The following is a 70,432-nucleotide window of genomic DNA, read 5'->3' as shown; positions in this document are numbered from 1 at the left end:
GCTGCCTGGGGCAGTGGGTTTCTCAATGCTCTCCTGCACACGGCCAATACATTTTCCCTACCCCTCTGCCAGGGCAATGTCCTGGAACAGTTCTTCTGTGAAGTTCCCCAGATCCTCAAGCTCTCCTGCTCACACTCCTACCTCAGGGAAGTTGGGCTTCTTGTGGTCAGTGCCTGTTTAGCATTTGGTTGTTTCATTTCCATCGTGGTGTCCTATGTGCAGATCTTCAGGGCTGTGCTGAGGATCCCCTCTGAGCAGGGACGGCACAAAGCCTTTTCCACATGCCTCCCTCACCTGGCCGTGGTCTCCCTCTTTGTCAGCACTGGCTTCTTTACCTACCTGAAGCCCCCCTCCATTTCTTCCCCATCCCTGGATCTGATGGTGACTGTTGTGTACTCACTGGTGCCTCCAGCTGTGAACCCCCTCATCTACAGCATGAGGAACCAGGAGCTCAAAGAAGCATTGAAGAAACTCATTCAATGGGTTCACCTCCAGCAGCAGTAGAGCTGCCCATCTCTCCTCACAGACTCTTCTTAGCTTTTCTCAGGGTGGTTTGTGCTTCATTTCTTTTTCATCTGTGGTCATCGTGTTCATACAGGAATGTCTGTATTCGCTCCACATCTCCAGAAGCATGATCCTACTGTGCTGAACAATACAGAGGCCTTTGGTAAATGTGCCATCACGGTGTCAGAGCTGGCTTCCTGAGGAGCATCTCTGTAATCAAAGGGCAGCTCTCCCAAGGGCAGCTCCTGAAGCCTGGGCTCTTCTTCCTGCTGAAGGCAGGAGCAGGCTCCAGGAACTGCACTCGCCATGGCTGCTGCTGAGCTTGGTTCTCGGAGGGTTTATGGGGAGAGGGCACTGGGAGACATTCTGGGGAGAGAGGGCTGGACCCAGGTCTCACTAATTTTAAGTATCTGTCCTGGGTTGGGTGTCAGAGGGCTAACTTCTCTTACAGTGCTGGGGAAAATTCAATCGGGATTGATATCAATCGGGATTGATACTGGTTCTTTAGTATTATTGTCAATTATTTAGTCTTATCCTATTAAATCTATTCCTTTTTAAAATATTAAATTTATTTAATCAATTAAATTGATTCCCCTTATTAAATCAATTCCCCTTTCCCGGTGGGGAGGGGTCATTGGGTGAGAGAATAATTGTCTAAATGACCATAAATTGTTATGGGTTTTCTCAAACCGTAACAGTATCCACAAGCAAACAAGGGCTCTGCCATCCCAGGGGAGGCCGGTGGGACCCTCCAAAAGGAGACTGGAGAGTGATTCGTGTGTCCTTCAGTAAAAGCCCATGGATGGGTCAATGTGCACGTGGGAAAACATCCTGTGTCATGAAAAAAGCTCTGAGCCCATTCCACAGCTGTAGACCCCTGGGAAGGAGCTCAGTGGCAGTGCGGCCCCTCCAGCTGATTCTGCTTCCCTCCCTGACCAGCACAGCCAGTGTGGAGTCACTCCAAGGGCCCACAGCCCACTTGCTCTGTGGAGCATCACTGCCAGCGTGGGGCCCTGTGAGGAGCACAGCGCCACCAGGCTGGACCAGAGGAGGGGTGGGGAGAGATCAGAGGAGCCGACCACGGCTAGAAATAGCCTTGGAGAGAAAAATGTCTGTGTTCAGCTACTCCAAGACAATACCCAGAGTTTGGGTACACTAAAGGACGCTCACGGTGCAGAGTCCTTGCTGTGCTGGTGCTCCACCAGGCCTGGGAGGTGGCTGGAGAAGGATTGGTGTCCACCACTTGCCATCTCTTGGTGCCATCATCCCTCCTGAAGGGTGTCATGGAAAGGAAGGCTGGGGCCCTGTATCAGGGCTTGCACTGAAGGAAGCCACATCACTTTGCTGCCATCCTTCTGTCCTTGTGCCCAGAACATGTTCTTCAGGCAACCTTCCCCACCCTGGGTGTCAGCACTTACCTCAAAAGTCACCCCTAGACAAGGCTCTTCAGCGGGGCTGAGTTGGAGGACTGGGGTCCAGCTGTGACCACAGGAAGACCTCTCCTGGGTCCTCTGCAAGGCTGGCAGCCTCTGTGGTCCCCCACCAGAAAAGGCAGCATACAGAGACTTGGGAAACTGTAGACCATCCCCATGCCCATGGGAGCCCTCAGGAAGAGTCCCTCACTCCAAAGATCCAGCCTGGCTTGTTGCTGCTTGGACAGACAGGGGAAACTGTGCCAGCAACCTCCTTCCAGACCCCATCACCTTGTACCAGCCCCAGTGCCCAGACAGACAGGGCTCTCCCCCTGGTCCTGCGATGGTTCCAGGCACCCAAGGCAGTGTGGAGTCACCCCGTGTGTTACCCACCTGGTAACACATCCACGTGGTAGTTTCTGCTGAGCGGAGCTTGCACAGCATCAAGGCCGTTTGGGCTTCTGATGCTGCCCCAGCAAAAAAGTAGGCAGGGGGTACACGAGAAGTGCGGAGGGGACATCGCTGGTACAGCTGACCTAAATGGGCATATTCCATACCATATGACGTCATAAGTGAGTGAGTGGCTGTGTGGGACTGAGCTGTCTACCAAGGTTATACCACAACATCCGTACATCAAGGCAAGCTCGGACAGGACTGGTTGAGGAGCAACCTCAAGGAGAAGGGTTTGGGCATCCCAAGGTTGGCCAGAGCAGCCAGTGGGGCTCAACAGGAATATGCCCATGAGCACGTGGGGAGGAGAATGGCCACCAGGCAATGGGGAGTGCTTGTCCATCCCGACTCAGCAGGAGGGCGGCCACGTCAGGAGCGGTGTGCCCCAGGGAGGTTGACTCCCTGTTCTGGAGGAACTGGAAGGAATGGTCACATCTGCCAGGATGGGGCTATGGGCCATGTGTGGAGGGGCTGAGAGACCTGGGCTACTTAGCCCAGTGAAGTGGAGGCTGAGGGAAGAATAGCAGTAGCTCAAGACAGTTTGAACATTTCTTTTTAAGATGATGGCACCATTTTTGACAGTGGGAAATAGGATGGCAAAGGAAAATCATCAGACACTGCAGCTTTGGACGTCCAAAGTGCACCTGAGGATGAAGAAATGTCATTCTGAGATGAAGAAATGTCAAAATGTGCTGTGATGCAAAAAGTCCCTGAGAGGGAGTCTGGACCAGCCCATGGCTTTGTGTTTCAAAGAACATCTGGTGAGGAAGGAGAGACACCGGTACAGATAGGGAGATGCTGGCGTGAGAACAAGACGGGGAAGTACATTGGGTGTCTGCAGCCTGCAGGGAAACAGGCACAGGCATGGGACAGTGTAGGACAGCCTGTGGTGCAGATGGCCAGGGGCGCTGTCAGGGCTGAAAGGCCCTGGCAGAACCCAGGTCTTTGCCCCCTTGGCTATGGCTGATGGCCCGGCCACAAAGGCCTAAGAAGACACACATCATCCACATGGCAATGGGGCATCGTTGCCTCCTTGCAACCCTCCCAGGGAGGCCGGGAGGTGTCGTACCATTGTCCTGTCTTTGGCGTTGCACTCCCCACATCCCCAGGAAGAACCCTAACCCACACAAAAGGGTCAGGATCTGCCTTCCCAGGGTCTGGGGGTCAGGGCTTGGCCTTTCTGCTTCATCAAACAAAGCCAGGGGTTTCTCAGCACCTGAGCTGCCTGCACAGCACCTTTGCCTTCCTGCCATCATGGCCTCCTGTGATCTGCTCTAACGAGTCCCTGGGGAGGCTTTGTCAGGAATGGCCCTCACAGGGGCCTGTTTATACTTCAAGGTACTTTGGGGTTTGCTTCTGACTTTGATTTCTTGAGAGGTTTCTTCAATCTCCTCTTGGCATCTGAGGTTCATGGACCCAGCACCAAATATGCCATGGGGCTCATTAAGACACAGAAAGCCCTAATGAGTTATATCTCTGTTCGTAATTTTCTTTAAGGCCTTAGGACTTGTACAACTAATTGGAGAGGTTTCAGTTGGGTACCTAATATGAAGCTTTACGTGAAGATCTCATAAAGGAGGATTCTTTCTCTCAAGGGTATTTTCTATCTTGTTTTAGTTTATAGAAGAAGTGAGAACAGCATTCTCCAATGGGTATTGATCCAGCGGGTCTCCTGGAGACACCTGTACAGGCAGGAGAAGCAGTCCCTTTAGGTCCAACACTGTATGGACAACCTCACTCCTCACCTCCTCAAGCCCACCAGTTCCCTCCTCGGCCACTTCGCACTTGCATCCCTTTTCCTCGCATCAGACTTCTCCACCGCACTCTGCAGCTGGATGGTACAGCTCCTTTCCACCAGCTCCCACCTGCTTTCCTTAGAGACCGGGCTGCACAACGGCACAGAAAGGTTTCTCTTCATTGCCGACAAAGAAAAGTTAAACGTGATGTAATTTAATAAACTATAGAACTCTCTCCTCACATATAGGCAAAGTCTAAGCAGCATCTCCTGTTGTCCAGCTTTCACAAGGGGTTTCCAGACAAGAACATTTTTAGACAGAGAGGTAAGAAAGGATAGATATAAACACAAGGAAGGTGTTGACTAAAGAGTTAAAGAGACTTCTGAACGATGGGGCAGGTTTCTAACTCCCTGAACCTCGAAGCAGAAAGCAGAGAGTGGAGAGGCATCTGACTGGCCAAAGAGCAAGCGGAGGAGAAACCCGAGAGCAATGGGAAGGGCAGGCGTCCAGGTAGTCTGCTGAAAAGATGTCCTTAGACATGGCCATTGAACCAGGAGAGGTGGAAACACCTGAGTAACGAGGTCGATGAAGTAATTAACAGAGTAGTGGTAATACAAATACAGGGGAAGATCAGTATTTCTTCTGCCATTAGTACACTCCCAGGAAATTCTGTCATGGTGGGAAACTCAGCCATTTCTTAAACGTGCTCCGATGATTCAGATGATGAAAATGTGCTGGTACATTTTTTTCAAATGTAAAAAATAAATAAAAAATAACACCGTGCACCTTTCTGGTCAGAAATCAGTCGTGTGAGCATAAACAACCAGGACTGTTTGGACGTTAAGCACAATAAAAAGAGTTTTTACAAATAAATTAGCAAGAATCATAGAATCATAGAATCATAGAATGGCTAGAGTTGGAAAGGACCTTAAAGATCATCTAGTTCCAACCCCCCTGCCATGGGCAGGGACACCTCTCACTAGAGCAGGTTGCTCAAAGCCCCATCCAGCCTGGCCTTGAACACTTCCAGGGATGGGGCATCCACAACTTCCCTGGGCAACCTGTTCCAGTGCCTCACCACCCTCACTGTAAAGAATTTCTTCCTTATATCTAATCTAAATCTCTTCTCTTCCAATTTAAAACCATTGCCCCTTGTCCTGTCACCACTCTTCCTGACAAAGAGTTCCTCTTCAGCTCTTCTGTAGGCTCCCTTCAGGTATTGATAGGCTGTTATAAGGTCTCCCCGGAGCCTTCTCTTCTCCAGGCTGAACAACCCCAGCTCTCTCAGTCTGTCTTCATAGGAGAGGTGCTCCATCCCTCTGATCATCCTCGTGGCCCTCCGCTGGACCCGTTCCAACAGGTCCATGTCCTTTCTGTGTTGAGGACTCCAAAGCTGGACACAGTACTCCAGGAGGGGTCTCACGAGCGCAGAGTAGAGGGGCAGAATCACCTCGCGAGACCTGCTGGCCACACTTCTCCTGATGCAGCCCAGGACACGGTTGGCTCTCTGGGCTGCCAGTGCACACTGCCTGCTCATGTTGAGCTTCTCATCCGTAAGCACTCCCAAGTCCTTCTCCTCGGGGCTGCTCTCCAGCCATTCTCCACCCAACTTGTACTTGTGCCTGGGGTTGCCACGTCCCAGGTGCAGGACCCTGCACTTGGCTTGGTTGAACTTCATGCAATTTGCACAAGCCCACCTCTCCAGCCTGTCTAGGTCCCTCTGGATGGCATCCCTTCCCTCCAGCGTGTCAACTGCGCCACCGAGCTTGGTGTCATCAGCAAACTTGCTGAGGGTGCACTCTATCCCACTGTCCATGTCACCGACAAAGATGTTAAATAGTACTGGTCCCAGTACCGACCCCAGCGGAACACCACTCGTTACTTAGCGTGGGAGTGGAGAAAAGAGGCTCACATGCAGGTGCCTATTTTGTGCACAGCTCAACACCTGAGGAAAGAGGAATCCCATCTCCTGTGGGCTTCTAGCAGGCATGGGAGGGAGCTGAGTCTCCATCAAATGCTAGGAATAGAAACACAGGATGAGATGCCTCGATTCCCTCAGCTGAATCCCTTCCCTCAGCAGGGGTAAAGGAGATGCCTGTCTGTCCCTGTCTGGCTGTCCTGTCTAATGATGGGCCAAGGAAAGTTGATATTTAGAGGTAACTCTCCCTCTCAGCAGGGAAATGACACTTCTGGAAAGGAGTGTCTCTATCCAGCTGAGAGAGAGAACATCAGGGGTTGCATCAGCAGGTTCCCCTGGAGCCCCAGGGACCCCTCAAGGGATTCCAGAGGGGGCAGGAAAAGTGCTGCCTTGGGCTGTTGCTGTGCTGCTGAGCTGGGCCGGGCTCCTGGGATGGAGGGAGCTCCTGGCCATGGGGCAGCGCGGCAGAGAGACAGCTCTGCCCAGGAGCAGCTCCTCTGCCAAGCGCAGCAGGGCTGAGGGCACTGCCTGCAGGCACCGAGGGGAGAGGAGGGAAGCAAGACAGAGGCTAAAGGCAGCCTGGGGTGGGAGGACAGATGAGAGCTCGCCTGGAGAGAAATCTTCACAGCCCTTGACAGGGTAAGTCTCTGGCTGCAGGGCAACGCAGCTGCGGTTCCTGGAAAGACCTCCTAAAGCTGGCACATCCCACAGCCCATGGGATCTGTCAGGAGGACTCTCAGTTTCCCCCGCGTAGAACAAGGACGTGCTTTGGAGCACGGCTTCCCTGCTGCACCCTCAGCCGGCCAGGGCATGTCGGCTGCCTTCCCCTGGGGGAGGCTGCAGAGTGTGAAGCCGGGTGTGCAGCCAGGAGTACTCAGGGCTGTCCTTCAGAGCAGGGTCTCTGCACCGCAGGGGGCTGTGTGCCAGCGCAGGGACTTTGTCTCTTGCCAGGGTCAACACTCAGTCTGCCCAGGTTGTTCCCACAGCGGTGTGGGGAGAAGCTCTGGGGAGAAGCAGGAGAGGGTCCTTCTGCTGTCAAGATGGTGTTGAGTTGGTCAGGGCTGCTCACAGCTCCAGATCACCCCTACACGCTTCCAAGGGAACTATTTCCTCAGGTTGTGTTTCCAGTTTCTTATCTGGGGGGTGCGGGGAGAGAGGTGGAAAAAGGGATGAATGTGTAAGGATCTCGCGAGTTTGCAGAAGTCACTGTGATTCCTGAGCTGCAACTTTGAGGCATCAGTTGGTCTAAAAGAAGCCTCCTAAGGGGCCTTCAGCCGCTCCTCTGCCCATGGAGAGCACCAGCATCACCTCTGCTGGACCATCAGGGTTGCTCTGACCTGCCCTTTTGCACCTGCGAACAGGAACATGAACCCAGCCCCTGCCCTGCAAACAGGCAGGTGTCTGTAGGGCCAAGGTGAGTGCACAGAGGTTGGGATGGGCTCTGTGAGTGCTGACAGGATAAGACACGGCACAGGGAAACACTTCCCAGGAGGAAAATCTCCTGGCAGCAGGGATATGACCAGGGAACGAGAAGAAACTTAAACCAGAAATGTTGTGGGAGGGAGAATTCCGCAAACTCCGTACGATCCCCTCCAATGCAGACCCCTTCCCCTGAGCAAGCCCCCCCGTGCCTCCTCTCCCACCAAAGCCTCTGCCCTCGGGGCTGTGGGGTCCAAGGCATGAACCACCTCCTCTGCAGCCGGAGCTCCAGCAGAGCCGTGGTGCAGCTCTCCAGCCACGTGCCCCGTTCTCCCTGCAGAGCAGCAGGGCTGAGAGCGACTGCCCGGCAGTGTCGGTGTCTGGGAGGTGACAGGCACGGCTGGGTACGGGTGATGCTGTCCCGAGCGCCCGGCTGCCTCTGCCCTGGCCTCCTTCAGCCAGACCCTCGCTGCAGTTTCCCTTGTTTCTCCACTTGTCTGTGTTATTGCTGCTCTTTTCTTGTTCTCACTCTCAGGCTCTCTGGGGATGGGAGTTTCAGCTGCAGAGTCACACTTTGATCTTGTGCGTCCTCCCATGCAGGTGTGTCCATGGGAACAAGGGTCCCAGCTTTCCTCTCGCCTGTGCGGCTGTGGACAATGCAGCCTGTGGGGCTGGGGAATCAGCTGGTTTTCCCTTTGTGAGATAACATCATGAAAAAACTGATGTATCTCCTTGAGGTGTCCTTCCAAGCTGTGAGCTGCCCTCCAGGATGCAAATCTGTCCCATAGCATCTTTGTGTTACCTGAAAGCCCCATGGAGAAGCGCAGAGACGCTATGACCAAGGAAATGCTGTTGGGTTGGTGAAATGAGCCCTGTGTGTCCTGGGCTGGAAGTGGTTGCTGAGATATTGAGAAAGGGTGAGACATTTAGTTGTCTGCAGTGGATCCCTCTGCTCTCAGCAGGTTCTACTGACATTTCAGGGAAACATTGAGGGCGTGTGATCGCCCTCCATCTCAGAAAGGCACAAGCCCAGTGTGTCAGGGGCTGAGGGACAGCCCAGCTCCCCTCTCTCTGTACTAAGCCACAGGCAATCCTCTTGCCTTGCAGGATTCACTCTGCTCTCCCTGAGTGCAGCAGGAATACTGAGGGTTTCTGACATCCCAAAATGGGACGGAGGGAATTTTTTTTTCAAAAAAGCTCTCAGTTGGCCTCTGCCTCCCTCACTCCTTTGAAGAGGGAGTGCAGGTACTGGCACACCCTTGTGCATTGGGCATGGTTTTATCTGACAAAGTCAAACACCAGGACTGGCGCCTGCTTCCAGCGTTCCCGTGAACTCTCTGCTGCAGAGCAGGGCTGACTCCTCGGCACCAGTGGGCAGAGGCCCAGCTCCTCATGGCACGTTCAACCAGCACGGTAGCAGAGCTTCAGCCATGGAGCTGAGGGAAGGTCTCCTAGAAAAGGAATACAGGGGGTAAGGCGTGTAGCAGGGAAGGGTCTGTAGGAAAAGGCTTTGGTTTTGCTGCTAAAAGTCTCCCATAACTTGTCAATGACTTTTCCTCCTTGCAGGGGTCTCCATGCCCAGAGGCAGCAAATGTCCAACAGCAGCTCCATCACACAGCTCCATGGGGTTCCATGAGAACTGGAGTAGGTTTTGCTCTGAGACGTCCACCGTAACTTGTCACTGCCTTTTCTTCCTTGGACAGGTTCCAGTGCGCAGAGGAAGCAAATGTCCAACAGCAGCTCCATCACCCAGTTCCTCCTCCCGGCATTCGCAGACACACGGGAGCTGCAGCTCTTGCACTTTGGGCTCTTCCTGGGCATCTACCTGGCTGCCCTCCTGGGAAACGCACTCATCATCACCACCATCGCCTGTGACCACCGCCTCCACACCCCCATGTACTTCTTCCTCCTCAACCTCTCCGTTCTTGACCTGGGCTCCATCTCCACCACTGTCCCCAAATCTCTTGCAGTTTCCCTCTGGGAATCCAGGGCCATCTCCTACTGGGGATGTGCTGCACAGCTCTTGTTCTTTCTCTTCTTTATCACCGCAGAGTTTTATCTTCTCACTGTCATGGCCTACGACCGCTACGTTGCCATCTGCCAACCCCTGCACTACGGGACCCTCCTGGGCAGCAGAGCTTGTGTCCACATGGCAGCAGCTGCCTGGGGCAGTGGGTTTCTCAATGCTCTCCTGCACACGGCCAATACATTTTCCCTACCCCTCTGCCAGGGCAATGTCCTGGACCAGTTCTTCTGTGAAATCCCCCAGATCCTCAAGCTCTCCTGCTCACACTCCTACCTCAGGGAAGTTGGGCTTCTTGTAGTCAGTGTCTGTTTACGCTTTGGCTGTTTTGTGTTCATTGTGGTGTCCTATGTGCAGATCTTCAGGGCCGTGCTGAGGATCCCCTCTGAGCAGGGGCGGCACAAAGCCTTTTCCACGTGCCTCCCTCACCTGGCCGTGGTCTCCCTGTTTCTCAGCACTGCAGTGTTTGCCCACCTGAAGCCCCCCTCTATCTCCTCCCAAGTTCTAGACCTTATGGTGGCTGTTGTGTACTCACTGGTGCCTCCAGCTGTGAACCCCCTCATCTACAGCATGAGGAACAAGGAGCTCAAAGGTGCAGTGTGGAAACTGATGACCAGATGATTTTCTGAAACAATAAGCTGTCTTCTTCTACAAATCACTGTTAACGTAACTCATTATATGTCAAGCTCATGTACTGTAGTTTATGTTAGTTTTAATTCTGTGTTTAGGCCTTTGTTTGGTTTTTGTTGTTTTTTTCTTTTTTGGTTTACTTTGTATAATGTTTTCTATCAAAAAAACCAACTTGTTTTGCTGTTTCGAATTATGCATTTTTCCAAATCTGTGAAATCTACATACTGTATAAATGAGGACCTGCTCTCTCTTTGTATTAAAATAAAATATAGAACCATCCAGCGACCTGTTGCCCAAAATCCTTCCTCTCTGGCTTTCTCTGGAGCTGCAGGGCAATGCCTGTGAGCAGAGGTGGAGGGGAAAGAGTCCGAGCACAGCAGCTCTGTCAGCGAGCACCAACCTTGGTCTTTTCCAATTCGTTCTCTTTCCACACCCACACTTGCCTTCTGAGCCCTTGACTTGCTATGGAGCCCGAGTGCTCTGGCAGCTCATCCTCCTGCTGTGGGGCAGCCCTGGACCACAGGTCGGGACAGGCACTGGGCAATTCCCTTCCAGAGCTGAACTCCCTAACAGCACCACACAGAATCACAGAATCTTCTTGGTTGGAAGGGACCTTTGAGATCATCGAGTCCAACCACAAAAAAAAAAAAAAACCCACACCAAAAAACCACCACCAAAACAAACCAAAGAACAAAAAACACCAAAACCAAAACCACACAAAACAAACACCCACAATCACACACCACACCCATCCACAAACAGACACAACCCAACAATCTCGGGCACTAGAGCATGCCCTGAAGTGCCATGTCTACACGTTCCTTAAATCCCTCCAGGGATGGTGACTCCACCACCTCCCTGGGCAGGCTGTTCCAGTGCCTGACCACTCTCTCAGTAAAGTAATTCTTCCCAATATCTAACATAAACCTCCCCTGCCCCAACTTCAGACCATTTCCTCTGGTCCTGTCATTATTCCCTTGGGAGAAGAGGCCAACAGCCACCTCTCTACACCCTCCTTTCAGGTAGCTGTAGAGGGCAATGAGGTCCCCCCTCAGCCTCCTCTTCTCCAAACTAAACATGCCCAGTTCCCTCAGCCTCTCCTCGTATGACTTGTTCTCCAGACCCCTCACCAGCTTGGTGGCTCTCCTCTGGACATGCTCCAGCAGCTCAATGTCCTTCCTGTAGTGAGGGGCCCAGAACTGAACACAGCCCTTGAGGTGAGGCCTCACCAGGGCCCAGTACAGAGGCAACATCACTGCCCTGTTCCTGATACAGGCCAGGATGCCATTGGCCTTCTTGGCCACCTGGGCACACTGCTGGCTCATGTTAAGCCGGCTGTCCACCAACACCCCCAGGCCCTTTTCTGCTGGGCAGCTTTCCAGCCACTCTTCCCTGAGCTTGTAGCGTTGCCTGGGGTTGTTGTGACCAAAATGCAGGACCCGGCACTTGGCCTTATTCAACCTCATCCCTTTGGCCTTGGCCAAATGATCCAACCTGTCCAGGTCCCTCTGTAGAGCCTGCCGACCCTCCAGCAGATCAACACTCCTGCCTGGTTTGCTGTCATCTGCAAACTTACTGAGGGTGCACTCAATCCCCTTATCCAGATCATCAATAAAGATATTAAACAAGACTGGCCCCAAAACTGAGCCCTGAGGGACAACACTGGTGACCGGCCACCAACTGGATTTCACCCCATTAATCACAACTCTCTGGGCACGGCCATCCAGCCAGGTTTTTACCCAGTGAAGAGGACATTTGTCTGTGCCATGATTTGCCAGCTTCTCCAGGAGAACGCTCTGGGGGACGGTGTCAAAGGCCTCACCAAATCCAGGTAGACAACGTCCACAGCCTTCCCCGCATGGAGAAGGCGGGTCCCATGGTCATAGAAAGAGACCAAGTTGGTTAAGCAGGATCTCTCTTTCATAAACCCATGCTGGCTGGCCCTGGTCCCTCGGCTGCCCTGCACTTGTTGTGAGAGCTCACTCAAGATGATCCTCTCCATGATCTTTCCCGGTACCAAGGTCAGGCTGACAGGCCTATAGTTTCCCGGATCCTCCTTCCGGCCCTTCTTGTAGATGGGCGTCACATTGGCCACCCTCCAGTCATCTGGTACCTCTCCTGTTGACCAGGATTGTTGATAGATAATGGAGAGAGGCTTGGTGAGCTCTCCCACCAGCTCCCTGAGTACCCTTGGGTGAATCCCATCCGGCCCCATGGACTTATGCGTGTCCAGGTGCATAAGCAAATCATTAACTACTTCCTCCTGGATTACGGGGGGGTTGTTCTGCTCTCCATCCTTATCTTCCAGCCCAGGAGGCTGAACACGCTGGGGGTAGCTGGTCCGACTATTGAAGACAGAGGCAAAGAAGGCATTAAGTATCTCAGCCTTCTCCTCGTCCTTGGTCGCAATGTTTTCCCCGCATCCAGTAAGGGATGGAGATTCTCCCTGACTCTCTTTTTGTCGACATATTTATAAAAACTTTTTTTGTTGTCCCTTATATTAATGGCCAGGTTGAGTTCCAGCTGGGCTTTTGCCTTCCTAATTTTTTCTCTGTATAACCTAACAAGATCTCTGTACTCCTCCTGAGTTGCTTGTCCCTTTTTCCAAAGGTGGTAAACCTTCCTTTTTTCCCTAAGTCCCATCAAAAGCTCTTTGCTCATCCAGGCCAGCCATTTTCCCTGCCCTTTAATTTTGTGCCTCATGGGGACAGCCTGCTCCTGGGCCTTTAGGATTTCCTTCTTGAAGAGCGTCCAGCCCTCCTGGACCCCTTTGCCCTGCAGGATTATCTCCCAAGGGACCCTCCCAACCAGGGTTCTGAACAGGCTAAAGTCCACCCTCCAGAAGTCCAAGGTGGAGGTTTTGCTCACCCCCTTCTTTTGGGGGGGTTTGGGGGCTCTCCATAAAGGAAAGGCTGTTCCAGACCTCGCAGGAGGTTGTGGGGCCACCCTGGGGATGGCTTTGGAGGAGTCTGGGCGATCCGTACCTGAGGGAAACACCACTCCCAGCCCTGCAGGAGACTGCAGGGACACCCCAGGGCCGGTTTTGGGGGTGAGGGAGCTTCCATCCCTAAGGGAAAGGCTGCTCTGGCCTGGCAGGAGGCTGCGGAGCCACACCAGAGATGGGACTGGGGCAATCTGGGGGCTCTCCCTGAGGGAAGCGCCACTCCCAGCCTGGCAGGAGGCAGCCGAGGGCCAGGCTGGGGGTTCTGGGGGCTCTCCCTGAGGAGAGGAGGGAGGCGGGGGCTGCCCCAGGGCCGGGGCCACTCCGGAGGGGAAGGGGAGGCTCCGGCCGCCCGCAGCCTGAGGAGATGAGGAGAAGAGCGGGGGTTCCCTGTCCCCCCCCCGGCATCTCTCGCCCTGGCCCTTCCCGCCAGGCCGCGGCCTCGGGTCACGTGACGGGGGCGCTGCGGCTGGAACCGGGCGGGCGGGAAGGGAAGGGAGGGGCGGGGGGGGGGCTGTGCGCACTGCGCATGCGTGGGAGGGGGGGGGGCGGCTCTTGGGAAGAGGGATTTTTGGAACAGGACGGATGGGGCTGAAAGGCGGGAAATGGCGCAAACCCGGCTTTGTGGTGGAGGTAGGCAAAAGGAGTCCTGCTTTGGTATCTTGGGGGCTCTTTGGTGAGGATTCTTCCCTCCTACAGAGCAGCGTGTGGCCGTTTCCTTTAGGGAACGGGCGAAGGAGTCATTTTGGCAAAGCCCACGGCAAGAAGTGTCGTTCTCAGTCAGTCGCGACGTGGGTGAGGTAAAAACAGGCTTTACCCCCCAAAAATGGCCTTTACTGGGCTGAAAACTGGCATTTCCCCCCCGAAAATGGGGTTTACTGGCCAAAAAATGGGATTTCCTGGCCCAAAAATAAGAAGAGCATGGGGTGTCCCCCAAAATCACTGGGACCACCCCAAAGGCACTGGAAATCCCTCAAAATCCTAGAGATGGGGGGGACCCCCTCAAGAAGCTCTGATTAGTCAAGAATAGATGCCAAAACGGCTCATTGTGGCAGCCGCCAACCTCGACTTGGCCATAAATCCCCCCCCGAATGCCTCATCACCCTCCTCCTCGCCCTATAGGTGACGCCCAAGCACGCCCCACAGTGAGGGGAGGCACCTAAAGATCCATAGGACCATCAGGAACCTCTAAACTGGCCATAAATCCATCGAAAAAGCCCCAAATGGCCCAAAATTGGGCTTTGATGAGGTCATCATGGCAGCCATCAACTTCGACTTGGCCATAATTTGGTCAAAATGACCGAAAATTGGGGTTTGATGAGGTCATCATGGTCCCATCAACCTCGACTTGGCCATAAATCGGGCCAAACAATCAAGTAACCCCAAAATGACCCAATTTAGGGGGTGGGTTTGGGTTATCAGGTGTCAAAACAGTCAAAAAAACGCCCAAATGACCCAATTTAGGGGGTGGTTTGGGGGTGTTTGACAACAAAATAAGGAAAAACCACCCAAAACAATGCAATTTGGTGGGTTATTTTGGGCTCTTTGGCATCAAAACTATAAGTTGACCCAGTTTGGGAGGTTATTTGGGGATGTTGGACACCAAAACTACAGAATAAAATCACAATAACCCTAATTTGGTGGGTAATTTGGGGGTATTTGATGCCAAAACAACGCAACAACCCCAACCCAAGACCCCAAGAACCCAAACATCTCCCATAGCTTCGTCCCACCAACCTGGTGCTCAGTTGGGGGGTGGAGAAGCCCAAGACCCCAAACCTCTCCCCATATCTTTGTCCCACCTGACCCCTCTCTCCTCCCACCAGACCGTGAGAACCAATCCATCCTCATCACGTAATCCCTGCCCCCCCGTCGCTGCCTCGGGGGGGTGGGGGTAGGGCGGGGAAGCCCCTGAGATGTTCTCCACCACCTCACCCCCCACTGCCCCCCAACTTGCCCCCCAAGCAGAGAATCCGGGGCAGGGAAGACAGTTAACACCAAAAGGGTCATCCAATACTTGGCCAGCATCACCGCCATTGGCTACCATAAGAAGGAGGCAGCCAATAGCAGCAAGGTGGGGCCTCAGGCCATGCCCACTCCATCATGGCCAACCCCCACTGCTCCCCACCTTGCCCCATTGTCCCCCCACCTCACCAGGGCACCCTGGAGGACCAGATCATCCAGGCCAACCCTTCCCTGGAGGCCTTCGGCAATGCCAAAACCGTTGCCAACAACAACTCCTCCTGCTGCGTGAGTGGGCAGGGCCGGGGGATGGGGTCTGTGGGGTGGGGTCTATGGGACGAGGTGTATGGGGTGGGGGTCTACTGGGGCACAGGTCTATGGGGTGGGGTCTGTGGGGCGATGTCTATGGGGTGGGGTCTATAAGGCTGAGTCTGTGGGGTGACGTCTATGGAGTAGGTGGTCACCTTCAGCCCTTCTTCGGGGGAGTCCCAGCACCCATCACCCACCATCTCCTCATCCCACCGTCCATCTGACCCTCCACCTCCATCTCTTGGACCTTCCATCCAACCATCCCTCCATCCAACCATCTCCTCATCCCTCCATCTCCTCATCCCTCCATCCAACCATCTCCTCATCCTTCCATCTCCTCATCCCTCCATCCAACCATCTCCTCATCCTTCCATCTCCTCATCCCTCCATCCAACCATCTCCTCATCCTTCCATCTCCTCATCCCTCCATCCAACCATCTCCTCATCCTTCCATCTCCTCATCCCTCCATCCAACCATCTCCTCATCCTTCCATCTCCTTATCCCTTCATCTAACCATCTCCTCATCCAACCATCTCCTCATCCCTCCATCTCCTCATTCATCCACCCATCTCCACATCCAACCATCTCCTCATCCCTCCATCTCCTCATCCCTCCATCCAACCATTTCCTCAACTCTCCATCTCTCCACCTCCTCATCCCACCACCCATCTCCCTGTGGCCCCATCCACCCCGACCTCCCCCCACCTTCTCTCCATCCCCACCCCAGACCTTCTGGAGAAGTCCCGCCTCATCTTCCAGCTGAAAACCAAGAGGAACTGCCACATCTTCTACCAGATCCTCTCCAACAAGAAGCTGGAGCTTCTGGGTGATGGGGGGGCGGAAGGTTGTCCCCACGCTCGGATGCTCCTTCTTGGGGCCACCCAGGACAATCTGGGACCAACCACCGAGGACAATTTGGGGACCTTCTGGTGACCCTGTGTCTCCATCCCGGGCCACCACCTGGCAGAGATGCCAACCACTACCAACCCCTGTGACTACCGGTACGTCTCCCAAGGAGAGGTGACTGTGGTCTCCATTGATGATGCCAAGGAGCTCTTGGCCACCGACGTAAGCTGGAGGTGGGTGGGACACGCATCCCAGTGCTGAGGAGAAGGGGAGGTGGCTGGGGAGGGGGAGAGGTGGGGAGGAGATGAGACCATGGGTGGTTGGGGGAGGTTGTGAGTGGATGCAGGAGACCGTGGGTGGTGGGGAGACCATGGGTGGCTGGAGGAGACCATGGATAGGTGGGAGAAACCATGGGTGGGTGGGGGCTATCCCTCCCCGCTTGAGGGTTAGAGTCCCCGCTTGGTCAGGAGGTCTCGGTTGTAAAGGTGGAATTGACCAAGAATTTTAGGAGGTCTCGGTTGTGAGGAGTTATTGTTGGTTTTGTCTTTTCTTGTCTTAGTCCTAAATGTTTGTGGTAAATGGAACGGTGTTGCGTATTACGCTGCTGTGTCAATGAGTGTTATTGTGATATCTTATTTGTTTTGTTGTAGAAATAACTGTGAGTTCTGTCCAGGGTGTATCTGAATGTTTTATTATTTGGAGGACTGTTGTCTGTTACATCCTGACAATCGCTGCCATCCTGTGTGTGTGTGTGAGCGCCGAAGGTGCGCTGAAAAGTTGTGGATAACTGCTGAGTGGCGTCTTCGCTGTTCCGAGTGTGATGATTGGCTTCCGTGGGAGCATCGTTCTGACGTCGGTGGATGAATAAGGGTTCTCTGCGGGTGGACAGAAGACACACAGGACCAGTAGGGATGGAGGACAGCAGAGTGGAGGTATTGATCAAAGGAGCCTGTTGGGCTGTGTTTTACATCACTGGAGAAGGATGGGAGTCCCCCCGGGTGGGGCAACTCACAGAGAAACTCTGATGAAATGCTGTAATGAGTGGTGGCCGGTTTATAAACTCCACTATGGGAAGAGGTGGCCGTTTCACGGTACACTAGATTATGACACTCTGTTACAATCGATGTTGTTTTTGAGACGAGAAGGGCAGTGGGATGAGGTGATGTATGCTGAGAGGGTTTTCACGCTACAAAATCATCCGGAGTGGCAGAAAGAATGTGGCATAAAGGTAGCTCCACAAGATCCGTTGGCGTTGGCATTAGAAAAAGAGAAAAAGAGAGAGCAAGGGAAAATGGAGCCTTGTTGTTCAGCATGGAGTATAGGGCAGAGAAGTTTAAAAACACTCGAGAAGAAAGATAAGGGACCTAAAGAAAGAATAGATTCCATGACTGAAACGGAAAACCAGTTAGTGCTAAAAGCAGCCCGGACTCAAGTACAAGCACTAATTACTGCGAGGACCCTCCCAGGAAATGTAGATGATTGTTCCATTGGTTGAACCCGGGTGGGACCCCAACGATAACGGGGACTACCAAGATTTGAAACGCTACCAGGAATGGATGAAGTTTGGGTTAGAAAATGCAATACCAAGGTCAGTTAATTGGTCTGCCCTGTATACTGTAAAGCAAGGAATTTATTTATTTATTTATTCATCATTTACTTATTATTATTAATTTTTTTATTTATTATTATTCCTAACCCTGTCCGGGGTTAGGAAATAATCAATGTGCTTTTTGCAAGTTAGGGCATTGGAAAAGGGAACGTCCGGAGCCAAATCAAAAATCTCCGGAGGCTGTAGCTGAACTCGAATGACAGAGACCTGGGGAATCTACCCTAGTGGATCCAGTGGTTAAAATAAAGCTAGGGAACAAGGGTAAAGAGGTTGAATTTTTGATAGATACGGGGGCCTCTTACTCTGCTTTAAACCAACAATTACTACCCGTAGATAAAGACTTTGTGACTGTGACAGGGGCTACTGGACAAACCGAAAAAGCTTTCTTCTTGCAGCCGATTAAATATCAAATGGGAAAACAAATTGGAACACACAAATTTTTGTATATGCCTAGATCTCCAGAACTTCTGTTGGGTAGAGATTTATTGGAGCAATCGGGAGGAGAAATTATTTTCAGCAAGGGAGGTATAGAATCCAAAATAAAAGAAAATCAACTAATTAAAATGTTGAGTCTGTCTTTAATACAGGTAAACAGAGAGAATGCAATATCGAAAGAAATTCTGGACCAGGTATATCCAGGAGTATGGGCTTCCGAAGGACCGGGTAAGGCCAAAAATGTGGAACCAGTGATGATAAAATTGAAACCAGGAACTAGCCCGGTAAGGGATAAACAATATCCCTTATGTTTGGAAGACCGCAAAGGGATAAAAGAGATTATCAATAAATTCCTACAGTATGGCCTGTTAATAGAATGTGAATCAGAGTATAACACCCCAATTTTACCAATAAAGAAACCGGATGGGAAAAATTCTCGATTGGTACAAGATTTGAGAGCCATAAACAAAATTGTGAAGGATTTGCATCCAGTGGTTGCAAACCCTGATACCCTATTGACCAAATTGAAAAACGATCAGGTATGGTTTACTGTACTGGAGTTAAAGGATGCTTTTTCTCTTTGACTTGAGCTAAAGAGAGCCAGAGGCTATTTGCATTTGAATGGGAAAGCCCCCGAAACGGGTAGAAAACCACAATTAACCTGGACAGGTTTTAAGAACAAGGTTTTAAGAACAGCCCAAGCATCTTCGGGAATCAGCTGGCTTGAGAACCAGGGGCCTGGAATCCTCCATCTCCCACGGGAACCCTGTTGCAGTATGCGGACGATCTCCTGATCGCTACGCAGACCAAGGAGGACTGTGTGCAGTGGACTGTAAGTCTGTTACAGTTTTGGGGGTTCAGTGGGTACCGGGTCTCTCAGCAAAAGGCTCAGCTCATACAAGAGCAAGTCACCTTCCTCGGATTTGAGATCTCCGGAGGACAGAGGGAGCTCGGGACGGGCCAGAAGGAAGCCATCTGCCACACAGCCGTGCCAGAAAGAGTAAAGGAGCTCAGGACTTCCCTGGGAATGACAGGTTGGTGCAGACTGTGGATATAGAATTATGACCGTTGTACCAGCTGCTGAAAGAGAACTACTCAAAACTAATTTGGACAGGGGAGGCGAAGAAAGCCTTTGAGCAATTGAAGAAAGAACTGATGAGGGCACCAGCCCTAGGCCTCCCAGGTGTATCCAAGCCCTTTTGGCTATTTTCCTGTGAGAAACAGGGAGTAGCCTTGGGAGTGCTGGCACAACAAGTAGGCCCCTGTAAGAGAGCTGTGGCCTGTTTCTCCAAACAGTCGGATGACGTAAGTAAAGGATGGCCCGGGTGCCTACGGGCAGCTGCAGCCGTAGTCCTAAACATACAAGAAGCTCCTAAGTTCACTGTGGGCCAGAAAATGACTGTGATGGTGCCACGTACAGTCTCTGCAGTACTGGAGCAGAAGGGAGCCCATTGGCTTGCTCCCTCTGGATTCTTGAAATACCAAGCAATACCGGTAGAGCAGGGTGATGTGGATATTGTCACCACTAACACTGTGAATCCGGCATCTTTTCTCGGTGGGACGGCTCCAGAACCAGTGGAACACGACTGTTTAAAGACAATGGAAGCAGTATATTCCAGCCAGCCAGACCTAAAGAAGAGCCGCAGAGGATTCCTGGTGTACGGATGGAAGCAGTTTCGTAAAGCAAGGCCAGCGTAAGGCTGGATCTGCTGTAACCACCACCAAAAGGGCAACTGAAGCAAAATCATTACCTCCAGGAACATCTGCTCAGAAGGCTGAAATGATTGCCTTATTAACTCCAGCATGAGAGCTGCTAAAGGAAAAAGAGTAAATACCTGGCCAGGTTCGAAATGTGCCTTTGGAGTCGTACACGCTCACGGTGCTATCTGGAAGGAAGGAGGACTCCTTTCTGCCCAGGGAAAACACATTAAACATGCTGAAGAAATCTTAAAATTGCTGGAAGCTGTGAAACTCCCAGAGGAAGTGGCTATCGTGTGTTGTAAAGGACACAAAGAGGTAATACTGACCAGGAACTTGGTAACAAATTGGCAGATCTTGAGGCCGGAAAGGCGGCAGAAATGGCAGAAGTAATATCAGCTTTGATTCCAGACGGTAAGCTTCAAATTCCTGATTGTGATTTAAATTTGGAAGAGTACTCAAAAGAGGATAAAATTTTAATTAACGATATGGAGGGAAGTAAGGGAGATGATGGGTGGGTTTATATTCCAGATGGACGAGTAATAGTACCATCAGGAGTACTATGGAAATTGGTCCTGGATGAACATAGAAAACCCATCGGGGCGCAGATGCTTTGTATAAGCCATTAAATAAGAAATTGGTGAGTCGCAATTTATACACTACAGTGAAGCAAGTCACACAAAGATGTGAAATCTGTCTAAAAAAGAATCCAAATACAACGAACAAAACACATGGAGGAGTAATTGGTAAAGGTAACAGTCCAGGGCAAAAACAGAACATAGATTTTTCCGAACTGCCAAGAAAAGGGGGGTATGGGTATTTACCAGTATTGACAGACACTTTTTCAGGTTGGCCAGAAGCTTTTCCTTGCAGAGCTAACAAAGCCAGAGAAGTCACAAGAGTATTGTTGAATGAAATCATACCATGATTTGGAGTACCAGCAGCCATATCGTCAGATAGGGCTACACATTTTTGTGCTAATGTGGTCAAAGAAGTCAGTAACATTTTAGGAACGGATTGGCAGTTACATACTCCATACCGCCCACAGGCCAGCGGCCAGGGGGAGAAAACGAACCATCTGATAAAACAACAACTGGCTAAACTTTGTCAGGAGGTTAATTTGCACTGGGATCAGGCACTTCCTTTGGCCTTGCTAAGGATCCGAATCGAGGCAAGGTCCAAGGAAGGAATCGGCCCTTTTGAATTCTGTGTGGAAGACCCTAGCAATTGCAGTATGCCAGAGATCTTACACAATTAGGTGACAATTATTTACCACAATATGTAATTAGTCTGGGGAAACGGTTAAATTCAATTGAGAAAACTGGGTTAGCTGGAGAACTGAAATAAAGACAGATTTCTCGACTGAGCGGGTTGGTTGGATTTTACACAGCGGGTGAAGGGCCCTGATTCAGGGACATCTCCTCCCGCCCCGTTTTTTCCCATTCCCTGCTGCAGCTCCCTTTGGGTGAGCCCTGGCACCGGCTGCTGGAACCTGCTCCCCTGCACCATCCTGGGCCTCCACAATAGACCTGCCTCCCCGCTCCGGACCGAGGGGACCCAAAGGACACGTGGCAGAGCGGTCCCCAGGGGGAGTCGCCACTGTCCCTCCCCGCAGCGGCGAGAGCAAGGGTTGGTGCAGGGCTTCTTGGTCTGAGGAGAAAGAGCCCTGGAGAAAGGATCTCAGCACAGAGACCGCCAAAGCCCAGGCTGAACAGAGCTGGAGCAGCCCCTCCAGCTTTCTCCATGAGACAAAAGCTGGGTCTTTGTTCTGGCTGGTCACCTCCTGACCCGTAAGAGCTGCCGTGTGATGAGACGTAAGGAATGGAGGATGGGGAGGGGTGGGTGGCTCAAAGGCCCGGCAGGTGCTGCCTGGAGACTGGGCTGGCACTTGTCCGTGAGGAGGGGCTGGGTTTTCCCGTGGCATTTCCATACATCCAGACCTCTTTGGGAAGGACGGGCACCACTTGCCCCGGCGTCCCACAGACAGTCTGCAAGGCTCTGGGCAAAACCCACTTGATCAGTGATGGGATGGTTGGGGAGAAGTGCTTAGGACAGGAAGGAAGCGAAATGTGTTGGGATTATTAACTTTGGGGGGGTGTACGTATTAAGCTGCCCCCCCATTAAGGGGGCTCGTCCCCATCCCCGCTGTGCATCCCGTTGCCATGGCCCGTGTTCCATCTGCAACTGCCAGTGCCTGGTGACGGGCATGACGCAGCCTTCTGCCCCGCGCCCCACAGCCCTTCTGCCCTGCTCCCGGTGCCTTGGACCAACGACCCAGCCCTTCCCTTCCCGCTCCCAAAACCACCTTCCTCCCTCTCTTTTGCACTCTGGGAATCATGAAGGCCCTCAGGAAGAGGTCGCTTGTGCTGGCAGAGGTACGGCCCCGCTCCACGGAGGTGGGCACCCCCCAGTGCCCAGGCAGGATGGAGAAGGCTCCGCAGGGATGGGGTGGGATGGGGCAGGGACCCCGCTCTGGGGAGCTCGGGGGGGCAGGAGCTGGGCTCGCCCTCTCCCCCCAGCCCTGCAAGGCCAGGGGCTGGCAGAAGCCCTCCTGGGCTGCTCGTGCCCTGCTGGGATGGAGCATCCCTGCATGGGGGGACACGTCCCCGGGGGAGCCCAGGGCGCCCCGGGCTGGTGCCGCAGGGATGCTCGCCGGGAGCAGCCAGGTCTGCCCGGAGCCTGAGCCGGTGCCTCCTCTGCCCCTTTCCAGGCTGGAGCCGGGGGAGCCGAGCCCTGCCCCCAGAGCAGCGCTGAGCCCAAAGGGCGGCTGCACAGAGTAAGGAGCTTCTGGGCGCCCAGGCAGGCGCGGGGCCGGGGTCTGCGCCTGCGGGGCCGGGGTCTGTGCCCGGGCCCCACTGGGCAGGGAGCAGGGCCGCTCACCCCTCTCCTCTCTGCTCCGGCAGATCCAGAAGACCTTGACACACCCCAAACTCAGGAAGGAGAAGAAGATGAGGAGCCTGCAGCTGCAAGCAGTGGCCCTCGACTGCTGGTGGGTGCTGGTGGCCAAGGAGTCGCCCAGGTCCAGCCAGCTCCTACTGGGGACGTGCCCAGGGGTCCCATCACCCCACGGCTCTCCCCGGGTGGCGAGACCCCTGTTCCACGGGTCCTCTTGGCTGGCCAGGGCAGGACCAACGCACTTTTCTGCTTGCCTCTGGGTTTAGGATGTGCCAAGTTGCCCTTGAGTCTGCAGAGGCAACTGCCCAAAGTGTAAAAGAGTGGATCGAGCTGGAGCTGGCAATGGAGATCGATGAGGATGAGCAGGAGCAGATGGAGGTGGATGAGGAGGAGGAGGCAATGGATGTAGACCCCCCACCAGCAGCACAGGCACGTGCTCCCCACCCACTGCCCGCAGGGAGGGAGGGTCTCCTGCCACCGGGCTGGGGCTGGGGGGTCCCCGCTGCAGGGACACAGCGCCCGGTGCCCTCGTCCTGGCGGCACAACCGCCCCCACCGCGCTGCCCTGAGCCCCCGTCCGCTTTGGGACGGGAGCGGGTTCTTGGGGCCGGGACACCCAAGTCTAAGCCGGAGCCCAGACGGGGCTCAGCGCTGGCGGCAGAGTCCCGCTCTCCCCAGCGTGTCCCAGGGCTGTGGCCATCGAATGCCCATCAGCGCCAAGCCCCAGCCCAAGCAGCTGCTGCCGCTGAGCCGGCTCAGGAAGCCCCAGCTCTGCTGGGCCAGGCGCTGCTCGTTAGCCAAACGGCCCTGCCACTTGCTTTGCTTCCAGGGCCAGCAGAGCTGTGGGGACCAATGGCGAGAAAGAGGAGGGATGAAGAGGAAGCGCTGTAAATAGTTCTAGAGAGTTGGTGTTTTGTTAGTTTTACAGGGTTGGGTTTTTTTTTTTGGAAATAGTTTTACAGAGTTGTTGTTGTTGTGTTGTAAACAGTTGTTGAAAGTTGTTTTGTTGTTCATAAAGAGTTGTATGTATGTTTTTCAGACCCAAGCTCTCTCTGTGTTTCCTTGGGCACCCGCGGCATTTGCAGAGCTGTGGTTTCCACTCGCTGGGGGTTCCCGGGGCTGGAGGGGGCTGGGGGTGCTGGCACGGCCGCCCCGGGGGCAGGGGGTCCCTGTGCACAGAGGGGTCCCGCTGACGCAGGGGACGGCACTGGGCAGCAGCGGGGTTCATGGGCTGCTGGAGAGCGGTGTCCCCAGCAGCAACGGGGTCCTCAGCAGAAGCCTGAGCTCTGAGGTGACCCACCCCTGCCGTGATGCCGTCAAAGCAGCAGGAAACCTTCTGCTCCCCTTCCTGCTGGAGGGAAAGGGAAGGGACTCACGGGGCATGAGCCGGGATCAGGCCACAGCGACGCAAGAGGCAAAATCTTGAACCTTTCAAGTCCCCACACTCAGGGCTTTGCTTCTTCTCCTGCCTGGTTTTCCCCTGGGCCATGAGCAGAGACGAAGCCCCGAGCAAAGCCCTCCTTTCCCTGCTGCCATTCCTGCTGCTGGTAGTGGCCCTGTCCCCGACTCGGGGCGACCCGTGGAGTGCGCAGCGCAGGCTGCGGGGGAGGCTGCGGGGGGCTTTGGGGAGAGGGAGCTGGTGAAGGGGTGCCCTGGGGCCCGTGGGTGCAGGCGGGGAGCTGTGAGTGCAAAATCTCAACTAACCCCCTAAAGGCCATGACATCCTTGGGAATGGCTGGTGCCAGGATCAGGGAGAACGTTTTGTAGCTGTAGCTGCTGATGTTTTATGCCACGGTCCATGGGTTGAAGATGTAGACCTCGACGAAGTTGCTGGGTGCCAGCTGCTGAGGTCAGTTCTGATGCCGTCACCGCTGCACTTTACTTGATTTTTCATCAGAGTCCATTAGTTTGGGTGATTCTTGCTGTAGTGCAACCAAGAGCAGTTATAGAAATGAGATGTACAGCGGCAGGGTCATTTAGCAATTAACATCATACAGTTTCATTCATTGGCTATTCTTGCCCAAAATCAGGTCCCCATGAGGGACACGTTGCACTTCCCCGTCCTTCCACATCACCCGCCAAGTGCACCCAGGTCCTTGAGCAAAGGCAATCCCACGGATGGGTTTGCCTTTGCCCGAGGCAGGACTAACCCCGACAGCCTTCCCTGACATATTCTTCATGTGCACTACGGGGACTTTATCTTCCTCCACAGCACGTGGAGGTTTTGATTGGGCAGGGCCAGCTCGGTTGGTAGCTCCCCTGGTGTTAACTAGCCAGGTGGCCTTTGCTAAATGTGTATCCCGATGTTTTAAAGTCCCACCACCCATTGCTCTCAGTGTCATTTTTAACAGCCCATTGTACCCTTCGACCTTCCCAGAGGCTGGTGCGTGGTGGGGGATGTGACAGACCCATTCAATGCCGTGCTCTTTGGCCCAGGTGTCAATGAGGCTGTTTTGGAAATGAGTCCCGTTGTCCGACTCAATTCTCTCTGGGGTGCCATGTCGCCACAGGACTTGCTTTTCAAGGCCCAGGATGGCGTTCTGGGCGGTGGCGTGGGGCACAGGGTATGTTTCCAGCCATCCGGTGGTTGTTTCCACCATTGTGAGCACATGGCGCTTCCCTTGACGGGTTTGTGGGAGTGTGATAGAATCGATCTGCCAGGCCTCCCCAGATTTATATTTCAGCCATCGTCCTCCACACCAGAGAGGTTTTAACCGCTTGGCTTGTTTGATTGCAGCACGTCTCACGTTCATGGATGACCTGTGCAATAGTGTCCACGGTCAAATCCACCCCTCAGTCACGAGCCCATCTATACGTGGCATCTCTTCCTTGATGGCCTGAGGTGTCATGGGCCCATCGAGCTATGAATAATTCACCCTCATGTTGCCAGTCCGGATCCACCTGAGCCACTTCAATCTTAGCAGCTCGATCCACCTGCTGGTTGTTCTGATGTTCCTCAGTGGCCTGACTCTTGGGTACATGGGCATCTATGTGACGTACTTTCACAACCAGATTCTCTACCCAGGCAGCAATATCTTGCCACAGTTCAGCAGCCCAGATGGGTTTGCCTCTGCGCTGCCGGTTGCTCTGCTTCCACTGCCGTAAGCACCCCCACAGAGCATTTGCCACCATCCATGAATGGGTGTAGAGAGAAAGTACTGGCCATTTCTCTCTTCCGGCAATGGCTAGGGCCAGTTCAATGGCTTTCACCTCTGCAAACCGGCTCCATTCACCTTGTCCTTCAGTGGCTTCTGCAACTTGTTGTGTAGGACTCCACAAGGCCGCCTTCCCCTTTCCACATTTCCCACAATCCGGCAGGACCCATCAGTGAAGAGGGCACATGTCTTCTCACGTTCTGGTAGTATTTCATAGAGTGGAGCCTCTGCCGCGTGTGTCACCTCCTCCTCTGGTGACATTAGAAATCCTTGCCTTCAGTCCATGATCACTTCCAGAATTCCAGGGTGACAGGGGTTTCCCGTTCGAGTTCCCTGTGATCAGGGCAAACCACTTTCTCCACGTGGCATCAGTTGCACGATGTGTGGCAGGGACCTTTTCTTTGGACATCCAGCACCGGCAGTCGAGGTGCTAAGAGGAGCTCTGCTTCTGTACCAACCACTCCTGGAGCAGCTCGAACCCTTTCATACGCTGCCAATATCTCTTTTTCAGTTTGAACAAAGGGGGCTTTGGATCCTCTGTATCCCTGACTCCATCATCGTGAGGAGTACATAGAGCATATAGGAATTTACATAAGACAGCCAGGAGAACAACCAAACAACACGGTGTCCAGCGACTATTTAAATCTTTTGTCTGCCTTTGGCCAAAGAAAGTCAAAAGTTGTTTGCCTTCGAGTGGGAGAGCCCTACCACTGGTAGGAAAACCCAGCTTACCCGGACAGTGTTATCCCAAGGTTTCAAAAACAGTCCGACAATGTTTGGAAATCAGTTAGCACAGGAGCTTGAGGTACGGAAGCCTCCTTCCAAAAATGGAACCCTTTTACAATATGTGGATGATCTATTGATAGCAACCGAAACAAAACATGACTGTACCTGGTGGACTGTTAGCTTGTTAAACTTTTTGGGATTAAATGGATATCGGGTTTCTCAACAGAAAGCTCCGATGGTGCAGAGGCAAGTAACCTACTAGGGATACGAGCTGTCTGGAGGACAATGGGAATTGGGAACGGAATGAAAAGAAGCCATCTGCAGAACCCCTCTCCCTCAGGCGGTGAAAAGAACTCAGAACTTTTTCGGGAATGATGGGTTGGTGTTGATTAGGGATTTACAACTATGGGATAATAGTAAAACCTTTATATGAACTTTTGAAAAATAATCCCACTCAATGGATATGGTCCAAAGAAGCCCAGAATGCATTTGAAATACTCAAGAAAGAGCTCGTGAGAGCCCCGGCTTTGGGCTTGCCTGATGTAACCAAAGCTTTTTGGCTCTTTTCTCACGAGAAACAAGGAATAGCTCTAGGACTTCTAGCTCAACGTCTGGGAGCCTACAAAAGAGCCATAGCTTACTTCTCTAAACAATTAGATGAAGTAAGTGAAGGATGGCCAGGATGTTTCTGAGCAGTAGCGGCCATAATACTAAATATTGAGGAAGCCCAGAAATGTGGTTTGGGCCAGAAGATGACGGTATTGGTTTCACATTCGGTATCCGCTGTATTGGAACAGAGAGGGGATCACTGGCTTTCCCCATCCAGGTTTTTGAAATACCAGCCCATCCTGGTTGAATCCGATGATGTTAAAATTGAGGTGACTAGCGTTGTGAACCCAGCATCTTTCCTTAGTGAGGCAACAACTGAACCACTGACACATGACTGTTTGGAAACAATAGAGACTGTGTACTCCAGCAGAGCAGATCTGAAAGAAGAACCCCTGGAGGATGCACAGGACTCCTGGCTTACGGATGGAAGCAGCTTTGTCTGACAAGGAATCCGTAAAGCTGGATACGCAGTGACCACAACAAATAAGGTAATTGAATCCCAACCATTGCCTGCCGGGACGTCAGCTCCAAAGGCTGAGATTATTGCCTTGAGCAGGGCTTTGGAATTGGTAAAAGGGAAAAAGATAAATACATGGACAGACTCTAAATATGCCTTTGGAGTTGTTCATGCCCATGGAGCAGTCTGGAAGGAACGAGGATTGCTCACCGCGCAAGGAAAACAGATCAAACACGCAGAAGAAATACTTCGCCTATTGGAGGCAGTACGGTTACCAGCTAGAGTGGCCATCATGCATTGCCGAGGACATCTGAGGGGGAACACTGACCAAGAAAGAGGTAAGAGCTTGGCTGACTGTGAGGCTAAACAGGCAGCAGAAAGAACCCAGAAAGAACCCATTTCAGCTTTAATTCCAGACAGTAGAAATAAAGACCTGGACGACCAGGAGGGCATTGAATATTCTAGACCAGACCAGGAGCTCATCCAAGAACTAGGAGGAGAAGTTCCCTCCAGGGGATGGGCTCATTTGAGTGACGGTAGGATTATCATACCTGCCAAACTAGTGTGGGGACTTGTTAGAGAAGAACACAGTAAGACACATTGGGGAGCAGATTCGTTATATAAATTTTTGAGTCAGAAATGGATAGGACAGAATTTATATACCACTGTTCGACAAGTGACTCAGCAGTGTGAAATGTGTTCAAGAAACAACCCCAACACAGGTAATCGAGTACAGTTAGGAACTATTGGGAAAGGAAACACACCAGGAGGCCATTGGCAAATCGATTTTTCCAAACTCCCAAGAAAAGGGGGGTACAAGCACTTATTGGTACTTACAGACACCTTTTCTGGATGGCCAGAGGCTTTTCCCTGTAGAACAAGCAAGGCGAGAGAAGTGACTAAAGTGCTATTGAACGAGGTAATACCTCGATTCGGGGTACCTACAGTCGTCTCATCAGATAGAGGTACTCACTTCTGTGCACAAGTAGTGCAACAAGTTAGTAAACGATTGGGAATTGATTGGCAATGACACACCCCATATAGGCCGCAGGCCAGCGGGCAAGTAGAAAAAAATGAATCACGCGATAAAACAGCAGATAGCCAAAATATGTCAGGAAGCGAATTTGTATTGGTATCAGGCATTACCTATAGCTCTGCTCAGACTACGTGTAAAGCCAAGAGCTAAAGAGAACCTAAGCTGTTTTTAAATATTATGTGGGAGATTGTACCAGACAGAATATAAAGGAGAAGATTTCAACCAGTTGGGAAATTCCTATTTAGAAAAATATGCTATTTCGTTGGGAAAACAATTACAGAATCACAGAATCTTCTTGGTTGGAAGGGACCTTTGAGATCATCAAAAAAATAAAAAAAAACCACAACAAAAAAACCAACAACAACAAAACCCACAACAAAACAAAATAAAAAACAAACAAACAAACAGAAAAAACCAAACACCAAAACAAAACCGAAAACCACACAAAACAAACACCCACAACCCCACCCCACACCCATCCACAAACAGACACAACCCAACAATCTCAGGCACTAGAGCATGCCCTTAAGTGCCATGTCTACACGTTCCTTAAATCCCTCCAGGGATGGTGACTCCACCACCTCCCTGGGCAGGCCGTTCCAGTGCCTGACCACTCTCTCAGTAAAGTAATTCTTCCTAATATCTAACCTAAACCTCCCTGCTGCAACTTCAGACCATTCCCTCTGGTCCTGTCATTATTCCCTTGGGAGAAGAGGCCAACACCCACCTCTCTACAATCTCCTTTCAGGCAGATGTAGAGGGCAATGAGGTCTCCCCTCAGCCTCCTCTTCTCCACACTAAACATGCCCAGTTCCCTCAGCCTCTCCTTGTATGACTTGTTCTCCAGACCCCTCACCAGCTTGGTGGCTCTCCTCTGGACACGCTCCAGCAGCTCAATGTCCTTCCTGGAGTGAGGGGCCCAGAACTGAACACAGCCCTCGAGGTGAGGCCTCACCAGGGCCCAGTACAGAGGCACCATCACTGCCCTCCTCCTGCTGGCCACGCTATTCCTGATACAGGCCGTTGGCCTTCTTGGCCACCTGGGCACACTGCTGGCTCATGTTAAGCTGGCTGTCCACCAACATCCCCAGGTCCTTTTCTGCTGGGCAGCTTTCCAGCCACTCTTCCCCAAGCCTGTAGCACTGCCTGGGGTTGTTTATTATGAAAGAAAAGCAAGCCCATGGCTCCACAGGGTTGTTGAATTCTTAGAAATCATGGAAGTGCTTGAGAACTCTCTCGCAGGAATTAGGGCTTCTCCCTCCAAGAAAAGTAGCAGGATCAATAGCCCAACTGAAGGGCATCTACACTAATGCCCACAGCATCGGGGCAACAAACAGGAGTTGGAAGCTCTTATGCAGATGGAAGACTACAACATAGTCACCATAACGGAAACGTGGTGGGATGACTCACACGACTGGAGTGCTGCAAGGGATGGCTATAAACCCTACAGAAGGGACAGGCAAGGAAGGAGAGGCGGTGGGGTGTCCCTGGATGTTAGGGAGTGTTTTAACTGTCTAGAGCTTGACGATGGTGATGAAAAGGTCGAGTGTTTATGGGTAAGAATGAGGGGAAAGGCCAACAAGGCAGGTATCACGGTGGGAGTCTGTTATAGCCTGCTCAACCAGGATCGAGAGGCAGACTAAATAGTCTGTCAGCAGCTGGGAGAAGTCTCACAATCGCTGGCCCTTGTTCTCGTGGATGACTTCAGCGTGCCAAATGTTGGCTGTAAAAACAATAGAGTGGAGAGAAAACAGTCTTGCAGGTTCCTGGAGTGTGTGGAAGAGGCCTTCCTGACACACTTGATGAGTGATCCAACTAGGTAGGACAGGCGCCCCACTGGACCTGTTGTTTTCCAGTAGAGAAGGACTTGTGGGTGACCTGATGGTTGGCAGCCGTCTTGGAGGCAGCAATCATGAAATGATAGAGTTTTTATTTCTGGGAGAAATAAGGAGGGGGTTTAGAAAAACCTCTCCCTTTGACTTCTGGAGGGCAGATTTGGTATGTTTAAAGACCTGGTTGTCCTTGGAAGGCTCTCCTGAGGTGCAAAAGAGGCCCAGGAAGGATGGCAATTCTTCAAAAAGGAAATCTTAAAGGCACAGGAGCAGGCCATCACCATGTGCCAAAAGACGAACCGGCAGGGAAGAAGACTGGGCTCGCCAAACAGAGAGCTTTGTCTGGAACTCAGGAAAAAAACCAGAATTTATGACCTTTGGAAGAAGGGGCGAGCAACTCCAGAGGACTACAAGGATGTCGTAAGGTTATGCAGGGAGAAAAGTAGAATGGCCAAAACCCAACTAGAACTTAACCTGGATATTGCCTTAAAAGACAATTAAAAAGTTTCTATAAATACATTAGGAACTAAAGGAGGGCTAAGGACAATCTCCATCCTTTATTGGATGCAGGGGGAAACATGGTGCCCAAGGATGAGAAAAGGCTGAGGAACTTAATGCCTTCTTGGCCTTGGTAAGACCAGTTGTCCTCCAGGTACCCAGACCCCTGGGCTGCAAGGCAGGTAAGGGGAGCAGAGTGAAGCCCCCATAATCCAAGGGGAAATAGTTAGTGACCAGCTACAGCCCTTAGAGGCACACGAGTATATGGCTCCGGATGGGATCCACCCAAGGGTAGTGTGGGAGCTGGTGGAAGTGCTCACTGAGTCACTGTCCATCATGTATCAGCAGTCCTGGCTGAACGGGGAGGTCCCAGTTGACCAGAGGTAAGCAAATGTGGTGCCCTTCTACAAGAAGAGCAACAAGGAAGATCCGGGGAACTCCAGGCCTGTCAGTCTGACCTCAGTGCCTGGGAATGTTATGGAGAAGACCATCCTGAGTGCCACCAAGCTGCATGGAAAGGACAACCAGGCCCAGTCAGCATGGGTTTGTGAAAGGCAGATCCTGCTTGACAAACCTGATCTCCTTCTATGACAAGGAAACCCTCTTGGTGGATGAGGGAAAGGCTGTGGATGTTGTCTACCTGGATTTTAGTAAGGCCTTTGACACCATCTCCCACAGCATTCTCCTGAAGGAACTGCTGCTTATGGCTTGCATGGGTGTATGCTTTGCTGGGAAAAAACCTGGCTGGAGGGTGTGGCCCAGAGAGTGGTGGTGAATGGAGTTCAATCCAGTTGGTGGCTGGTCACGAGTGGTGTTCCCCAGGGCTTGGTACTGGGGCCAGTTCACTTTAATATCCTTATCAGTGATATGGATAAAAGGATCAACTGCACCCTCAGTAAGGTTGCAGATGACACCAAGTTGGGTGGAAGTGTTGATCTGCTGGAGGTTAGGCTGTCTCTACAGCAGGATCTGGACAGGCTGGATCTATGGGCTGAGGCCAATGGTATGAGGTTCAACAAGGCCAAGTCCCAAGTCCTGCACTTGGGTCACACCAACCCCATGGACGCCACAAGAGGCAGGAAGAGTGGCTGGAGCTGCCCCGCGGAAAAGGACCTGAGGGTGTCTGTCGACAGCCGGCTGGATATGAGCCAGCAGTGTGCCAAGGTGGCCAAGGAGGCCAACAGCATCCCTGCCTGTATCAGGAACAGTGTGGCCAGCAGGACTAGGGAAGTGATTGTCTCTCCTGTGCTCAGAACTGGTGAGGCCCCATCTTGAGTGCTATGTCCAGGTTTGGGCTCCTCACTACGAGAAAGACGTGGAGGTCCTGGAGCATTCCCAAAGATCAACAAAGCTGGTGAGGGGTGTGGAGAACAAGTCTTGTGAGGAGCAGCTGATGGAACTGGGGTTGTTCAGCCTGGAGAAAAGGAGGCTGAGCACCTTGTCACTCTCTACAACTACTGAAAGGAGGTGATAACGAGGTTGGTGTTAGTCTCCCTTCCCAAGTAAGTAGTGTTAGGACACGAGGAAATGGCTGCAAGTTACACAAGGGGAGATATAGATTGCATATTAGAAAAAATGTCTTCACTGAAGAATTTGTCAAGCGCTGGAACAGGCTGCCCAGGGAAGTGGCTGAGACACCATCCCTGGAGGTGTTTATAAGATGTGTAGATGGGGCACATAGGGATGTAGTTTAGGTGTGGACATGGGAGTGTGAGGGACTCAATGACCGTAAAGGTCCTTTCCATCCTAAATGATTCTATGAGTCTACGATTCTTTTGAATCTTGGGACTTGGTTTCATCCTCGCCCCTTCTTTGGGAGGCCAGGAGGTGTCACAGAATTTTCCTGCCCTGGGCACTGCTCACCCCCACATCCCACTGCCCCCAGGAAGAGCCCTGAGCCACAAGTGAGGGGCAGGATCTGCCTTGCCAGGGCCTGGGGGTGAGGGCTTGGCCTTTCTGCTTCCTCAGACAAAGCCAGGCTTTCCTCAGCATTACAGCCACCTGCACTCTGCCTTTGCCTACCTGCAATCACAGCCTCCAATTATCTGCTCTAACGAGTCCCCAGGGGGCCTTTGTCAGTAACTGCCCTCAGTGGGGCTCCTTAAGGCTTCCAGGAAGTTTGGGTTTTGCTTCTGATTTCTTGAGCACTTTCTTCAATCTTCTCTCAGTATCTGAGGTTCATGGACTCAGCAGCAAATACCCCATGGGGCTCCTTGAAAACAGAAAGCCTTAACAAGGAATTTATCTCTTTGCAATTTCCTTCAAGCCTTAAACCCTTGTACAGCTACTTGGGGAGGTTTTGTGGTGTAGTTAAAGAGGAAGATTTCAAAGTGCATCTAATGAAAATGGTTTCTTGATTGTAAAGGATGTATTTTATGAGTGTTCAGTTTCCAGAGGAGGTGATGGAAGCATTCTCCAAGGGATACTGAGGCCGAGTGTCTCCTCAGGAGGTCTGGCCAGGTCAGGAAAAGCAGTCCCGTGATGTCCATCCCTGTATGGACAGCTTTGCTCCTCACCTCCCCAACCCCACCAGGTCTGACCTGTCCCACCTGGGACTGACATCACTGTTCCTTGCATCAGACTTCTCCACTCCAGTCTGGATGTGACAGCTCCATTGCACCATCTCCCACCTGCTCTCCTCAGAGACCTGGCTGCTCACAGCCACAGGGGAATTCTGCCTGTTCTGCAGAAAAGAAAAGTAAAGCACAGTCAGTTTTCATAAACAAGAAAACACTGTGTAATCATACGCAAAGTACAAACTGCCTCTAATGAGGTTGCCTTTCTACAAGAGATAATCTTAGGAGAAATAGGTGAGGTAGGTAGTGTCGTGGTTTTGGCTGAATTTACCAAAACCGGACCGGCAGATGGCCCTTCCCCCCCCCTTCCCCCCCCTAAAAGAGGAGAGAGGAGGAGAAAGAGATAAGGAGAGTCAGAAGTTTAGAATGAACTAAACTACTTTAATGAAAAATTAATATTAAAATAAAAATAAAGAAGAAAAATAATGAAATAGATACAATATATACAAAACCGTATCAAGTTCCCAGGATGACAGTCACGTCATCGGCAGGCACTGGGGAAGTCCCAGACTGGACTCAGTGACGAATGGGAACTGGATTCCAGCTCTGGAGTCAGGAACACACGGATTGGGATCAAAGGCAGATGAACAGACAGAGTCCTCTCTGGACGTCGGCCATCGCAGGAAGGGGCTGACCCTTTGATCCCTCAGCCTTTATACTGAGCATGGGGCAGATGGGATGGAATACCCCAGTTGGTCAGGTTTGGGTCACCTGTCCTGTCCACTCCTCCCCACCGATGTGACCCCTCTACGTTTTTTCCGTTTCCGACCCTCTAAGGGGGCAAATAACGAAATTGGCTGACCTTGGTTGTTATAGTAATAAGTATAAGCAAGGGCCTCCCTGCACACCGTTCCTTGGCATAGAGCACAAACATTGGTCTTATCACTCTGAGAACGAGCAGTTTTCTCCACAATATGCCGTTAATTTCAGAGAGTTAGAGGAGGCCTAGCTAGGATGTAAAGTTACAGAACAGAAAATTGGTTCGGTTTTACTTCAAACCGGGACAGTAGATACACAAAGATAGATATAAACATAATGAAAGAGCTGGCTGAGGAGACAATGAGATTACTGAGAGACAGGCAAGGTTTTACTCCCTGAGGGTGAAAGAGCAGCAGAGGTGAGAGGTACCTGGATGAACAAAGAGTAAAGGGAGGAAAAAACTGGAGAATGATGGAGAGGGCCTTTTCCTAGACAGTCTGCATCTGAAAAGATGACTTTGCAAATGACCAATGTATCAGGACAAGTGTGAGTATAGGAAAGATTAGAGAAACAAAATACGCCATATAACAGACAAAATAGTTGTAGTGAAGTCACAAGGGAAGACTGAGATTTCTTTGGAATATCACCTCTGGAAGGCGACAGGCTTGGCAGAGCTCTCTTGTGAGTGAGGACAAGCCAATGTTGCCCCCACCTTTGAAAGAGGCCCAGCCCAGGGACCCACAGGCTGTACAAGCTCCCTGGGGTGATTAGTGTGCCATCAATGAGAGTCCTCTTGGGTGACATTTCTGGGCACCAGAAAGAGAACAATGTGTCCAAAAGCAGTCAGCATGGACTTTCCAAGGGTAAATCAAGCCTCAGTGAGGAAGTGGTGACAGCAGGGAAAGCTCTCGGGTTTCCTGTGTCTATGGAAGTCGGTCAGATGTTGGTACAGTCAGACCAGCTGCAGCTTTCTTGTCCTGCTCCATGCAGGGTTGCTCAGATGCAGGGCTACTTGACAGGTATCCCCAAACAGCCCAGATCATTTCCTTTGCTTAACCGTTCATTCCCATTGCACTATTTTCCCATCTCTCAAGTCCCACTCTTTAACCAACTTTATCCTCTCCCTTGCAAAAAGTCAACCCCTTTTCACCATTTCCCCACTGGCGCTGCGTGTCCTCACTTTGCTCCCACCTTTGGTGTTTCTGAGATGGTATCCCAGTGCTTTGTACCCTGATTAGCAACTCCATTACACCAGTACTGTCTTCTTATCTGTAATGTCCTGCAGCTTCTACAATGATGCTCTTGCTAGAGGCACCCTGACTCAGGAGGAACATCAGCACCTGCTGGTGGCAGGTGGGATGGACCTATCCCAGAGGGGGAAAAGAATTTTGGGGCAGGAGTTAGCAGGGCTCATTGACAGGGCTTTAAATTTGATATGAGGGGGGAAGGGGAGATAACTGGGCCTGTCAGGATTAAACCCAAGGGAAGCACACCAGGGCTTGAAGGATGCTGGACTAGTGAGGACTCTCGCTCTGCCATTTCATTTGAGCAAAGGGATAGACATTTAGAAATTTCTGATTGCGAGCAATGGGAAAACCCTCTCCCGAAAGGGGAGAAGGGTACTAGGCCAGGAGTTAACAAAGCTCATGGACAGAGCTTTAAACTAGAAGTGAAGGGGGAAGGGGATAAAACCGGGCCCACTGGTAATGAGCCTGGGGGTAAAGGGGCAAGGATGGGGGTGAAATGGGGAGCCCAGCTCAAGTGCATCTACGCTAATGCACGTAGCATGGGCAACAAACAGGATGAGCTGGAAGCCATCGTGCAGCAGGACAGCTATGACATAGTCGCCATCACAGAAACGTGGTGGGACGACGGTCACGACTGGAATGCTGCGATGAGTGGCTATAAGCTCCTCAGAAGGAATAGGCAAGGAAGGAGAGGCGGGGGTGTGGCTCTGTGCATTCGGGAGTGTTTGACTGTATAGAGCTTGATTCCAGTGACGATGAAGTTGAGTGTTTATGGGTAAGGATGAAGGGGAAGGCTAACAAGGGGGATTTTGTGCTAGGAGTCTGTTATAGACCACCCAACCAGGATGAGCAGGTGTATGAAGTGTTCTGTAAGCAGCTGGCTGAAGTCTTGCAATCGCCAGCCCTTGTTCTGGTTGGGGACTTCAACCTACTGGATATCTGCCGGCAATACAACCCATCAGAGAGCAGGCAGTCTAGGAGGTTCCTTGAGCGTATGGAAGATAACTTCCTGACACAACTGGTAGGAGAGCCTACCAGGGGAGGCGCCTCACTAGACCTACTTTTCGCAAACAAAGAAGGACTAGTGGGAGATGTGGAGGTAGGAGGACGTCTTGGTCTTAGCAGTCATGAAATGGTCAAGTTTTCAATTCTTAGTGAGGTAAGGAAGGGGGTTAGCAAAACCTCCGCCTTGGACTTCCGGAGGGCGGACTTTAGCCTGTTCAGAACCCTGGTTGGGAGGGTCCCTTGGGAGAGAATCCTGCAGGGCAAAGGGGTCTGGGAGGGCTGGATGCTCTTCAAGAAGGAAATCCTAAAGGCCCAGGAGCAGGCTGTCCCCATGAGGCACAAAATTAAAGGGCGGGGAAAATGGCCAGCGTGGTTGAACAAAGAACTTTTGATGGGACTTCGGGGAAAAAAGGAAGATATACCACCTTTGGATGAAGGGACAGGCAACTCAGGAGGAGTACAGAGATCTTGTTAGGTTATACAGAGAAAAAAATAGGAAGGCAAAAGCCCAGCTGGAACTCAACCTGGCCATTAATATAAGGGACAACAAAAAAAGTTTTTGTAAATACGTTGACAAAAAGAGAGTCAGGGAGAATCTCCATCCCCTCCTGGATGAGGGGGGAAACATTGCGACCAAGGACGAGGAGAAGGCTGAGATAATTAACGCCTTCTTTGCCTCTGTCTTCAATAGTCGGACCAGCTACCCCCAGGGTGTTCAGCCTCCTGGGCTGGAAGATAAGGATGGAGAGCAGAACAACCCCCCCGTAATCCAGGAGGAAGTAGTTAATGATTTGCCTATGCACCTGGACACGCGTAAGTCTATGGGGCCGGATGGGATTCACCCAAGGGTACTCAGGAAGCTGGCGGGAGAGCTCACCAAGCCTCTCTCCATTATCTATCAACAATTCTGGTCAACAGGAGAGGTACCAGATGACTGGAGGGTGGCCAATGTGACGCCCATCTACAAGAAGGGCCAGAAGGAGGATCCAGGAAAGTCTAGGCCTGTCAGCCTGACCTCGGTACCGGGAAAGATCATGGAGAGGGTCATCTTGAGTGAGCTCTCACGGCAAGTGCAGGGCAGCCGAGGGACCAGGGCCAGCCAGCATGGGCTTATGAAAGGGAGGTCCTGCTTAACCAACTTGATCTCTTTCTATGACCATGGGACCCACCTTCTCCATGCGGGGAAGGCTGTGGACGTTGTCTACCTGGACTTTGGTGAGTCCCCCACAGCGTTCTCAGGGAGAAGCTGGCGAATCATGGCATAGACAAGTGTACTTTTTACTGGGTAAAACCTGGCTGGATGGCCATGCCCAGAGAGTTGTGATTAATGGGGTGAAATCCAGTTGGCAGCCGGTCACCAGTGGTGTCCCTCAGGGCTCAGTTTTGGGGCCAGTCTTGTTTAATATCTTTATGGATGATCTGGATAAGGGGATTGAGTGCACCCTCAGTAAGTTTGCAGATGACATCAAACCTGGTGGGAGTGTTGATCTGCTTGAGGGTCGGCAGGCTCTACAGAGGGACCTGGACAGGTTGGATCATTGGGTCAAGGCCAATCGAATGAGGTTGAATAAGGCCAAGTGCTGGGTCCTGCATTTTGGTCACAACAACCCCAGGCAACGCTACAAGCTCAGGGAAGAGTGGCTGGAAAGCTGCCCAGCAGAAAAGGACATGGGGATGCTGGTGGACAGCCGGCTTAACATGAGCCAGCAGTGTGCCCAGGTGGCCAAGAAGGCCAACGGCATCCTGGCCTGTATCAGGAACAGCGTGTCCAGCAGGAGCAGGGCAGTGATGTTGCCTCTGTACTGGGCCCTGGTGAGGCCTCACCTCGAGGGCTGTGTTCAGTTCTGGGCCCCTCACTCCAGGAAGGACATTGAGCTGCTGGAGCGTGTCCAGAGGAGAGCCACCAAGCTGGTGAGGGGTCTGGAGAACAAGTCATACGAGGAGAGGCTGAGGGAACTGGGCATGTTTAGTTTGGAGAAGAGGAGGCTGAGGGGAGACCTCATTTCCCTCTACAACTCCCTGAAAGGAGGGTGTAGAGAGGTGGGTGTTGGCCTCTTCTCCCAAGGGAATAATGACAGGACCAGGGGGAATGGTCTGAAGTTGGGGCAGGGGAGGTTTAGATTAGATATTAGGAAGAATGACTTTACTGAGAGAGTGGTCAGGCACTGGAACAGCCTGCCCAGGGAGGTGGTGGAGTCACCATCCCTGGAGGTATTTAAGGAACGTGTAGACATGGCACTTCAGGGCATGCTCTAGTGCCTGAGATTCTTGGGTTCTGTCTGTTTGTGGGTGGGTGTGCTGTGTGGTTGTGGGTGTTTGTTTTGTGTGGTTTCGGTTTCGGGTTTGGTGTTTGGTTTCTTTGTTTTTTGGTTTGTGTGGGTGGTGCTGTTAGGGAGTTCAGCTCTGGAAGGGAATTGCCCAGTGCCTGTCCTGACCTGTGGTCCCGGGCTGCCCCACAGCAGGAGGATGAGCTGCCAGAGCACTCGGGCTCCATAGCAAGGCAAGGGCTCAGAAGGCAAGTGTGGGTGTGGAAAGAGCACAAGCTGGAAAAGACCAAGGTTGGTGCTCGCTGACAGAGCTGCTGTGCTCGGACTCTTTCCCCTCCACCTCTGCTCACAGGCATTGCCCTGCAGCTCCAGAGAAAGCCTGAGAGGAAGGATTTTGGGCAACAGGTCGCTGGATAGTTTTATATTTTATTTTAATACACAGAGAGAGCAGGTCCTCATTTATACAGTATGTAGATTTCACAAATTTAGAAAAATACATAATTCGAAACAGCAAAACAAGTTGGTTTTTTTGGTAGAAAACATTATACAAAGTAAAGCAAAAAAAAAAACAAGAAAAGCCAAACAAAGGCCTAAACACAGAATTAAAACTAACATAAACTACAGTACATGAGCTTGACATATAATGAGTTACGTTAACAGTGATTTGTAGAAGAAAACAGCTTATTGTTTCAGAAAATCATCTGGTCATCAGTTTCCACACTGCACCTTTGAGCTCCTTGTTCCTCATGCTGTAGATGAGGGGGTTCACTGCTGGAGAAAACACTGAGTACAGAACAGCCACCGCCAGGTCTAGAACTTGGGAGGAGATGGAAGGGGGCTTCAGGTGGGCAAACACTGCAGTGCTGAGAAACAGGGAGACCACGGCCAGGTGAGGGAGGCACGTGGAAAAGGCTTTGTGCCGTCCCTGCTCAGAGGGGATCCTCAGCACGGCCCTGAAGATCTGCACATAGGACACCACAATGAACACAAAACAAACCAAACCAAACAAGGAACTAACCACAATAAGAACAACTTCCCTGAGGTAGGAGTGTGAGCAGGAGAGCTTGAGGATCTGGGGGATTTCACAGAAGAACTGTTCCAGGACATTGCCCTGGCAGAGGGGTAGGGAAAATGTATTGGCCGTGTGCAGGAGAGCATTGAGAAACCCACTGCCCCAGGCAGCTGCTGCCATGTGGACACAAGCTCTGCTGCCCAGGAGGGTCCCGTAGTGCAGGGGTTGGCAGATGGCAACGTAGCGGTCATAGGACATGACAGTGAGAAGACAATACTCTGCTGTAGCATAAAAAAAAAAAAAAAAGACCTGGGCAGTACATCCCCAGTAGGAAATTGCCACGGTGTCCCAGAGGGAGTTGGCCATAGCTTTGGGGACAGTGGTGGAGATGGAGCCCAGGTCAAGAACGGAGAGGTTGAGGAGGAAGAAGTACATGGGGGTGTGGAGGCGGTGGTCACAGGTGATGGCAGTGATGATGAGTGCGTTTCCCAGGAGGGCAGCCAGGTAGATGCCCAGGAAGAGCCCGAAGTGCAAGAGCTGCAGCTCCCGTGTGTCTGCGAATGCCAGGAGGAGGAACTGGGTGATGGAGCTGCTGTTGGACATTTGCTACCACTGGCTGTGGTTATCTATTGAGAAGGAAAAGGCAGTACAAAGTTCAGCCTGACTTCTCTGAGCAAAACTGATTCATGTCTCATTGCAACCCCCCACTCAGGCTCTCTCTTTTCAGGAAGACCTCTCTGCAGCTCCCTCACTTGAGCCCTGGCTTTTGCTGGATGAGGGTGCCATTGGGAGCAGGGACTCTGGAATGGGAAACTGAGGACTCCTTCTGGCTGTGCCGCAGGGTGATCTCAAATTAAATGTACTTGTGAGACATCAAAGAACTTTTTGTCTCTGTTCCCTGCAATTTTCCCAGCTGGAGAACTGAGCTGAGGGGATTTTGTTTTGTTTAATGTGTTCTAGATTCACCTGCCACGTTTAGGAGTGGGTTTGGATGCTTGAAATCCCTCACATTTCTAATGCACTCCAAGGGAAATCCTGTGGGTCCCGAGCAGCAAAGGGACTGTCCCTTAGTGCAGAGAGAGGAGAGCTGCTCTGCCCATCGGTCCTGTTCTCAGCTGCCCTGTGTTGGACCTGGAGGAGGGTCACACTCTGATGTCCCCCTAAAAAAAAGAGGACGCTGCAGAGAGCAGAGGAATCCAGGTTCAAAGAGCAGATTCACAGACTCCTCGCCCTTTCTCATCTCTCCCCTCCCCGACTGGGACACAGAGGGATCACTGCAGTAGCCCATCTAACGCTGCCCAGCAGTATTTCCATGGCCTCAGCACCCAGATGTCTTCTCCATGGGCATCCTGGGCAGCACAGAGATACTCTGGGAGAGCTGTGCCCTTCTGGAGGGCACCCTGCAGCCCCACAGGACACCCCAGGGAAAAAGCTGAATGTCCTGAGCTGGCCTGGAGGAGACTTGGGCACGTTTCTCCCCTAGACACGTCTGTAGAGCAGGACCCAAAGGATGGGAGTCTGAACAGGAGCTGAATCTGCCGCCCCCGACCCCCACCCCCGGCACTGACTCAGGAAAGCCAATGGTGAGAACCAGGGCAGCACAGGCAGGAGGGGACGGCAGTGAAATGCCACAATGCTCCTGGCCAAGGGAGGAGGGACACACAAACAAGATGGAAATCAGGGGTTTGCCCTTTCCTGGGCTCTGGCTGCTGCAGGGGTGATGCGCAGCCAAGACCCCATGGGCCTGAGGACAGAGGCTCTGCCTGGGCTGGGAAAGGAGACCAGGGAGGAGCTGCTCAGGGGAAGGTGTCTGTGCTGCAGGGACAGCAGGGAGGTGCCCACATCCCCTTCCCCAGCCTTTCTGGCAGCAGCTCCCTCTCACTCCCTGCCCATGTCTCTGCTGCCAGGAGCCGTCTCCCTGTCCCCAGCTCAACTCCTGCCAGTGCTCACAAACCCCATCCCACCCGCTGGGCGCCCACCTCTGCCTGCAAACACCTCCCAGGGGCATCTCTGCGTGTGCAGGGGCTAAAGAGCAGATCACACAAAACCTGATGCGGCTGCAAAGGGGAAGATGCTGCTGAGTGAATGTGCTTCCTGAGAAGTCCCCTTAGAAATGTCACGAGGAAGAGCTTAACCTGTGAGAAGCCCTGACCCATGCAGCACTCTCTTGACAGCAGAGGCACCGTGCCCTCACCTGCTCGTCCCTACCCTGCCATTGTGGTGGTCACTCCTTCCACCCACAGCTTCTCCCCACACTCCCCGGGCAGGCTACAGCTGACCCTGGCAGCAGCAGAATCCCTTCCCAGCACACAATGCCCTGGGGTGTAGGGTCCCCGCTCTGATGGACAGCCCTGGGCAGCCCTGTTTGCACACCCGGCTTCACGCCTCTGATGCCCCAAGGCCTTCTCTGAAGCATGTCCTCTTCCTCCACACCAGAAAACCCAGCAGAACCTTCCTGATAGGTCCTATCGGTCGTGGCATGTGCCAGGTCTAGGAGACGCTTCCAGGAACTCAGCTGCATTGCCCTGCAGCCAGAGACTTACCGTGTCAAAGCCTGGGAAGATTTCTCCCCCTGGTGAGCTCTCACTCACCACCCCAGACTGCCTTTACCTCTCTCTCACATCTCTTGTCTCCCCTCGGTGCCTGCAGGCAGTGCCCTCAGCCCTGCTGCGCTTGGCAGAGGAGCTGCTCCTGGGCAGAGCTGTCTCTCTGCCGCGCTGCCCCACGGCCAGGAGCTCCCTCCATCCCAGGAGCCCGGCCCAGCTCAGCAGCAGAGCAACAGCCCAAGGCATCGCTTCCTCTGGCCTCTCTGGGCTCCCTCAGAGATGTCCCTGGGGCTCCAGGGCAACTGACTCTGAAACCAACTGAAGTCATTAATGATGTTTGTTCCTTCCGCTGGGGAGAGACACTTCTTTCCAGCAGTGGCATTTCCCCTCTCAGAGACAGAGTTAGGTCCAAGAATGACCTCTTCTTGAGGTCACTGTGAGACAGGACACCCAGGCAGTGAAAGGGAGGAATCTCCTCTACCTCCTGTACCCATGCAAACCACAGGTGGCATTTGAGGTGCCAGAGGTGGTCCAAGACACTTGCAGATAAGTGATGGAAACATTCAGAAGGACTGGGCAGCACCTGGGCTCATCTCCTCCTCCTCACCACCTCCTCCCTCGGAGGCTGGTGGAGCATGCCTTTGGCCAGCTGAAGTGACAGCAGATGTCCCCATTTAGGGCCATGAAGCTGATCCTGCTCATTGTGTCCAAGGGCAGCCCATAGATCTATTCCTCTGAGAGAACGGAGTCATTGCCATCAGGAGAGCTAAGTCTCTCTCTTCTCCACCAGCTGCATTTACCAGCTCTCCAGGGGCAGTGAGGGCAGGTTTCTCAGAGACACCCCTCCAAGGCCTCATCTAACTCAGGGAAGCTGCTCAATTTGGAGGTTGACTCCATCCTGTGGTGCTGCCTGAGGTGCCAGGGCTCTCCAGCACAGCAGCACGCAGCCAGCAGGGACAGCACAGGACTTGCAGGAACACCGTCCCCATTCAGAGCAGCCACATCGTCACAGACCCCAGGAGAACCTCAGACACGTTCAAGGTTTTCATTAAAGCAACTGCAGGGGGTCAAGTCCTGTCCCTTCTCCATCCAGTAGATGCTGGCAGTGCTGCTCCTGCATCCTTTAGTCATCCCTTTGATGATGCAATCAAGGAACAGAGCAATGGTTTTCACAGTGTTGGATCACAGGTTGTCCGTAGCCAAGGACATTTTCAAGAGCACCTTGTCCTTCCTGGAGATCAGCTTCACCTGCACCACAGGCTCCTCCAGGGCTGCAGAGACACCACAGGCAGCAAAGCCCTCTCCTGCCAGGGCCGCGCAGTCCAGCCCTGCGTCTCTCTGGTCTGAGGGGTTTGCTCTCCTCAGGGACATTTCATTTCCTCTTTACAGGTGTGGCTACTGCTGAATTTTGTCAGAGAAGGTGCAGATGTGTCTGAGGTCCTCTTTGTCCTCTTTGTCTTCAGCCATAAGGTCTCCCAGGCCTGTGTTCCTTGAAGCAGGACTCTGGAGGAGAACAACCAGCAGTGGATGTGGGGCAAGTCAGGGGTTACTTGAGCAAGCTCAGACATGAAGTGGTGGGGCAGGATCAAAGGGTTCTGACAACTTGGGAATCAAATAGAATAGAATAGAATAGAATAGAATAGAATAATTTCAATTGGAAGGACCTACATCAATCATCTAGTCCAACTGCCCGGCCAACTCAGGGCTGGTCAAAAGTTAAAGCGTGTATTTAAAGGCATTTCCAAATGCCTCTTAATCACTGCCAGGCTTGGGGCATCAACCACCTCTCTGGGAAGCCTGTTCCAGTGTTTGACCACCCTCTCAGTAAAGGAAAGCTTCTGGATGTCCACTCTAAACCTCCCCTGCTCCAGCTTTGAACCATTCCCACGCATCCTATCCCTGGTTCCCAGGGAGAAGAGACCAGCACCTCCCTCTCCACTTCCCCACCTCAGGGGACTGTAGAGAACAAGGAGGTCATCCTTCTGCCTCCTTTTGCCCAAACTAGACAAGCCCACAGTCCTCAGCCAATCCTCATCGTGCCTTCCAGCCCTTTCACCAGCTTTAATGCCCTCCTCTGGACGCTTTCAAAGACCTTCACATCCTTCTTAAATGGTGGGGCCTTGAACAGCACACGCTATTCAAGGTGAGGCCACACCAACACTGAATGCAGTGGGATAATCCCCTCTCTCGACCAGCTGGTTCTACTGTCTTTGATGCCCCCCAGCGTGTGGTTTGCCCTCTTGGCTTCCAGGGCTCCCTGCTGACTCCCAGGGACTCCTGCTGCCAACCAGCACCCCTGATCCCTTTCTGCAGGGCAGCTCTCCAGCCACTCCTCTCCCAATTTGTACTTGTGCCCGGCAATACTCCGTCCTAGGTGAAGGATCTGGCATTTGGACGTGTTAAATGTCATCACATCAATCATCGGCCAGTGCTCCAATCTCTCTAGATCTCTCTGCAAGGCATCTTGTCCCACAAGAGGGTCAATAGCAACGCCCAGTTTGGGATCATCAGCAGACTTGCTCACGGTGCATTCAACTCCTGCGTCCAGATCGCTGATAAACGTATTGGATAGAACCGGCCCTAGAATTGAACCCTGAGGAGCACCACTGGTAGCCCTACTCACTGCAACCCTTTGAGCTCTGCCCTTCAGCCGCTTCTTCACCCAGTGCACCGTGAACCCAGAAGCTTGTCTAGAAGGATGCTGTGAGGGACAGTATCAAAAGCCTTACTAAAATCCAGAAAATCTACATCCACCGCTTTCCCTTCATCCAGTGGGCGGGTGACCTTATCATAGAAGGATATCAAATTAGTTAGGCAGGACTTTCCCTTTGTGAACCCATATTGACTGTTCTTTAAGTGCCTTTCAATAGGACCCAGTATAACCTTATCCATAAATTTTTCCAGGAACTGAGCTTAGGCTAACAGGTCTGTAGTTCCCTGGGTCTTCCCTCACACTCTCTGGGTAAATTGGAATAGCAATGGCTACGTCCCAGTCCGGGGGGACCTCTCCTGACTCCCAAAACATTTGGTAGGTGATTGACAGGAGTGCTGCCATCACATTCACCAGCTCCTTCAGTGCTCTGGGGTGAATCCCATCAGGCCCCATGGACTTGTGAACATTAATCTGATCCAGTTGGTGCCTCATGATTTCAGTGTCCGCAAATGGACAGTCTCTGTTCCCACAGTCGAGCTCCTCCGACTCAGGGGACCGGGCAGCCCAAGCTCTAGCTGCATTATCAAAGACCGAGGCCAAAAAAGCATGGCATGCCTCTGCTTTCTCTTCATCCCTATTAGTCAGATGACCATCTTCAACAAGTATTGGTCCAATGCTTTCTTTTGACCTCCCCTTGCTATTAGCATACTTTATAAAGCCCTTCTTGTTTTCTGAGACAACACTGGCCAGTTTCAACTCTAATTGAGCTTTGACCTTTCCTGCCTTCTCCCTGCATATACGAACCACAGCTCTGTAATCTTCCTGCGAAGCCTGACCTTGCTTCCAGAGACTGAAGCATTTCTTTTCCTCCTGAACTTCACGAGGCGTTCCCTCTTCAGCCAAGCTGGTCTCCTGCCCAGCTTGCTGGAGTTACGGCAGAGTGGAATTGCTGGCTCCTCTGCTTCGAAAAGGTGGTTCCTGAAGACTGCCCAGCACTGCTGGGGAAGAGGGAAGGGTTTGTGCACCACAGGGGAGTGCAGAGAGAGCGATGTATGGGTAGCAATAGGTGTGTTAGAGGTAGGAAAAGATCTGAAATACCATGGGTGAGGTGGGGTCATGTTGAATTGAAGCAGGTTGATTCTTCAATTTGAGGCGGCAGCAGAAGGTATGTGTGCCGTTCCGTGCTGGGATATGGAGTGAGGATTCAAGCAAGTCGGGAGGCCAGGACATCTTGGGAGCTGGGGGAGCATTAGCAGGGCCTTGGAAGAAGCTGGATCAGTTGTGGAAACCTCACAGGCACTGGCAATTACTCAGAAATCTTTGTGTTTGAAGACACAGCCAGTGAGGACAGGGAGACACCAGTAAAGCGTGGGAGATCCTGGGTCAGAGTGATGTGAGGAACCAGGGGGGGAGTTGAAGTCTGCAAGGAAGCAGGCACAGTCGCAGGACAGTGGAGGACAGCCTGTGGTGGGGACAACCAAGGGCCTTGGTGGGGTCAGAACCAAGAACAACATCATCAACAGAACTGAAATCCTTGTCCTCTTGGCTATGGCTGCTGTCTCTGCCACTGAGGCCCACAAGAGGACAGCAGTTCCTTAAGTCCCCAGTGCGTCCTTACCTCCTCACCTCCACAGAGGCTGGGAGGTGTCCCACTGCTGTCCTGCACCCCGCTTTGCACAGCCCCACCTCTCCCTGCCCCAGGAAAAGCCCTGAGACTCCCATGAGGGAAGAATGCCCTTTCCCAGGGGACAGGGGTCAGGGCTTTGCTCTCTTGATCAACTAAATGCATCCAAGGTTTTCAGAGCCATCCCCACGTGTGGTTTTCTACCTGTAACCAGTGCTTCTGCCTTTCTGCTTCACCAGTCCCCAGGGGTGGCAATTTGCCTGCTCCTTCCCTCCAGGGTCTCTCTGGTGATGGCCCTCGGTGGGGCCTGCTGACACCCTCAGGAACTTGGAGGTTTGCTGCCCACTGTTACTTCTCCAGATGCTTCTTCAGTCTTTCAGGATCTGCAGTTCAGGAACTTGGCTCATTAACATGCAAAACGCCCTAACAAGCCAAGCCTCTGGGCAGTTTTCAGGAATCCCTCGGTTCTTATGCAGTTAGTGATCGGGATTTCAGAAGTGACAGTATCACAATACTAAAAAATAAGAAACTATTTCTTCTCTTTAATATTTTATCTATTTTTTTTCTTACACGTGGGGTGATATCAGCAATCTCCAGTCAATATTGATCCTGAATGTCTCCTGATGCATTTTGAATATGCAAGTCAAGACCCTTTATGTCAGACTCTCCACGGGCACTCGTTTTCTCAGTAAGGTCTGTAGCTGCACGTTTCAGCTCGTTGGCACCAATTCCCACCTGCTTTACTTGGAGAGCAAGCTGCACCCAGACACAGAGGGATGTTTTTGATTGTTCACAAAGAAAAACAAAGGAAGGCAGAGTTCAGTAAAGGACAAAGGACATTCTTCAGCCGTACATTAAGTCCACTTTACCTCCACTCAGACCCACTTCCGACACTGGATAGACTTAGACCAAGAGGAAACACATTTTTGTGTCAAGCAGAGATCCCAGCATCTCCCAAAACACTCCCTGCCCCGCACTTTGTTTGATTGTCCATTTCCGTTCTTTGCACACAGTGAGACACAGACTGAAGTCACGAGCTCCCTCGATTCACAGAGGGCAGCAAAGAGACAAGGTGAATTAAATGCTCTCCTTTGAACAGCCAAATCTGCACTAAGCCCTGTGCCTCTGGTTACTGGAGCACCATCAGGCAGACTCTGCAGCATCTACACCCACTCATTTTGCATTCCCTGCAGGGTGAGTTACATGTGCCTCCGGTGTAGGTGAAGGCAGGGATGAGAGTGATCTCCTTTAACATTGGACACCTGGGGTGCAATTGCCCAGGCTTCCCTTTCGAGCCAAAGGAGAGAAATCAGTTGTCTCAACCGAGACGCCTTGACCTACCCTGCCAATCACCCAGCGCCTGCTCCAGAGAGGTTCCTGTAGCTCCTGGCTTACATTTCCCAGTCCCAAGTGGAAGCTTCAGCGTCTCCCATGCATCCTGGAGGAAGAAGCCACCTCCCGGTGTGGGCAATCGAATCAACCCCTGATGGAAGATGTCAGGCAGAAGTTGCAACATATACCGAAAAGGCCTTGGTGTAACAGGAGCGTAAGAAGTCTTTGACACTGGTCTGCAAATTCTCATGATTGTTTTTCATGGGACATGGACCAGCAAGGTGATGACACTTTCTCTGCCCCTATGTACATATAGATTTATGCAGCCATTTGCATAAACACATTTCCTCCCAACACACTGAATGGACAAACTCTGTTTTGAGGACATGTTTCTCTCAGGACATTTCACATCTCCATTTCATATTTCATATGGGGATGTGAGTGGAGGCCCCGGTGTGATGTGCCTTGTGTTCCTGGACATCTACTGCGTAGAGAAGGGACAGAGCTTTCCTTGCTGCAGAGGTGGCAATCAGTCATTGCCGTTAGGAAAATTTGCAACTGGCCTGCGCTGACCGAGGAGAGAGGCTGAGACACCGAGTACAGAATTACAAAGCAGAAATATTTATTCATGCGCTTGAGATGTCCCAGCTAAATTGGGGTACCCCAAATGTGGTTTCACATGGGGTTCTTACACCATTCAAGCATTCAGGTACAACAGAATTTGATTAATGACTACTTAACAGACACGTTACATCGAGAACATGTTTCTATCAGGACATTTCACATCTCCATTTCATATCTCAGTGGAGCTGGGAGTCATGAAGTTTGGATAAGTTGCATTAATCCTGCTTTTATTTCTTTGCTATTTCTTTTCTTCTTATTTCAAGCATTCAGGTACAACAGGATTTGACTAATGACTATTTAAGGGACACACTGCCGATTACTAATCATAGTGAAACTTCAGAGAGCAACTATATTTCTGCAGTGTTAACGTCCATCAGCATTCTCCCTGTGGGTCTGTCTATAACAGATGTCCCTGGAGTTGGTCCTGCGATAGTTATTTATCTGCGATGGCAGATGCTGGGAGTGTTTCAAAGCTGTGTGAGAGGGGCCGGGAAGCTGGTGTTCCCTTGGTTCTCCAGCAGTATCCTTTGTCCTTCATGGACAACTAATTCTAAGATTCTGGGAGGCACAGTCCTTATTTCCAGGGCAGGGCTGCTCTTCTGCTCCTTGTGGTGAGCTGGTGTCCTTTCCTTTGCTTCCTCAAGGAGGATAAATCAGTATACAATGTGAGATGCCAGCTCGCAGGTACATGGAGGGTCTAAGAGCAGCTCCTGGGGGGATCCATACTGTCTCTGGGTCTATAGAGATACACATCTAAAGCTGACACAGCCCAGCACGCAAACAGCCCAACCCCCATTTCCCTTTCTCCACTGACAGTAGTTTGCTTGGCCTGGAGACCTGAGGTCCCTTCCAAGATGAGTGATTGTGCTTTTCCTTCCACCACGGCTCTTCCCTTGATGGTGACAGGGAGAGCGCGCAGGTTCCCCATGACCAGAGAAGTCAGCAGGCCTAAGTCTGGTCCACTCAGCTGTGGCTTTTTTGGCCCGCAAAACTCATTGACCCAAGGCTGCTGGGCTGGTAACCCCAAACGGGCCTCCTCATATCCTGAGCTGAATCTTTGCTTGTCCTTTTCCCTCGTTCCCACTCCCAGCTTTTTCTCTTTCATCGTTCTCATATGTTCCTCTACAAAGAGCCCAATTCTCCTCTTTCCCACCAGCTCTGGCTTTCTGGCTTTGTGCCCCCACACAGTGTTTCTGAGACGGTTGTTGTGCAGATTCCAATGTTGGTCAGTATAAAACTAGTAACTCCTGTTCCTGTCTGCACTGCCCTGTGACTTCCCATGCTGTGATCGTGTGGTGATGGACCACGACAAGCCGGGTGAGCCGTCTGTAGGCAAACATTAACAGCCGACACAATGGAGCTTCAGTCCAGGTGTCCCTCTGTGGGAATTCCTGCTCGGGAGAGGTGGGGAGGAACTGGAGAGGGCCAAAGGAGGTTGGCGCGTGGCCTGTACTTTCGGCCCCAAACCCCATCTTTGCAGACCTCTTCCATCCATCTACAAAAACCCCAGATACATGCTGTCCCTGGAGAACCACCGTGCTCTCCAGACAGCTCCAGATTCCCCTCCTAGAGGACTGGAGTCTTTAATGTCACCTGGGGGAAAGTCCTGGGAACTTCCCTCAGTTACACTCCCCGTCTTCCCTGTCACCAGGCGCTGGCTCATAAATCCAGTCCTATGTCTCTAAAAGGTCACAAAAAGACACTGAGCTTTTTACTCCCTACGACACAGAGGAAGAGGAACTTCAGGGGTGTGGTTCCTCAGGCCTTTCTGGAGAAGGAGCCCAGCCTGAAAGCGCTGCGCTGGAGGGATCCCGTTTTATTACAGAGATGCGACGAAGAGGCCAGCTCTGAGCAAGTGTTAACACACTTTTATAAGGGCAGGAGTGACACAAAATAGGCACATGCCTTGGATGAAGTGAAAGAAAACCAAACACTTGTCAAGGAACATAAGAACCATAAATAACAACAGCAAAAATGAAAACAATAATGATATCTTAAAAAAAAAAAAAACAAAAATACAAGGAAAAAGCAAAGAAACAAACAAATAAAATAATAATAATAAAAAAACAAAAACAAACCCCAAAAAAGACAAGACACACCCCTACTCAAAAAAAAAATTAAAAAAAAAAATCAAGAATCCCACAAGACCAGACACAAAAACACAATACAAGAGAAAGCCAAAACCAGTGGAATCAGATTATTTGGGACTCAAGTGTGGAGGGAGGGAATAATTTTTTCATTGTTCAAAAATGTCCATGGAATCACTTTTTTGATGGCATCCTTGAGCTCCTGGTTCCTCATGCTGTAGATGAGGGGGTTCAGTACTGGAGCCACCACCGAGTACTGAAATGACACACACAGGTTCAGGGATGGGGAGGAGATGGAGGGGGGCTTCAGGTGGGCAAACACTGCAGTGCTGAGAAACAGGGAGACCACGGCCAGGTGAGGGAGGCACGTGGAAAAGGCTTTGTGCCGTCCCTGCTCAGAGGGGATCCTCAGCACGGCCCCGAAGATCTGCACATAGGACACCACAATGAACACAAAACAACCAAATGATAAACAGACACTGACCACAAGAAGCTCAACTTCCCTGAGGTAGGAGTGTGAGCAGGGGAGCTTGAGGATCTGGGGGATTTCACAGAAGAACTGTTCCAGGACATTGCCCTGGCAGAGGGGTAGGGAAAATGTATTGGCCGTGTGCAGGAGAGCATTGAGAAACCCACTGCCCCAGGCAGCTGCTGCCATGTGGACACAAGCTCTGCTGCCCAGGAGGGTCCCGTAGTGCAGGGGTTGGCAGATGGCAACGTAGCGGTCATAGGACATGACTGTGAGAAGGGAGTACTCTGCACCAGTGAAAAAGACCAAAGAGAAGACTTGTGAAGCACATCCCCAGTAGGTGATGGCCCTGCTGTCAAACAGGGAATTGGCCATGGCTTTGGGGACAGTGGTAGAGATGGATCCTAGGTCAAGAACGGAGAGGTTGAGGAGGAAGAAGTACATGGGGGTGTGGAGGTGGTGGTCACAGGCGATGGCGGTGATGATGAGCGCGTTTCCCAGGAGGGCAGCCAGGTAGATGCCCAGGAAGAGCCCGAAGTGCAAGAGCTGCAGCTCCCGTGTGTCTGTGAATGCCAGGAGGAGGAACTGGGTGATGGAGCTGCTGTTGGGCATCTGCTTCCTCTGGGCATGGGGCACTGTTCTTGGAGGAAAAGAAAGCAACAAGTTAGGAGAGGCTTGTTTCAGGAAAACCTACGCCATTTCCTGTAGACTGTCCCTCTGCAACCTTCTTTCAGATCCCTGACTTGAGCTTCATTTTGTGCTGGCTGCCAGTGCTGTGAACAGCCAGGCCTCTGCATTTGGCCGCTTCAGGAGTCATCCCTGCCCTGCTGCAGTGGGTACGTTGGAATGTGGCAGAGGGGCTCGGGAGGATATTTGGAATTTGTGAGACTAAACCATTCCTAATGCAGAAGGGCTTGTTAGCATCTGCACTTCCAGTTTGAAACAACGTGGGTGGTAGAACTGAGTTCAGGGAATTTTCTTCCTACCCACACATCATGACTGGTTCTCCAAAGCCAGAAATCCCCCACATTTCTCCTGCGCTCAGAGTTAGCAACTGTAAGACCTAAGAGGCAAAAGGATTCGCTGTGGCTTAGGGCAAGCTCAGGGGGGGCTGGACGGGCTTGTTCCCAACTCTCCTGCACTTGCACCTTTGGGTATTAGAGGGCAATCACGCTCTCCTCCCTTGAAAATTGGCTTCTTTTCTGCTGAGAGCAGAGCGATCACTAAATGTCTTACCCTTTCTTAAGGTATCTGAGCAAGGGCTCGGCACCCCACTTCTCACCAAGGATGCACAGAGTTGATTTCACAAACCCAGCAGCATTTCCTCCATTGTAGCATCTCTGTGCTTCTCTGTGGGGCACTGAGAGAACACAAAGATGCTGTAGGAAAGATTTGCATCCTGGAGGGCAGCTCAGAGCTTGGAAGGACACGCCAAGGAGATACCCACGTGTCCTGTTGAAGATATCTCAGTAAGGGAGGCTCAGCTCATTCCCCAGCCACACAGACTCCTTTGCCCACAGCCCCACAGGTCAGAGGAGAGCTTGGGCACTTCATTCCCATGGACACACCTGCCTGGGAGGAATGACAAGAGCTGTGCCTGACTTGGCTGCTGCAGCTCCCATCCCCAGAGAGCCTGACTGAGAGAACAAGACAACAACAATATCACAGACAAGTAGAGAAACAAGGAAAAATGCAGTGAGGTTCTGGTTGAGGGAGGCAAGTGGAGAGACAGCCGGGCACTCAGGAAAATGCTACCCTCACCCAGCCGTTCATGCCACCTCCCGGACATCAACATTGCCCTCCTTCCCACAGCATTACTGGTTTTAGTTTCCTCTCATTCCCTGATCATGTCTCTGCTGCCTGGACATTTTCCTCTTTGGAGGTGTTTCCCTGTGCCGTGTCTTATCCTGTCAGCACTCACAGAGCCCATCCCAACCTCTGTGCACTCCTTCATCTGCTCCATCACCTTGGCCCTACAGACACCTGCCGGTTTGCAGGGTAGGGGCTGGGTTCATGTTCCTGTTCACAGGTGCAAAAGGGCAGGTCAGAGCAACCCTGATGGTCCAGCAGAGGTGATGCTGGTGCTCTCCATGGGCAGAGGAGTGGCTGAAGGCACCCTAAGAGCTTCAAGGCAGACCTACTGATCTTTCAAAGTTACAGCTCAGGAGTCCCAGTGACTTCTTCCAACTTGAGAACTCCTTAAACATTTATCCTGCTCCCCGGGCAGGCTGAGAGCTGACCCTGGCTGGCGGCAGAGTCCCTGCCCCAGCACACAGTTCCCTGGGACACAGGGACCCTGTTCTGAAGGACAGCCCTGGGCACCCCTGGTGAACACCTGGCTTCACGCTCCGGGTGTGAAGCCATCCCTGGGAGAAGGCAGCTGATGTGCCCTGTCCCTTTGAAAGAGCCTTAGGTAAGCTGGGCTCCAAAGCAAGTCCTTTTCTCTACTCTGAAGAAACTGTGAGAGACCTCCTCATAGATGCCATAGGCTGTGGGATGTGCCAGCTTTAGGAGATGATTCCAGGAACCGCAGCTGCATTGCCCTGCAGCCAGAGACTTACCCTGTCAAGGGCTGTGAAGATTTCTCCTCCAGTGCGCTCTCAGTCATCCTCCCAGTCCTGACCACCTTTAAGCTCTCTCTCTGCCTGTCTCATCTCCTTGAGATATCCTGGGAGAGCCCCCAGCCCTGCTGCGCTTGGCAGAGGAGCTGCTCCTGGGCAGAGCTGTCTCTCTGCCGCGCTGCCCCACGGCCAGGAGCTCCCTCCATCCCAGGAGCCCGGCCCAGCTCAGCAGCAGAGCAACAGCCCAAGGCAGCACTTCCTCTGGCCCCTCTGGGCTCCCTGGAGGTGTCCCTGGGGCTCCAGGGGAACCTGCTGTGAAACAGGCTGAAGTCATCCCTGGTGTTCCCTCCCTCAGCTGGATAGACACACTTCTTTCCAGAACTGAAAATTCTCCTCTCAAAGTTACTTCTAAATGTCACTATTTTTGGTATTATTATATAGTAAGACAGGACATCCAGACAGCGACAGGCAGGGATCTCTGTTACCCCTGCTGAGGGAAGGCATTCAGCTGAGTCCATGGAACATCTCATCCTGTGTTTCTGTTGCTGGCGTTTGAAGGAGACTCTCCTCCCTCCTATGCTTGCCACAAACCCACTGGAGGTGGGATTCCTCTTGCCTCAGGGGTTCAGGTGTGCACAACAATAGGCTCCTGCATGTGAGCTCCTTGTCTCCAGCTCCCACGTTCATCCATGGCGATGGAGGGCAGGATTGGGCTGTTCAGACACAACGCCTGGCGACATTGAAGGTGTCAGGGGTGGTCAAAGATATGAGCAGGGAACTGCAAGCTCTAATGGGGTAGTTCTTAGAGACAGGGCAACATCTCAGGGATCACATATGAGCCTGGTGGGAAATCCTTTGGCCGACTGAAATGGCAACTGATTCCCCCCAAAAAGGCCAAGAGAATATTTTATCTACTCACTATGTTCATGTCAGTTTTTAGAGGTATTCATTTGAACGACTGCACTCCTGTGCCATAGGGAGAGCAAGGCCTCTCTCTTTTCCATCAGCTGAATTTAACAGAGCTCAAGTGACTACAGGGGCATTTGTCCCAGGTTCAGCTCCCCGTGGCCGGACAGAATTAAGGGCAGCTACTCAATGCAATGTTCAAATCCAGGGCCACAGAGTAACATGAGATTCCAAGGCTGGCCTGGAGCACACGGGACCTGCAGGGAAGCAGTTCCCATTCAGGGTGGATGTGTCACAGATGCCCCAGACGGCATCGCAGAGAGTGCGATTGGGCGCCCGTTCCCTCGACTGATGCCTTCTGTCAGAGGCGCCAGTCATCAGGTGGCATCAGAGAGGCAAGGTCTGTCCCCTCTCTCTTCTTCATGGACATGAAACACGTCACACAGGGATCTGTACTCACTCCCTTGATGATACAATCAATGAAAAGACCAGTTTTCACTGTGTGCCTGGATACATCTTGTCCTCAAGGACAGCATTCTCCTGGCTCAGCAATGGCCCTTATCAAAACTCAGTTGAAACTTGAAAAGGAATTCCAGGGCACCAAGATGAGCTTTTGGTAATTCAGGAACCGTTAAAGCAGAAGAAGAGATAACATGGGGCCACTGCTGAATTTAGTAGGAGACGGTGTAGATAGATCTGAGATGCTCTATGTCCTCTTTCCCCGAGTTGCCACCAGCGAGGTCTCCCAGCCCTTTCTGCTTTGAGGCAGGACTCTGGAGGAGAAGAACGAGCAGTGGATGGGGACCAAGCCAGGGGCTACCTGAGCAAACTACACCCTTACCAGTCCATGGGACCTGAGTGTTGGCATCCAAGGTTGTTGAAAGAGTGGTTATAACCAGGAGGTGCTGGTCTGTGATGATCCCAGTAAGAAAAGCACTCAGACTCCGCAAGGTATCTTTTAAAATGCTCTTCATGAGGGGAGCGCTGTAAGGGGAGCATCACAGAGGCAAGCGATTAATCCAGTAGTCTGGGTGGCGGAAGGAAATCGGGGAGGATTGGACATACCCCCTCTAAAAGTAGAATTAAAGAAGCAGAGTCAACCTGTGCGTGTGAAGCAATACTCTATATCCCTGGAGGGGAGGAAGGGGCTTCAACCTGTGATTGAGGGATTGTTGAAAGATGGTCTTTTGGAGCCACGCATCTCTTCTTATAATACACCTATTTTACCGGTCCGGAAGTCAGATGGGGGTTGGAGACTAGTGCAAGATTTGAGGGAACTAAACACAATTGTTCAGATGCATTATCTAGTTTTACCCAACCCTTATACATTGTTAAGCAAAATACCTCGTGAACACAAGTGGTTGAGTGTAGTAGACCTTAAAGATGCTTTTCGGACCTGCCCTCTGGCAGCAGAAAGTCAAGACATGTTTGCCTTTGAATGGGAGGACCTAGTAACAGGGAGGAAGCAGCAATTTCGGTGGACTGTATTACCACAGGGGTTTACTGAATCACCCAACCTTTTTGGGCGGGTATTGGAACAAATTCTTGAGGAAATTTCCTTTTCTCCAGAGATCAAGCTGCTTCAGAATGTAGATGATTTCACAGAATCACAGAATATTTTTGGTTGGATGGGACCTTTGAGATCATCGAGTCCAACCAACAACAAAAAAAAAAAAAATAAAAATCCCAGAACACCAAACACCAAAACCAATCCAAAACAAACACCCACAACCACACACCACACACCACCCACAAACAGACAGAAACCAACAATCTCGGGCACTAGAGCATGCCCTGAAGTGCCATGTCTACATGTTCCTTAAATCCCTCCAGGGATGGTGACTCCACCACCTCCCTGGGCAGGCCGTTCCAGTACCTGACCACTCTCTCAGTAAAGTATTTCTTCCTAATATCTAATCTAAACCTCCCCTGCTGCAACTTCAGACCATTCCCTCTGGTCCTGTCTTTATTCCCTTGGGAGAAGAGGCCAACACACACCTCTCTACACCCTCCTTTCAGGGAGTTGTAGAAGGCAATGAGGTCTCCCCTCAGCCTCCTCTTCTCCAAACTAAACATGCCCAGTTCCCTCAGCCTCTCCTCGTATGACTTGTTCTCCAGACCCCTCACCAGCTTGGTGGCTCTCCTCTGGACACGCTCCAGCAGCTCAATGTCCTTCCTGTAGTGAGGGGCCCAGAACTGAACACAGCCCTCGAGGTGAGGCCTCACCAGGGCCCAGGACAGAGGCACCATCACTGCCCTGCTCCTGCTGGCCATGCTGTTCCTGATACAGGCCAGGATGCCGTTGGTCTTCTTGGCCACCTGGGCACACCGCTGGCTCATGTTAAGCCGGCTGTCCACCAACACCCCCAGGCCCTTTTCTGCTGGGCAGCTTTCCAGCCACTCTTCCCTGAGCTTGTAGCGTTGCCTGGGGTTGTTGTGACCAAAATGCAGAACCCGGCACTTGGCCTTATTAAACCTCATCCCATTGGCCTTGGCCCATTGATCCAACCTGTCCAGGTCCCTCTGTAGAGCCTGCCGACCCTCAAGCAGATCAACACTCCCACCTGGTTACTGAGGGTGCACTCAATCCCCTTATCCAGATCATCAATAAAGATATTAAACAAGACTGGCCCCAAAACTGAGCCCTGAGGGACAACACTGGTGACCGGCTGCCAACTGGATTTCACCCCATTAATCACAACTCTCTGGGCACGGCCATCCAGCCAGGTTTTTACCCAGTGAAGAGGACACTTGTCTATGCCATGATTCGCCAGCTTCTCCAGGAGAACGCTGTGGGGGACGGTGTCAAAGGCCTTACCAAAGTCCAGGTAGACAACGTCCACAGCCTTCCCTGCATGGAGAAGGCGGGTTCCATGGTCATAGAAAGAGATCAAGTTGGTTAAACAGGACCTCCCTTTCATAAACCCATATTTATTAATATCTGGGGAAGAGGAGGTGGAAGTTCAATCTGCCACCATAAAATTACTAAACTTCTTGGCAGAAAAAGGACTCTGAGTCTCAGAAGGTAAGTTGCAATTTGTACAGAGGGAAGTGTAGTACTTCGGGCATTTGATCAGCGAAGGGAAAAGGAGAATAAACCCAGAATGAATTTCTAGCATTGTGGCAACCCCAACTCCAAGAAGCAAAAAGAAATAAGAAAGTTTCTGGGCCTTCTTAGATACTGCAGACTATGGATTGATAATTTTAGCCAACATATTAAATTCTTAGATGAAAAATTGCAAGAAGAGACAGAAAATCCTGAGTGGACACCAGAGGAGCAACAGCGGTTTGAAGAATTGAAGCAAAAACTAATACAGGCACCTGTATTGTCTCTTCCCTCCCTAGAAAAGCCATTTCACCTCTATGTAAATGTGGAGGGTGGGATAGCCTACGGAGCGTTAGCTCAAGCCTGGGGAGGGCAGAAACAACCAGTAGCCTATTTATCCAAAGCATTAGATCCAGTGTCATGAGGGCGGCCAACCTGCGTGCAAGCGGTGGCGGCAACAGCCTTACTGGTGGAGGAAAGCAGGAAATTGACCTCTGGGAGAACATTGATAGTATCCACTGATTCAGAATGAATGGTTAAAGGTTGTTAGTGTGGATTTAGTACAGCCTGGCAAAGAACAGAGCTCGGAGCCCAGCATTCCAAGATAAAGAAATGGCCTTGTGTATAAGATAGCGGGAACAGCCTGCATGCTAAAGAGGAACCTAACGGTCTGGGTAAAGTGTCCATCTAGTCGGGACCAGTTTTGCGGTTTGGGGGTCAGCCAACCCAGCATTCTAGGACAAAGGTAAAGGTACACGGTGAAGAAGACTGCGAGCCTTCCTCCAGAAGACCCCGGCCCACGACCACCAGGTGACAGTATGCATGCGGCAAGGGGAGGAGACTTATGATAATGAGTTCCTAGAAATAATTAGAATAGTAACGCCTTTTCTTAGAATCAATTATAATAACCCAGCCCACCTGAATGAATATGTATGCTTTTCATCATAAATAGACGCTTGTTTTACAAACCGGTGTGCAAGTTTGGAGGAGCGATCCCCCTTGCACCCAGCGCCGCAATAAACATACCTGCTTTATAACTCTCTGCGAGTTGTAAGGTTTGTTTCCGCGCGTCACCACCCCTCACATAGTAAGAACAATGTTAAGCCAGAAGTCCGGAAGGTGGCTGACTGATTCTAGGATTAACACAAGCTTTATGAGACCAATGTTTGAGAACTTACGGTTGTCTGGGCGTCTATGTTGTGGCCAAACAGATAGGAGATCACTGTTTAATTTTCCAGAAAGTAAATAAGAAAGTGATGAGAAAAGCCCCTAATGGAGGGCGAAAGTTAGCCCTCAGACCATTCCAGAGTATCCAAGTGGATTACACAGAGCTCCCTAAGGTGCAAAGGTGGGAATACCTGTTAGTGATAGTAGATCATCTCATGCACTGGGTGGAGGCCTTCCCCACTACTACCGGCTTCCAACATTGCCAAAATGTTACCAGAGCAAGTTATTCCCCGATATGGAATAATCGAAAGAATAGATTCTGACAGAGGAACCCATTTCACTTCCAGAGTATTGCAGATGATATGTGCAGCCCTGGAGATACAATGGGACTTCCACACCCCCTGGCATCCCCAGAGCTCTGGCAGGGTTGAGAGGATGAATGCAATTCTCAAAACACATATCACCAAGTTGGTAATAGAGACTAAGCTACCCTGGACTAAATGCCTGCCCTTAGCTTTGCTGAGAATTAGGACTGCTCCGAGGAAAGATTTGAGAGTATCTCCATATGTCATGCTATTTGGTCTTCCATATTTGGGAAGGGAAGAAGGTGTACCCATTCCTGAAATTAATGATGTTTATCTTAAAAATTACCTGGGGGGGATAGCCCAATATCTTACAGATTTGAGACAACGCGGATTGCTGCCTCAGACAGCTCCACTGGACTTCAGACTACACCAGACACAGCCTGGAGACTGGGTACTAGTAAAGTCCTGGTGAGAGGATACTCTGACCCCACCGTGGGAAGGACCTTTCCTGGTACTCCTGACAACAGAAGCAGCCATAAGAACTAAAGAAAAGGGGTGGACATGTGCTGCTGGGGTAAAAGGAGCAGTAACTCCACCTTCTGGAGAGTGGACAGTAACCCAGGGAAGTGACCCATTAAAATTGACTCTTAAGAAACAGAATTTGTAAATTTGAGGGTAATGAAATAAAAGTGGAATATCTGGGAGGGTTACCAGCCAAGGTTCTACAGTAAAAACGAAAGCCAAGGGCAAGACTGGGTTGGCCTCTTCACTCCTCTTCTGTGAATGAACTCCGCTGCTGGCAGCAACCCAGTAGGCATTGAGAAATGGGAGGGAGGGCCGCGCCAGACCTTGGCAGGTTTTATGTTATCATAATAATGAACCTTGTGACCATCCCTCTGTGTTACAATCAAATGGAAGATAACCAATTTGTGACATTAGGGAAGGAAATAGCAAAAAGCTTTAATTTGAGTAGTTGTTGGGTACGCGGAAGCCCGAGAGCATCTGAAGAATGGCCATGGGTAGCCCGGCCTGTCCAGCCTAAATGGTTAGTGAGTAGCTTAAGTACAGTACGTCATGGGACTAAGTTCTGGACTGAAGAGGGAGTTGCATGGAAAATATTGTACCCGGGGAAGGGGAACTATTGCCTGAATAGAACCAGACCGGGAGGGAAATATTTAGGGAAAAGTGAATGTGAGTGGACATTGTCACCAGGAATGGATTGTTACAGTTCACTGTGTACTCCTTATAATTGTCAAAGGTACCAAGGAAGATGGAACCAAACACATGTTAAGCTTAGAGATGGTACGTGGGTAAGGTGTTCCTTCCACGAACCTTGGCATGCTGGATGCAGGGCAGCAGGGAGAGAGATTGGCCAAAAAGAGGGGTTTAAAGATTCTCTGTTCCTGGCTTGTCAGTGGGACAATACTACTAGCAAAAACCATGGAATAAGAGTTTATCAATGAGCTTGGCAAAATTCAAATGGGACTAGGACATATTTCACAAAGTTTTGGTCAGCTACAAATCAAACAAAAAAAGAGAGAGGATGTAACTGTAAATGGCATCCGGATGCAGAGGCCTTTGAATGTGATTATTGCGACTCCCATGGGGATCTAAGTATATCAGGAGGACCGTTGGGCTCAGAAGATCCGCTATATTATGAGGTACCACAAGATGATGAAACATGGGGTGGTCCGTTTGCTAATGGGGCTTGGGCTTTAGAAGGCCATTATTGGAATTGTAGGCAACGTGCTTATTGAAGGTTACCTCCAAATTGGTCAGGAATATGTTATGTTGGATACATAATGCCTTCCTTTCTTTTTCTTGCTGTCTGATGCACAGGCCGCTGGGCTGGGAGTCCAACGATATGATGAACTAAGGAGAGAGAAACGGTCAGATATCCAGATAGGAGGGGCTCAAAAATGGGGACAGGATGAATGGCCCCCTCAACGCATTATAGAAACTTACGGACCAGCAACATGGGCACAAGATGGTAGCTGAGGATATCGAACACATGGTTATATGCTCGATAGAATAATTACGTTGCAAGCCGTACTCAAAGTAATTACCAATCAGACCGCCTCAGCATTAGAATTAATAGCGGCCCAACAAACACAGATGCCAACTGCAATATACCAGAATAGATTGGCTTTAGGCTACCTACTAGTAGAAGAAGGGGGGGTATGCGGCAAGTTTAACACTTCAGAATGTTGTCTTCAAATTGATGATAACGGGCAAGCTGTGAGAGATCTAGCAACAAACATCAGAAGACTAGCACGTGTCCCGGTGCAAAAATGGAAGTCTATGATAGAGGCCAACTGATGGGATAAAAAGTAATGAATGAAAAGGGGGTGAACTGTGAGAAACGGGTTAAGTTTTGCTTCAGCAAATGGATATATGTTTGTTAGTGTGTCTGCACTAACAAAGGAGGCTTAGTGATAGTAGAATCTAATCAATGGCACCCAACTAATCCTTAGAACTGCCCTGGGTCTGTCAAGGGATCCTTGTTTACAGAACGTCATCCAGGTAAAGAGAAACAGACTGGAATGTGGCCTTCAATACAGGAACCCAGAAGATAGGGGAGTATCGATAAGGCCAAAGAAACCAGGCCTGGACAGTAAAACTGCTGAGGGGGCTGTGAAGACCGCTGAGTGGACTAAGGTCATCTAGAGGGCAGCTGATGAAGAGGGGGATACGACCACCTGAGGAAGTAAACGACCACCAGAGTGCTTGTAATTACTAACACTGGGTAGTAGATGGCAGCAAAGACTGTGAAATAATTTGTAGCATAATCAACTAATCAAAGGCATGTTTAGGATAATGATTTCGTAGGGGAGGTGTGTGTATGCCCTGTAAGGTGAAAAGGTGTGAACTGAACCTGTAACGGGTCAGGCGGTTGGGAAGAATGTGAGCTCCAACTTCTCAACCAACGAGAAGAGAGACAGAAACTCCGGCGGCCGGGATAGGGTATAAATACCTAAAAGCTGAAAGATGAGGAGTGCCTCTGCTTTGAGACGCACCACATTCAGCACTGTTTCATATAATAAATTTGTAATTTTTTTATCTTTGCTTCGGTGACTTTGTTCTCTATCAAATTCTAATTGTGAGCCGGTGTTTCTCACAAATCTCATGTCTGTTTCGATGGTGAGAACCCCAGGAGGTGTAGCATTGAATGGGCCTTCGACCCAAATGAGGCAAACCGTGCAGACCACCGTGCAGACAACCATGCAGACCCCCTCCATAGCAGACAGTCTCCTCTTTTGGTCATTCAAACCACTCCAGGATTTTCTTACAAGGAAACAACACTATTCGTCATCTCGGCAGTCAAACAGACAGGACGTTTCCATGAGAACTTCCTGCAGCAGTGCTGGGAGCAGGGAGGGCCACGTGGGAGGCAAAATGTCTGGTACAGACTGGGACCTTTCTGCAGGCTCCTGTGTGACAATGTGCTGCTGAGGTTGTCCTGTGGCCAAGGCATCTGTGCAGCACAGCCCAGGGGTGAAGGCCACTCTGTACGTACAGCCCAGCCCAGCACGAACTGCTCGATGTACAATGGTTCTTCTGGGCAGGATCACAGCTCAGGTTTCCCTGTGAGAAGTCAGCTGAGGTGCTGTGGCCCAAATATGCACTGCCAGGAGGAGTCCCATGTCTACTCACAGAACTGGGATGGTTTGGGATTGAATGAGATGTGGTGGGACATCTTGCTGAGCTATGGTGCTGCAATGGAAGGGTACAGGCTCTGCTGGAGGGAGTAGCAGGGAAGAGGACGACCAGCAGAATGCCCCCTGAGTGAAGGAGCAGCTCGGATCTATGGAGCTCCTGTGTGAGATGGGTCAAGGGTTGAGTGAGCTTGTGTGAGTGAGGATGAGAGGAGAAGCCAGTAAGGGTGAAAATGTCTTGGCCATTATAATCCACTTGATCGGGCACAGTAGGCAGAATAAGTCTTCTAACAGCAACCTGAAGAAGTCTCCGAGTCAATGAGCAGGTTCCTATGGGGAACAGTAGTTGCCCTGGCATTCACGGGCCAGGCAAAGACACATGGTGCCAGCAGCCTGGAGGACCTTGGGACAACTTCTTAACACAGCTGCCAGGTGGGCAAACAAGGGTGATGCTCACCTGGACCTGGTCCTGGCAAAAAACAAATAAAAAAAAAAAAGAGTGGTCAGGGAGGTGAAAACCAGTGTCAGCCTTGGCTGCTGTCACCAGGAAATAGTGGGGTCCCAGGTGCCGAAGAGGAGTGAGGAAGGCCAGCAGCAGAGCAAAAACGGGTGGACTCCAGAGAAGAAGACTTTGATGTACTTGGGAGACTGATGCGAGTGGTGCCTTGGGAAGCAGCTCTGAAGGCTGAAGGATCATGGAAAATCTGATAGGCCTTACAGGACAGCCTCCTCCAGGCACAAAAATGATCTCTCCAACTCCCCCTGAAAAGAAGCCACCGTCTCAGGAGGCTGCTTGTTGGAACTGACTGAGCTCCAGGACAAAGAGGCAGCACAAAGGAGGTGGAAGCAGGGAAGCTGCAGAGGAGGAATTGAGAAACCTTGTCCCAGGCCGTAGGGATGATGTCAAAGCCAAAGCTCCCATGGGCTTCACAGATGAAGGGAAGGACAGCAAAAACACAACGAGCTGATCCAGGCTTCGAGGGTCATGGGAATGAGTCACCCTCTGCCTGGAGGCCTGTGACAAGTGGGCACTGCAGATATTTGCATCCGGACTGCCTCAGCGTGGGCGATGGGGATCCCCCTGCCGGGGGTGGCTCTGCCAGCCCATCCACATGGGTCTGGATGGTGCAGACTCTACTTGGAGACATTCCTGTAACCCAAATTCCTTGGCGTTAATGCAGAATTGGCAAGTTGAAATCAAGCATTTCATGCACTTGGCCTCTTTGCCTTGACGTCTTTTCGCTTTGACTCCACTCCCGAAAGCTCTCTAATCAACCACAGAAGAATTGAAGATGAAGGGAAAATTATGGCCTGGCTTGGCTCCTCAGGGCGTTTTGCATGTTAATGAACCCTCTGGTGCCGAGTTCCTGATCTCTAAAGGCTGACCAAGTCTCTAGAGAACTAAGAGCCAGCAGCAAACCTCCAGGTTTCTGAGAGTGTTTGCAGGCCCTGCTGAAGTCCATCACTGAAGAAACCATGGAGGGAATGAGCAGACAAGGGTCCTGTCCCTGGGGGCTGATGAAGCAGGAAGTTGGAGACACTTGGTACAACGGAAAATTTAAAAGTAGAGATCACTGTGGAAGCCCTTGATGTGCTCTTCCAAGCAGGAAGGCCACGTCCTTACCCACATCCCCTACAGATGGGGCTCCTTTCCCTCTTGGCATGTTCGGGGCTCTTCCTGGGGCCAATGTGATTGGGAGTGTGTGTTGCCAGGTGCAGGTCAGCAGTAGGGCACCTCCCAGGATTTATGGGGGGTGGCTGAGGAGGCAACGAGGCACTGGAGCTGTAAGGACCTTGTGTTCTCTCGTGGGTCTCAGTGGAAGAGACAGAAGCCACAGGCAAGAGAACAAGGGTCTCAGATCTGTTGGGGTGTCAACGCCCCACCAAGGCCCTTGGCCATCCCCACCACAGCTACGCTGTCCTGTGCCTGCTTCCTTGTTTCCAACACCAAAATGTGGGTGTCTGAGGATTTGCCACTGCCAGTGAGTTCCCCACATCTCACCTGGTTTCCTCCAAAGCCTTGCTACTGCTCATTTATCCCCAAGATTTCCAAGCTCCAGAATCCTGGAGAATCCGTGCCAGAATCCTCTCTGTAGCTCCACATCCCAGCACTGAACAGCCAACCCCCAATATTTCATTTCTTCTTCCTGCCTTTAGCACACTCACTGCTCCCCCCACACTGCTCTCTCCCTGCACGCCCATGTGTCTCACAAACCCTTCCTCTGCCCCTGCAGTGCTGAGACCTCAACCCAGGAGGTTTGTGCATCCTCCAGGCTCATGGATGTTTCCTGAAGTCCATCCACGTGTGGGCAGTGAAGGAGGGGAAAGGAGCAAGTTGTCAGCCCATGGGGCATTCCTAAGAACAGCCACCCCCAGCAGTGGGCATTCCCCATCCGCCAGGCTGAGGCAGGCACACAAGAGATGAATGTCTGTATCACCCCTGGTTTGCAGAGGAAGGGTCTTCCTTCCTGCCATTGTCCCAGGAGAAGCCTCTTCCTCAGCCTCTGCCCACAAACATCCACTGCTTCCCACGGCTGGCTTCAGACACGGCTGTAAGGATTGGCTAAAGCCATCAGCCATCCCCTTGCTTCTCGCTGACATTGCTTGATGCTCTCTAACAGACTTACACGTGGCCAATCACCACTGCTCAGGGCCACTCGCCCTTTGGAAGAGCATTTTGGACTTTCCTAGTGCTTTTTATAATCTTCCTCGCTCCCTGCAGAGCACATGGTGGGCTTTCTTGGCCAAACAGGGCCTTTTTCACCATCTCTTAAGAAACAGTCGTCTTTTTATGATCCTCTGTGCAGGATGACTATTGTCATCCCAGAAAAGCACCAAATGTATCCAAATAGCTGTTGAGTGAAGTGCCAGTAAGAACCAGGTGAGCTCCCCCAATGGCCGTGGCTCCCTGGCAAGGAGCCTCTTCTGAGAAGGTGATCCGGCCTCTGCCACTCTCTGGAGAGGGAAACCAGCAGCGTCTGTGCCACATGGGGACACCAGGGGTGACTTTTGCAAGACCACCCTTCATGTAAACCACTTTCAATATGTACTTCAGGATGGGATATCATACCTTATATGGCAAATACTAATTTAATTGCCATTGTCCAGATTTGCTATTGTGGAAGTAGACTGTTACTTTAACATTTCTTTTCATCATTATTATTATTTTTTGCCACTCTAAAGGAAATCACAGAATCACTGGAAGGATCACTGATGCTTTATCAACAGAAGACCCGCCAGCTTTGCATCTCAAGAAATAGGATGCCAGAGGTCAAGAGAAGGATGGTTTGGGAAAACTCATGAGATATGGGAAACTGAAGCGTGTGCCCCTCTCCCCGACATCCTGCCCTCCTCCGTGACCTGTGTGAGAAACTCCATCCACTGGGTCTGAGCTCACAGTCATGTCAAGAAAACGGTGTGTAACTTGCAGCCACCAAACGGTGTGTAACTGTTGTCCTTTCAGTTCAGGATTTGAGCTCCCACTTAAGACCAAGAAGCCCAAGGATCCCAGTTCCTATAGGGCCAACTAATGAGGACATCCCACAGGCTGGGGGAGTTTTTCTTTACTGGCAAAGATTTTGTTGCCTTTTTTTCCTCCCTCTTTATAACTTGACTGTCAGAATTCATGGATTGAATCTACTTTGACCCTTTAAAACTGTCTCTGTGAAAAACGAATCCAGCATAGTTTTGTGGGTTTTTTTTTTCCCAACCCAACTGTACTTGGAGCATTGAAGAGTCTTTCCAGATTTGGAGTGGTTTTTCAGAATGTTTTGCTCCAAGAGGGGAAATATCTCAGCCTGCAGATGGAAGGACAGGAGGAGGACAGCATCATTCAGGCTCAAAGGGAATTGGAGGGTGTCTTGACCAACCTCCCATTGAAAACAGGGTCAGACCTGAAGAGTCAGGGCTTTGTTCAAAGATGTCTGGATCCCTTTCCAGGACAGAGCTGTTGCACGCTCTCTGGGAAACAGCTTCCAGTGCTTGACTATCCTCATGCTGGAAAAAGTTCCTCCTTATGTGGCTTGACCGTCCCTTTTCTCAGCCCATTGCCTCTTGTCCTTGTATCTTCTACCATGGATTTGACTCAGGCTCAGTCTTCCTGGTAACTGTGCAATGCTGCTCCATGTTCCCCCCAAGAGCTCCTCTCCTCCAAGCTGAACAAGCCCAGCTCTGTAAGCCTCTTCTCACAGTACAAGCTCTGTCAACGTTGGTGTCCCTCCACTGACCTGGCTCCACTTTGCAAGGTCTCTTAATGCTCTGTCTAAAGCTCCAAGAGGCAGTTTGTGGCTGTTGCCTCTGTCATATCCACGGACACTGCAGAAGAGACCTTGGGTCTGTCACCTCTCCAGGTAGGCTCTTTCACAGGTTACCCCATGCCTCCCCTTCTGCAGGGTAGAGACGCCCAGTTCCCTCAGACTCTCCTCAAAGCTCAAGCTTTAGGGTCTTCACCATCTCGTCAGACCTCCTCTGGACCCTCTCCAGTCTCTCCATTTGCCTTTTGAAATGCAAAGCCCACTGGCTCATCATGGCAGCCATCATGACTCAAAAGCCCTTCTCCTCAGGGCACTCCTTAGCTGGTGTGGTCACTGCCCCTGCTGCTGCATGGAGTTGTTGTGCACCTCTTTCTTCTAAACCTTCAGGTTTCTGATGGCCAAATCCCCAGGTGGGTCAAGGTCCCTCTGGACATAAGCTCCAGCGGTCAAGCATTGGAAGTACACGTGCTGATGTTCATCCTGAGTCAGGGTGCCTCTAGCAAGAGCATCATTGTAGAAGCTGCAGGACGCTACAGATAAGAAGACAGTACTGGTGTAATGGAGTTGTTAATCAAAGTAGAAAGCACTGGGATACCATCTCAGAAACACCAAAGGTGGGAGCAAAGTGAGGACACGCAGCGCCAGTGGGGAAATGGTGAAGAGGAGTTGACTTTTTGCAAGGGAGAGGATGAAGTTGGTTAAAGAGTGGGACTTGAGACGTGGGAAAATAGTGCAATGGGAATGAACGGTTAAGCAAAGGAAATGATCTGGGCTGTTTGGAGATACCTGTCAAGTAGCCCTGCATCTGAGCAACCCTGCCTGGAGCAGGACAAGACAGCTGCAGCTGGTCTGACTGTACCAACATCTGACTGACTTCCATGGACACAGGAAACCCGAGAGCTTTCCCCGCTGTCACCACTTCCTCACTGAGGCTTGATTTACCCTTGGAAAGTCCATGCTGACTGCTTTTGGACACATTGTTCTCTTTCAGGGGCCCAGAAATGTCACCCAAGAGGACTCTCATTGATGGCACACTAATCACCCCAGGGAGCTTGTACAGCCTGTGGGTCCCTGGGCTGGGCCTCTTTCAAAGGTGGGGGCAACATTGGCTTGTCCTCACTCACAAGAGAGCTCTGCCAAGCCTGTCGCCTTCCAGAGGTGACATTCCAAAGAAATCTCAGTCTTCCCTTGTGACTTCACTACAACTCTTTTGTCTGTTATATGGCGTATTTTGTTTCTCTAATCTTTCCTATACTCTACACTTGTCCTGATACAATGGTCATTTGCAAAGTCATCTTTTCAGATGCAGACTGTCTAGGAAAAGGCCCTCTCCATCATTCTCCAGTTTTCTCCTCCCTTTACTCTTTGTTCATCCAGGTACCTCTCACCTCTGCTGCTCTTTCACCCTCAGGGAGTAAAACCTTGCCTGTCTCTCAGTAATCTCATTGTCTCCTCAGCCAGCTCTTTCATTATGTTTATATCTATCTTTGTGTATCTACCTACCTCAACTATTTCTCCTAAGATTATCCCTTGTAGAAAGGCAACCTCATTAGAGGCAGTTTGTACTTTGCGTATGATTACACAGTGTTTTCTTGTTTATGAAAACTGACTGTGCTTTACTTTTCTTTTCTGCAGAACAGGCAGAATTCCCCTGTGGCTGTGAGCAGCCAGGTCTCTGAGGAGAGCAGGTGGGAGATGGTGCAATGGAGCTGTCACATCCAGACTGGAGTGGAGAAGTCTGATGCAAGGAACAGTGATGTCAGTCCCAGGTGGGCGAGGTCAGACCTGGTGGGGTTGCGGAGGTGAGGAGCAAAGCTGTCCATACAGGGATGGACATCACGGGACTGCTTTTCCTGACCTGGCCAGACCTCCTGAGGAGACACTCGGCCTCAGTATCCCTTGGAGAATGATTCTATCACCTCCTCTGGAAACTGAACACTCATAAAATACATCCTTTACAATCAAGAAAGCATTTTCATTAGATGCACTTTGAAAAAATTGTCATTAACTACACCACAAAAGCTCCCCAAGTAGCTGTACAAGGGTTTAAGGCTTGAAGGAAATTGCAAAGAGATAAATTCCTTGTTAAGGCTTTCTGTTTCCAAGGAGCCCCATGGGGTATTTGCTGCTGAGTCCATGAACCTCAGATACTGAGAGAAGATTGAAGAAAAGTGCTCAAGAAATCAGAAGCAAAACCCAAACTTCCTGGAAGCCTTAAGGAGCCCCACTGAGGGCAGTTACTGACAAAGGCTCCCTGGGGACTCGTTAGAGCAGATAATTGGAGGCTGTGATTGCAGGTAGGCAAAGGCAGAGTGCAGGTGGCTGTAATGCTGAGGAAAGCCTGGCTTTGTCTGAGGAAGCAGAAAGGCCAAGCCCTCACCCCCAGGCCCTGGCAAGGCAGATCCTGCCCCTCACTTGTGGCTCAGGGCTCTTCCTGGGGGCAGTGGGATGTGGGGGTGAGCAGTGCCCAGGGCAGGAAAATTCCGTGACACCTCCTGGCCTCCCAGAGAAGGGGCGAGGATGAAACCAAGTCCCAAGATTCAAAAGAATCATAGACTCATAGAATCATTTAGGATGGGAAGGACCTTTACGGTCATTGAGTCCCTCACACTCCCATGTCCACACCTAAACTACATCCCTATGTGCCCCATCTACACATCTTATAAACACCTCCAGGGATGGTGTCTCAGCCACTTCCCTGGGCAGCCTGTTCCAGCGCTTGACAAACTCTTCAGTGAAGACATTTTTTCTAATAAGCAATCTATATCTCCCCTCGTGTAACTTGCAGCCATTTCCTCGTGTCCTAACACTACTTACTTGGGAAGGGAGACTAACACCAACCTCGTTATCACCTCCTTTCAGTAGTTGTAGAGAGTGACAAGGTGCTCAGCCTCCTTTTCTCCAGGCTGAAAAACCCCAGTTCCCTCAGCCGCTCCTCACAAGACTTGTTCTCCACACCCCTCACCAGCTTTGTTGATCTTTGGGAATGCTCCAGGGCTTCCATGATTTTCTCGTAGTGAGGAGCCCAAAACTGGACATAGCACTCAAGATGGGGCCTCACCAGTTCTGAGCACAGGAGAGACAATCACTTCCCTAGTCCTGCTGGCCACACTGTTCCTGATACAGGCAGGGATGCTGTTGGCCTCCTTGGCCACCTTGGCACACTGCTGGCCCATATCCAGCCAGCTGTCGACAGACACCCCCAGGTCCTTTTCCACAGGGCAGCTCCAGCCACTCTTCCTGCCTCTTGTGGCGTCCATGGGGTTGGTGTGACCCAAGTGCAGGACTTGGGACTTG

At 51.3% G+C, this 70,432-nt stretch overlaps 4 protein-coding genes across 4 annotated transcripts in view; 2 read left to right on the top strand and 2 right to left on the bottom strand.

The window, feature by feature from the left end:
• Window positions 1–504, top strand: part of LOC141476371 (olfactory receptor 14J1-like) — a 936-nt gene extending 432 nt beyond the window's left edge. The window contains exon 1 of the mRNA XM_074165047.1: window positions 1–504. This exon is cut by the window's left edge and continues 432 nt beyond it. Coding sequence (XP_074021148.1) covers window positions 1–504 — 504 coding nt within the window.
• An 8,661-nt stretch (window positions 505–9,165) lies between these two features.
• On the top strand, window positions 9,166–10,083 carry LOC141476370 (olfactory receptor 14J1-like). The gene has a single exon (XM_074165046.1). It carries the CDS (start codon window positions 9,166–9,168, stop codon window positions 10,081–10,083), a length of 918 nt encoding a protein of 305 aa, XP_074021147.1.
• A 29,508-nt stretch (window positions 10,084–39,591) lies between these two features.
• LOC141476369 (olfactory receptor 14J1-like) lies at window positions 39,592–50,157 on the bottom strand. The gene is made up of 2 exons (XM_074165045.1): window positions 50,139–50,157; window positions 39,592–40,460 (listed from the first exon to the last, which is right to left on the bottom strand). Exons 1-2 carry the CDS (start codon window positions 50,155–50,157, stop codon window positions 39,592–39,594), a joined length of 888 nt encoding a protein of 295 aa, XP_074021146.1.
• A 736-nt stretch (window positions 50,158–50,893) lies between these two features.
• LOC141476368 (olfactory receptor 14C36-like) lies at window positions 50,894–51,853 on the bottom strand. The gene has a single exon (XM_074165043.1). The coding sequence runs from the start codon at window positions 51,851–51,853 to the stop codon at window positions 50,894–50,896; it is 960 nt and encodes a 319-aa protein (XP_074021144.1).
• Window positions 51,854–70,432: the final 18,579 nt, after the last annotated feature.

This window comes from Numenius arquata, chromosome 30, assembly GCF_964106895.1.
Source record: "Numenius arquata chromosome 30, bNumArq3.hap1.1, whole genome shotgun sequence".
NCBI classification, from domain to species: Eukaryota; Metazoa; Chordata; class Aves; order Charadriiformes; family Scolopacidae; genus Numenius; species Numenius arquata.
Note: the sequence above shows the minus strand (reverse complement) of the source record. Positions and strands in the feature narration are given on the sequence as shown.

What these genes read in the sequence shown, in the direction of transcription:
- LOC141476370 (XM_074165046.1), top strand. Translation starts at nt 9,166, where the DNA reads ATGTCCAACAGCAGCTCCATCACCCAGTTCCTCCTCCCGGCATTCGCA.
- LOC141476368 (XM_074165043.1), bottom strand. Translation starts at nt 51,853, where the DNA reads ATGCCCAACAGCAGCTCCATCACCCAGTTCCTCCTCCTGGCATTCACA.